At 52.3% G+C, this 71,466-nt stretch overlaps 1 long non-coding RNA gene and 1 gene segment (V, D, J or C); one reads left to right on the top strand and one right to left on the bottom strand.

The window, feature by feature from the left end:
- Positions 1 to 33,073: 33,073 nt before the first annotated feature.
- LOC119964981 lies at positions 33,074 to 56,191 on the bottom strand. Its single transcript, XR_005460408.1, has 2 exons — positions 55,899 to 56,191; positions 33,074 to 34,848 (listed from the first exon to the last, which is right to left on the bottom strand). It is a non-coding gene; the product is annotated as an uncharacterized LOC119964981 (long non-coding RNA).
- On the top strand, positions 54,549 to 60,686 carry LOC119964951. The segment is given in 4 exon segments: positions 54,549 to 54,757; positions 54,944 to 55,239; positions 55,654 to 55,687; positions 59,841 to 60,686. Coding segments are annotated over 4 exon segments (708 nt in total).
- Positions 60,687 to 71,466: the final 10,780 nt, after the last annotated feature.

Below are 71,466 nucleotides of genomic sequence, written 5' to 3'. Positions count from 1 at the left end.
TCTCTAAGTGAGGAATGGAACACAATGACGCTGCTGTCGAGGCACTGGAGAATTGCGATTTTGAAACCGGCGCGCGCCACAATTTCAGAGTCAAAACAGATTCCCCACCAAATTGCATTTTGCGATTTTGGTGTTGGCCGACAGGAAACCCGCCCAACATCTGTCCTTCCTGCAGTAACTGACTCCTTAACTAATAATGCAACGCCTCCTCCTCATTTACCCCCACCCCTGTCTCGCCTGAAGATTTGATATCAGCTGCCAATCCTGCCCCTCCCTCAACCACATCTCCGTGATGGCAACTATATCACAATTCCACGGGCTGGATTCTCCGCCGGCGGATGATTCATTTTGCCGGCAGCCCGGAGGTTTCCCAACGGTGTGGGGCTGCCCACAATGGGAAACTCCATTGTTTAGCTGGCATAACGGAGCATCCCGCCAGTGGGGTGAAACAGAAATGTGGTGTAACGGGGCGGAGAATCCAGCCCCACGTCTTAATCCTCCCCCTTAACTCATCCGCTTCACCTGTAATACTCCTAGCAATAAAGTAGATGCCATCCAGTCTTGCCTTCTCCCTTGAAATTCAATAAAGTTCTATAGCCTCTGACTCGATTGCTTTACTGAATAATGCTGCGTCCCTATTGTGCTAAAATTCTGTCATCCCCTCTCCTTGCCAAATTATTTTAAACTCCTCCCAACAGCACGTGCAAACCCATCCACAAGGATGTTAGTCCCTCTGTGGTTGAGATGTCGACTGTCCCGCTTGCACAGGTCCCACTTTCCCCACAAATGGTCCCAGTGATCTAGGAATTTACACCCCTCCCTCCTGCACCAGCTCTTAAGCCACACGTTAATCTGCATTATTCTCCTATTTCTGTGCTCACTCGCACCTGGCACTGGGAGTAATCCAGAGATTACAATAATAATAATAATAATCTTTATTGTCACAAGTCGGCTTACATTAACACTGCAATGAAGTTACTGTGAAAATCCCCTAGTTGCCACTCTCTGGTGCCTGTTTGGGTCACAGAGGGAGAATTCAGAATGTCCAAATCACCTCACGGTAGCATGGTGGTTAGCATCAATGCTTCACAGCTCCAGGGTCCCAAGTTCGATTCCCGGCTGGGTCACTGTCTGTGTGGAGTCTGCACGTCCTCCCTGTGTGTGCGTGGGTTTCCTCCGGGTGCTCCGGTTTCCTCCCACAGTCCAAAGATGTGCGGGTTAGGTGGATTGGCCATGCTAAATTGCCCGTAGTGTAAGGTTAATGGGGGGATTGTTGGGTTACGGGTATACAGGTTACGTGCGTTTAAGTAGGGTGATCATTGCTCGGCACAACATCGAGGGCCGAAGGGCCTGTTCTGTGCTGTAATGTTCTATCTATCTATCTACCTAACAGCACATCTATTGGGACTTGTGGGAGGAAACCGGAGCATCCGGAGGAAGCTCATTCAGACACAGGGAGAACGTGCAGACTCCACACAAACAGTGACCCAAGCCAGGAATCGAACCTGGGACCCTGGAGCTGTGAAGCACACAGTGCTGCCCACTGTGCTACCACACTGCCCAACCCGAGTGGTCCTGCTTTTTATTCTACTGCCTTGCTTCCTGAATTCTTGATGTAAGACCTCATCGCTCTTTCTACTGATATCATTGGGACCAAGATGGACCATGAACTCTGCCTTATCTCCCCCCCATTCAGGATTCCCTGCAGCCGTGCAGCAACATCCAAGTCCCTGGTACCAGGGAGACAACTCACCATTCAGGAGTCACAGTGGTTGATGGCCACAGTCATGCCTATTTTTCCCCTGATATAGGTTCCCCTATTATTATTGCTCTTCATCTCTTCCTCCCTTCCTGTACATACAGGCTCCTGTGGTGCCATATTTTTGGCTCTGTCTGCACTCACTCACTCACTGGAGGAACCAGTACCTTCATCAGCTTCCAGGGAACTCCTGAACGACCTGCCTGTTTATCATAGACAGCTTGGTGTTACCCTTTCCCTTCCATCTTCAAGTCCCTTCAGCTGCGGTGTGACCATCTCTCTGAGCGTGCTACCCATGATGCTCTCAGCCTCAAGGATGCTCCACACTATCTCCAGTCACCATTCCAGATATGAAATCCGAGCTTCCGGAAGCTATAGCTGGACAGCCTTTCTGCACAAATGCTGGTCCCGGGCACTGGAATGTACCTGGCTTCCCACATAGAACAGGAGGAACATAACACAGCTTTGAGCTTGCCTGTCATGACTAAACTATTTAAATTTAAAATTTTATTAAAAAATTAAATAAATCAAACAGGTCCCTTCCCTTGCTTAAAAAATGACTGACAATTTAATCCAATTTGAAAATACCCTCCAGGACACTCACGCACTTTCTGAAATGTGCCATTACCTCAGACCGCGGCTGTCTATCCCCGTACTATCGGCATTTTACCCTGCCGTTGCTGCCACCACTGAAAAGATAAAGGTGAGGGTGGTTGGAGCTGCACTCATCCAGGCAAGTGGAGAGTATTCCATCACACTCCTGACTTGTGTCTTGTACATGGTGGACAGGGTTTGGGGAGTCAGGAGGTTAGTTACTCGCCGTAGGATTCCCAGCCTTTGATGAGTTTTGTTAAGCACAGTATTGATATGGATGGTCCAGTTCAGTTTCTGCTCAATGATAACCCCCAGGATGTTGAAAATGGGGCATTCAGCAATGGTAATGACATTGAAAGGGGCAGCAGTTAGATTCATTCTTGTTGGTGATGGTCATTGTCTGGCACATGTTTGATGCAAATGTTACTTGCCACTTTTCAGCCCAAGCCTGGATATTGTCTAGGTCTTGCTGCATTTACACAGGGATGGTTTCAGTATCTGAGAAGTCGTGAATGGTGCTGAACATTGTGCAGTCATTCGGGAACACCCCCACCTCTGGCGTTATGATTGAAGGAAAGTAATTGATGAAGCAACAGAAGATGGTTGGGCCTAGGTCACTACTCTGAGGAACTCCTGCAGTGATGTCCTGGAACTGAAATGATTGACCTCCAACAACCACAACCATCCACCTTTGTGCCAGGTATGGCTCCAATCAGGAGAGACTTTTCCCACTGCTTCCCATTGAGTCCAGTTTTGCTTGGGTTCCTTGATGCCAAACTTGGTCAAGGGCAGTCACTCTCACCTCACCTCGAGAGTTTAGCACCTTTGTCTATGTTTGAACCAAGGCTGGAATGAGTTCAGGAGCTGAGTGACCCTCGTGAAACCCAAACTGGGCCTCAGTGAGCAGATTATTGCTAAGAGCCGCTGATAACACTGTTGATGACACCTTCCATCACGATGCTAATGATTGAGAGCAGAATGACTGGGTGATAATTAGCTGGGTTGTATTTGTCCTGTTTCCTGTGTACTGGACACACCTGGGAACTTTCCAAATTGTCGGGTAGATGCCAGTGTTGTAGCTGTACTGGAACAGCTTGGCTAGGCGTGAAGCACGTTCTGGGGCACAAGTCTTCAGTACTATTGCTGGGATGTTGTCAGGACCCATAGGCTTTGCAGTATCCAGTTCCTTCAGCTGTTTCTTCATATCATGTGGAGTGAATCAAACTGGCTGAAGGCTGATATCGGTGATGCTGAAGACCTCCGGAGGAGACCGAGATGGATCATCCACTCAGCGTTTCTGGTTGAAGAGTTTTATGACTGCTTCAGCCTTATTGTTTGCACTTATGTGTTGGGCTCCCCCATCATTGAGGATGGGGATCTTTGTGGAGCCTCCTACCCCAGTGAGTTGTTTAATTGTCCACAACCATTCATGGCTGGATGTGGAAGGACTGCAGAGCTTAGATCTGACCTGTTGGTTATGGATCTATTGCTGAGCTCTGTCTAATACTTGTTGCTTATGCTGTTTGGCAGGCAGGTAATCCTGTGTTGTAGGTTTAGGATGTTGACACCTCATTTTTCGGTGTGCCTGGTGTTGTTCCTGGCATGCACTCCTGCACTCTTCTTTAAATCAGGGTTGATCCCCTGGGTTGGTGGGAATGGTAGAGTGGGGGATATGCAGTCATGAGGTTGCAGTTTGTGGTTGAGTCCAATTCTGCTGCTGATGATGACCCACAGCACCTCATGGATGCCCAGTCTTGAGTTTCTGGATCTGTTCAAAGTCTATCCCATTTAGTACGGTGATAGTGTCACAGAACATGATGGAGGATATTCTCAATGTGAAGATGGGATTTTGTCCCCACAAGGACTGTGCGGTGCTCACTCCTATTGATGCTGCCATGGACAGATGTATCTGTGGCAGGCAGGTTGGTGAGGATGAGGTCAAGTAAGTTTATCCCTCTTGTTGGCTCCCTCACCACCTGCTGCAGTCCCAGTCCAGCAGCTATGTCCTTTATGACCCTGGCCAGCTCGGTCTGTGGTGGTACTACTGAGCCACTCTTGGGGATGGACATAGAACTCTCTCATCCAGAGTATATTCTGTGCCCTTGCCACCCTCAGTGCTTCCTCCAAGTGGTGTTCAACAAGGAGGAGTAATGATTCATCAGTTAAGGGATTGACGGTACGTGGTAATCAACATGAGGTTTCCATGTCTGGGTTTGACCTGATGCCATGGCATTTCATGGTGTCCTGAGTTGATGTTCAGGACTCCCAGGGTAACTCCCTCCCGGCGGTATATCAATGCGCCTCTGCTACTGCTGGGTGCTGCCAGTGGGAACATTAGCCTGAGCTCTCTGGATTACTGGCCCAGTGATAATACCACAGAGCCACCACCTGCCCTTTTTACACCGATAGCTGCCGTAAAGATCACAAAGCTGCTCAATGTTCGAATGTCTGAGACAATGGGTGTGTGAGGGTGTGCAAGTGGGGAGGTGCGTGAGGTAAGTGAGGAGGGTGGGGACATGAGTGAGGTAAGAGAGAAGGGTAGGGAGGTGGGTAAGGTGGCAAGAGAGGAGGGTAATAGCTGAGTACTCTGATAGCTGGGAAGGATGATTGCTAGGTAGGGTGGGTGGATAGGTAGGGTGGTAGCTGTGTCGGGTGATGGCTGGGTAGGGTGGGTAGATCGGTATGGTGAAAGCTGGGTAGGGTGATAGCTGGGTAGGGTGATAGCTGGGTAGGGTGATAGCTGGGTAGGGTGATAGCTGGGTTGGGTGATAGCTGGGTTGGGTGATAGCTGGGTAGGGTGATAGCTGGGTAGGGTGATAGCTGGGTAGGGTGGGTAGCTGGGTAGGGTGATAGCTGGGTAGGGTGATTGCTGAGTAGGGTGATAGCTGGGTAGGATGATAGCTGGGTAGGGTGGGTAGATGGGTAGGGTGACAGCTGGGTATGGTGATAGATGGGTAGGGTGATATCTGGATAGGGTGATAGCTGGGTAGGGTGATAGCCGGGTAGGGTGATAGCTGGGTCGGGTGTGTAGCTGGGTAGGGTGGGTAGGTGTGTAGGGTGATAGTTGGGTAGGGAGGGTAGATGGATAGGGTGATAGCTGGGTAGGGGTATAGCTGTGTAGGGTGATAGCTGGGTAGGGTGATAGCTGGGTAGGGTGAGAGCTGGGGAGGGTGATAGCTGGGTAGGGTGGGTAGCTGGGTAGGGTGCGTAGCTGGGTAGGGTGGGTAGATGGGGAGGGTGATTGCTGGGTAGGGTGGGTAGATGGGTAGGGTGATAGCTGGATAGGGTGATAGCTGGGTAGGGTGGGTAGATGGGTAGGGTGAGTAGCTGGGTAGGGTGGGTAGCTGGGTAGGGTGATAGCTGGGTAGGGTGATAGCTGGGTAGGGTGATAGCTGGTTAGGGTGATAGCTGGGTAGGGTGATAGCTGGGTAGGGTGATAGCTGGGTAGGGTGGGTAGCTGGGTAGGGTGATAGCTGGGTAGTGTGATAGCTGGGTAGGGTGATAGCTGGGTAGGGTGATAGCTGGGTAGGGTGATAGCTGGGTAGGGTGGGTAGCTGGGTAGGGTGGTAGCTGGGTGGGGTGATAGCTGGGTAGGGTGATAGCTGGGTAGGGTGATAGCTGGGTAGGGTGGGTGGATGGGTAGGGTGATAGCTGGGTTGGGTGATGGCTCGGTAGTGTGGCAGGTGGGAGGGTGCCTGGTTGTTCGGGCGGTAGCTGGGTAGAGTGGGTAAATGGGTAGGGTGATAGCTGGGTAGGGTGATAGCTGGGTAGGGTGTGTACCTGGGTAGGGTGTGTAGCTGGGTAGGGAGCGTCGATGGGTAGGGTGAAAGCTGGGTAGGGTGATAGCTGGGTAGGGTGTGTAGCTGGGTAGGGAGGGTAGATGGGTAGGGTGATAGCTGGGTAGGGGTATAGCTGTGTAGGGTGATAGCTGGGTAGGGTGATAGCTGGGTAGGGTGATAGCTGGGTAGGGTGGGTGGATGGGTAGGGTGATAGCTGGGTTGGGTGATGGTTGGGTAGGGTGATAGCTGGGTATGGTGAGAGCTGGGGAGGGTGATAGCTGGGTAGGGTGGGTAGCTGGGTAGGGTGATATCAGGGTAGGGAGATAGCTGGGTAGGGTGATAGCTGGGTAGGGTGGGTAGCTGGGTAGGGTGCGTAGCTGGGTAGGGTGGGTAGATGGGGAGGGTGATTGCTGGGTAGGGTGGGTAGATGGGTAGGGTGATAGCTGGATATGGTGATAGCTGGGTAGGGTGGGTAGATGGGTAGGGTGGGTAGCTGGGTAGGGTGTTAGCTGGGTAGGGTGATAGCTGTGTAGGGTGATAGCTGGGTAGGGTGGGTAGCTGGGTAGGGTGATAGCTGGGTGGGGTGATAACTGGGTAGGGTGATAGCTGGGTAGGGTGATAACTGGGTAGGGTGGGTGGATGGGTAGGGTGATAGCTGGGTTGGGTGATGGCTGGGTAGGGTGATAGCTGGGTAGGGTGGGTAGGTTGGTTGGGTGATAGCTGGGTAAGGTGATAGCTGGGTCGGGTGATAGCTGGGTAGGGTGATAGCTGGGTGGGTTGATAGCTGGGTAGGGTGATAGCTGGGTATGGTGATAGCTGGGTAGTGTGATAGCTGGGTAGGGTGATAGCTGGGTGGGTTCATAGCTGGGTAGGGTGATAGCTGGATAGGGTGATAGCTGGGTAGGGTGGGTGGATGGGTAGGGTGATAGCTGGGTTGGGTGATGGCTGTGTACTGTGGCAGGTGGGAGGGTGCCTGGTGGTTCGGGCGGTAGCTGGGTAGAGTGGGTAAATGGGTAGGGTGATAGCTGGGTAGGGTGATAGCTGGGTTGGGTGATAGCTGGGTAGGGTGATAGCTGGGTAGGGTGATAGCTGGGTAGGGTGATAGCTGGGTAGGGTGATAGCTGGGTAGGGTGATAGTTGGGTAGGGTGATAGCTGGGTAGGGTGGGTAGCTGGGTTGGGTGGGCAGCTGGCTAGGGTTATAGCTGGGTAGGGTGATAGCTGGGTAGGGTGATAGCTGGGTAGGGTGATAGCTGGGTAGGGTGGTAGCTGGGTAGGGTGGGTAGGGTGATAGCTGGGTAGGGTGATAGCAGGGTAGGGTGATAGCTGGGCAGGGTGATAGCTGGGTAGGGTGATTGCTGGGTAGGGTGATAGCTGGGTAGGGTGATAGCTGGGTAGGGTGATAGCTGGGTAAGGTGATAGCTGGGTAGGGTTGGTAGATGGGTAGGGTGCTAGCTGGGTAGGGAGGGTAGATGGGTAGTGTGATAGCTGGGTAGGGTGATAGCTGGGTAGGGTGATTGCTGGGTAGGGTGGGTAGATGGGTAGGGTGATAGCTGGGTAGGGTGGGCCGATGGGTAGGGTGATAGCTGGGTAGGGTGATAGCTGGGTAGGGTGATAGCTGGGTAGGGTGATAGCTGGGTAAGGTGATTGCTGGGTAGGGTGGGTAGCTGGGTAGGGTGATAGCTGGGTAGGGTGATAGCTGGGTAGGGTGATAGCTGGGTATGGTGATAGCTGGGTAGGGGATAGCTGGGTAGGGTGATAGCTGGGCAGGGTGATAGCTGGGCAAGGTTTGTAGCTGGGTAGGGTGATAGATGGGTAGGGTGATAGCTGGGTAGGGTGATAGCTGGGTAGGGTGATAGCTGGGTAGGGTGATAGCTGGGTAGGGTGATAGCTGGGTAGGGTGATATCTGGGTCGGGTGATAGCTGGGTAGGGAGATAGCTGGGTAGGTTGATAGCTGGGTAGGGTGATAGCTGGGTCGGGTGATAGCTGGGTAGTGTGATAGCTGGGGAGGGTGTCAGCTGGGTAGTGTGATAGCTGGGTATGGTGATAGCTGGGTAGGGTGATAGCTGGGTAGGGTGATAGCTGGGTAGGGTGATAGCTGGGTAGGGTGGGTAGCTGGGTAGGGTGATAGCTGGGTAGGGTGATAGCTGGGTAGGGTGGGTAGCTGGGTAGGGTGGGTAGATGGGTAGGGTGATAGCTGGGTAGGGTGATAGCTGGGCAGGGTGATAGCTGGGTAGGGTGTTTGCTGGGTAGAGTGATAGCTGGGTAGGATGGGTAGATGGGTAGGGTGATAGCTGGGTAGGGTGATAGCTGGGTAGGGTGATAGCTGGGTAGGGTGATAGCTGTGTACGGTGGGTAGATGGGTAGGGTGATAGCTGGGTAGGGTGGGTAGATGGGTAGGGTGATTGCTGGGTAGGGTGATAGCTGGGTAGGGTGATAGCTGGGTAGGGTGATAGCTGGGTAGGGTGATAGCTGGGTAGGGTGATAGCTGGGTAGGGTGATAGCTGGGTAGGGTGGGTAGCTGGGTAGGGTGATAGCTGGGTAGGTGATAGCTGGGTAGGGCGATAGCTGGGTAGAGTGATAGCTGGGTAGGGTGATAGCTGGGTAGGGTGATAGCTGGTTAGGGTGATAGCTGGGTAGGGTGGGTAGCTGGGTAGGGTGATAGCTGGGTAGGGTGATAGCTGGGTAGGGTGACAGCTGGGTAGGGTGATAGCTGGATAGGGTGATAGCTGGGTAGGGTGATAGCTGGGTAGGGTGGGTAGCTGGGTAGGGTGATAGCTGGGTAGGGTGATAGCTGGGTAGGGTGGGTAGATGGGTAGGGTGACAGCTGGGTGGGGTGATAGCTGGGTAGGGTGATTGCTGTGTAGGGTGGGTAGCTGGGTAGGGTGATAGCTGGGTAGGTGATAGCTGGGTAGGGTGATAGCTGGGTAGGGTGATAGCTGGGTAGGGTGATAGCTGGGTAGGGTGATAGCTGGGTAGGGTGGGTAGCTGGGTAGGGTGGGTAGATGGGGAGGGTGATTGCTGGGTAGGGTGGGTAGATGGGTAGGGTGATAGCTGGATATGGTGATAGCTGGGTAGGGTGGGTAGATGGGTAGGGTGGGTAGCTGGGTAGGGTGATAGCTGGGTAGGGTGATAGCTGGGTAGGGTGATAGCTGGGTAGGGTTGTAGCTGGGTATGGTGATAGCTGGGTAGTGTGATAGCTGGGTAGGGTGATAGCTGGGAAGGGTGTTAGCTGGGTAGGGTGATAGCTGTGTAGGGTGATAGCTGGGTAGGGTGGGTAGCTGGGTAGGGTGATAGCTGGGTGGGGTAATAGCTGGGTAGGGTGATAGCTGGGTAGGGTGATAACTGGGTAGGGTGGGTGGATGGGTAGGGTGATAGCTGGGTTGGGTGATGGCTGGGTAGGGTGATAGCTGGGTAGGGTGGGTAGGTTGGTTGGGTGATAGCTGGGTAAGGTGATAGCTGGGTCGGGTGATAGCTGGGTAGGGTGATAGCTGGGTGGGTTGATAGCTGGGTAGGGTGATAGCTGGGTATGGTGATAGCTGGGTAGTGTGATAGCTGGGTAGGGTGATAGCTGGGTGGGTTCATAGCTGGGTAGGGTGATAGCTAGATAGGGTGATAGCTGGGTAGGGTGGGTGGATGGGTAGGGTGATAGCTGGGTTGGGTGATGGCTGTGTACTGTGGCAGGTGGGAGGGTGCCTGGTGGTTCGGGCGGTAGCTGGGTAGAGTGGGTAAATGGGTAGGGTGATAGCTGGGTAGGGTGATAGCTGGGTAGGGTGATAGCTGGGTAGGGTGATAGCTGGGTAGGGTGATAGCTGGGTAGGGTGATAGCTGGGTAGGGTGATAGCTGGGTAGGGTGATAGCTGGGTAGGGTGATAGCTGGGTAGGGTGGGTAGCTGGGTTGGGTGGGCAGCTGGCTAGGGTTATAGCTGGGTAGGGTGATAGCTGGGTAGGGTGATAGCTGGGTAGGGTGATAGCTGGGTAGGGTGGTAGCTGGGTAGGGTGGGTAGGGTGATAGCTGGGTAGGGTGATAGCTGGGTAGGGTGATAGCTGGGCAGGGTGATAGCTGGGTAGGGTGATTGCTGGGTAGGGTGATAGCTGGGTAGGGTGATAGCTGGGTAGGGTGATAGCTGGGTAAGGTGATAGCTGGGTAGGGTTGGTAGATGGGTAGGGTGCTAGCTGGGTAGGGAGGGTAGATGGGTAGTGTGATAGCTGGGTAGGGTGATAGCTGGGTAGGGTGATTGCTGGGTAGGGTGGGTAGATGGGTAGGGTGATAGCTGGGTAGGGTGGGCCGATGGGTAGGGTGATAGCTGGGTAGGGTGATAGCTGGGTAGGGTGATAGCTGGGTAGGGTGATAGCTGGGTAAGGTGATTGCTGGGTAGGGTGGGTAGCTGGGTAGGGTGATAGCTGGGTAGGGTGATAGCTGGGTAGGGTGATAGCTGGGTAGGGTGATAGCTGGGTAGGGGATAGCTGGGTAGGGTGATAGCTGGGCAGGGTGATAGCTGGGCAAGGTTTGTAGCTGGGTAGGGTGATAGATGGGTAGGGTGATAGCTGGGTAGGGTGATAGTTGGGTAGGGTGATAGCTGGGTAGGGAGATAGCTGGGTAGGGTGATAGCTGGGTTGGGTGATATCTGGGTCGGGTGATAGCTGGGTAGGGAGATAGCTGGGTAGGTTGATAGCTGGGTAGGGTGATAGCTGGGTCGGGTGATAGCTGGGTAGTGTGATAGCTGGGCAGGGTGATAGCTGGGTAGGGTGTTTGCTGGGTAGAGTGATAGCTGGGTAGGATGGGTAGATGGGTAGGGTGATAGCTGGGTAGGGTGATAGCTGGGTAGGGTGATAGCTGGGTAGGGTGATAGCTGTGTACGGTGGGTAGATGGGTAGGGTGATAGCTGGGTAGGGTGGGTAGATGGGTAGGGTGATTGCTGGGTAGTGTGATAGCTGGGTAGGGTGATAGCTGGGTAGGGTGATAGCTGGGTAGGGTGATAGCTGGGTAGGGTGATAGCTGGTTAGGGTGATAGCTGGGTAGGGTGGGTAGCTGGGTAGGGTGATAGCTGGGTAGGTGATAGCTGGGTAGGGCGATAGCTGGGTAGAGTGATAGCTGGGTAGGGTGATAGCTGGGTAGGGTGATAGCTGGTTAGGGTGATAGCTGGGTAGGGTGGGTAGCTGGGTAGGGTGATAGCTGGGTAGGGTGATAGCTGGGTAGGGTGACAGCTGGGTAGGGTGATAGCTGGATAGGGTGATAGCTGGGTAGGGTGATAGCTGGGTAGGGTGGGTAGCTGGGTAGGGTGATAGCTGGGTAGGGTGATAGCTGGGTATGGTGGGTAGATGGGTAGGGTGACAGCTGGGTGGGGTGATAGCTGGGTAGGGTGATTGCTGTGTAGGGTGGGTAGCTGGGTAGGGTGATAGCTGGGTAGGTGATAGCTGGGTAGAGTGATAGCTGGGTAGGGTGATAGCTGGGTAGGGTGATAGCTGGGTAGGGTGATAGCTGGGTAGGGTGGGTAGCTGGGTAGGGTGGGTAGATGGGGAGGGTGATTGCTGGGTAGGGTGGGTAGATGGGTAGGGTGATAGCTGGATATGGTGATAGCTGGGTAGGGTGGGTAGATGGGTAGGGTGGGTAGCTGGGTAGGGTGATAGCTGGGTAGGGTGATAGCTGGGTAGGGTGATAGCTGGGTAGGGTTGTAGCTGGGTATGGTGATAGCTGGGTAGTGTGATAGCTGGGTAGGGTGATAGCTGGGAAGGGTGTTAGCTGGGTAGGGTGATAGCTGTGTAGGGTGATAGCTGGGTAGGGTGGGTAGCTGGGTAGGGTGATAGCTGGGTGGGGTAATAGCTGGGTAGGGTGATAGCTGGGTAGGGTGATAACTGGGTAGGGTGGGTGGATGGGTAGGGTGATAGCTGGGTTGGGTGATGGCTGGGTAGGGTGATAGCTGGGTAGGGTGGGTAGGTTGGTTGGGTGATAGCTGGGTAAGGTGATAGCTGGGTCGGGTGATAGCTGGGTAGGGTGATAGCTGGGTGGGTTGATAGCTGGGTAGGGTGATAGCTGGGTATGGTGATAGCTGGGTAGTGTGATAGCTGGGTAGGGTGATAGCTGGGTGGGTTCATAGCTGGGTAGGGTGATAGCTAGATAGGGTGATAGCTGGGTAGGGTGGGTGGATGGGTAGGGTGATAGCTGGGTTGGGTGATGGCTGTGTACTGTGGCAGGTGGGAGGGTGCCTGGTGGTTCGGGCGGTAGCTGGGTAGAGTGGGTAAATGGGTAGGGTGATAGCTGGGTAGGGTGATAGCTGGGTTGGGTGATAGCTGGGTAGGGTGATAGCTGGGTAGGGTGATAGCTGGGTAGGGTGATAGCTGGGTAGGGTGATAGCTGGGTAGGGTGATAGCTGGGTAGGGTGATAGCTGGGTAGGGTGGGTAGCTGGGTTGGGTGGGCAGCTGGCTAGGGTTATAGCTGGGTAGGGTGATAGCTGGGTAGGGTGATAGCTGGGTAGGGTGATAGCTGGGTAGGGTGGTAGCTGGGTAGGGTGGGTAGGGTGATAGCTGGGTAGGGTGATAGCTGGGTAGGGTGATAGCTGGGCAGGGTGATAGCTGGGTAGGGTGATTGCTGGGTAGGGTGATAGCTGGGTAGGGTGATAGCTGGGTAGGGTGATAGCTGGGTAAGGTGATAGCTGGGTAGGGTTGGTAGATGGGTAGGGTGCTAGCTGGGTAGGGAGGGTAGATGGGTAGGGTGATAGCTGGGTAGGGTGATAGCTGGGTAGGGTGATTGCTGGGTAGGGTGGGTAGATGGGTAGGGTGATAGCTGGGTAGGGTGGGCCGATGGGTAGGGTGATAGCTGGGTAGGGTGATAGCTGGGTAGGGTGATAGCTGGGTAGGGTGATAGCTGGGTAGGGTGATTGCTGGGTAGGGTGGGTAGCTGGGTAGGGTGATAGCTGGGTAGGGTGATAGCTGGGTAGGGTGATAGCTGGGTAGGGTGATAGCTGGGTAGGGGATAGCTGGGTAGGGTGATAGCTGGGCAGGGTGATAGCTGGGCAAGGTTTGTAGCTGGGTAGGGTGATAGATGGGTAGGGTGATAGCTGGGTAGGGTGATAGTTGGGTAGGGTGATAGCTGGGTAGGGAGATAGCTGGGTAGGGTGATAGCTGGGTTGGGTGATATCTGGGTCGGGTGATAGCTGGGTAGGGAGATAGCTGGGTAGGTTGATAGCTGGGTAGGGTGATAGCTGGGTCGGGTGATAGCTGGGTAGTGTGATAGCTGGGGAGGGTGTCAGCTGGGTAGTGTGATAGCTGGGTAAGGTGATTGCTGGGTAGGGTGGGTAGCTGGGTAGGGTGATAGCTGGGTAGGGTGATAGCTGGGTAGGGTGATAGCTGGGTATGGTGATAGCTGGGTAGGGGATAGCTGGGTAGAGTGATAGCTGGGCAGGGTGATAGCTGGGCAAGGTTTGTAGCTGGGTAGGGTGATAGATGGGTAGGGTGATAGCTGGGTAGGGTGATAGTTGGGTAGGGTGATAGCTGGGTAGGGAGATAGCTGGGTAGGGTGATAGCTGGGTTGGGTGATATCTGGGTCGGGTGATAGCTGGGTAGGGAGATAGCTGGGTAGGTTGATAGCTGGGTAGGGTGATAGCTGGGTCGGGTGATAGCTGGGTAGTGTGATAGCTGGGGAGGGTGTCAGCTGGGTAGTGTGATAGCTGGGTATGGTGATAGCTGGGTAGGGTGATAGCTGGGTAGGGTGATAGCTGGGTAGGGTGATAGCTGGGTAGGGTGGGTAGCTGGGTAGGGTGATAGCTGGGTAGGGTGATAGCTGGGTAGGGTGGGTAGCTGGGTAGGGTGGGTAGATGGGTAGGGTGATAGCTGGGTAGGGTGATAGCTGGGCAGGGTGATAGCTGGGTAGGGTGTTTGCTGGGTAGAGTGATAGCTGGGTAGGATGGGTAGATGGGTAGGGTGATAGCTGGGTAGGGTGATAGCTGGGTAGGGTGATAGCTGGGTAGGGTGATAGCTGTGTACGGTGGGTAGATGGGTAGGGTGATAGCTGGGTAGGGTGGGTAGATGGGTAGGGTGATTGCTGGGTAGTGTGATAGCTGGGTAGGGTGATAGCTGGGTAGGGTGATAGCTGGGTAGGGTGATAGCTGGGTAGGGTGATAGCTGGTTAGGGTGATAGCTGTGTAGGGTGGGTAGCTGGGTAGGGTGATAGCTGGGTAGGTGATAGCTGGGTAGGGCGATAGCTGGGTAGAGTGATAGCTGGGTAGGGTGATAGCTGGGTAGGGTGATAGCTGGTTAGGGTGATAGCTGGGTAGGGTGGGTAGCTGGGTAGGGTGATAGCTGGGTAGGGTGATAGCTGGGTAGGGTGACAGCTGGGTAGGGTGATAGCTGGATAGGGTGATAGCTGGGTAGGGTGATAGCTGGGTAGGGTGGGTAGCTGGGTAGGGTGATAGCTGGGTAGGGTGATAGCTGGGTATGGTGGGTAGATGGGTAGGGTGACAGCTGGGTGGGGTGATAGCTGGGTAGGGTGATTGCTGGGTAGGGTGGGTAGCTGGGTAGGGTGATAGCTGGGTAGGTGATAGCTGGGTAGAGTGATAGCTGGGTAGGGTGATAGCTGGGTAGGGTGATAGCTGGGTAGGGTGATAGCTGGGTAGGGTGGGTAGCTGGGTAGGGTGGGTAGATGGGGAGGGTGATTGCTGGGTAGGGTGGGTAGATGGGTAGGGTGATAGCTGGATATGGTGATAGCTGGGTAGGGTGGGTAGATGGGTAGGGTGGGTAGCTGGGTAGGGTGATAGCTGGGTAGGGTGATAGCTGGGTAGGGTGATAGCTGGGTAGGGTTGTAGCTGGGTATGGTGATAGCTGGGTAGTGTGATAGCTGGGTAGGGTGATAGCTGGGAAGGGTGTTAGCTGGGTAGGGTGATAGCTGTGTAGGGTGATAGCTGGGTAGGGTGGGTAGCTGGGTAGGGTGTTAGCTGGGTGGGGTGATAGCTGGGTAGGGTGATAGCTGGGTAGGGTGATAACTGGGTAGGGTGGGTGGATGGGTAGGGTGATAGCTGGGTTGGGTGATGGCTGGGTAGGGTGATAGCTGGGTAGGGTGGGTAGGTTGGTTGGGTGATAGCTGGGTAAGGTGATAGCTGGGTCGGGTGATAGCTGGGTAGGGTGATAGCTGGGTGGGTTGATAGCTGGGTAGGGTGATAGCTGGGTATGGTGATAGCTGGGTAGTGTGATAGCTGGGTAGGGTGATAGCTGGGTGGGTTCATAGCTGGGTAGGGTGATAGCTGGATAGGGTGATAGCTGGGTAGGGTGGGTGGATGGGTAGGGTGATAGCTGGGTTGGGTGATGGCTGTGTACTGTGGCAGGTGGGAGGGTGCCTGGTGGTTCGGGCGGTAGCTGGGTAGAGTGGGTAAATGGGTAGGGTGATAGCTGGGTAGGGTGATAGCTGGGTAGGGTGATAGCTGGGTAGGGTGATAGCTGGGTAGGGTGATAGCTGGGTAGGGTGATAGCTGGGTAGGGTGATAGCTGGGTAGGGTGATAGCTGGGTAGGGTGATAGCTGGGTAGGGTGGGTAGCTGGGTTGGGTGGGCAGCTGGCTAGGGTTATAGCTGGGTAGGGTGATAGCTGGGTAGGGTGATAGCTGGGTAGGGTGATAGCTGGGTAGGGTGGTAGCTGGGTAGGGTGGGTAGGGTGATAGCTGGGTAGGGTGATAGCTGGGTAGGGTGATAGCTGGGTAGGGTGATAGCTGGGTAGGGTGATAGCTGGGTAGGGTGATAGCTGGGTAGGGTGATAGCTGGGTAGGGTGATAGCTGGGTAAGGTGATAGCTGGGTAGGGTTGGTAGATGGGTAGGGTGCTAGCTGGGTAGGGAGGGTAGATGGGTAGTGTGATAGCTGGGTAGGGTGATAGCTGGGTAGGGTGATAGCTGGGTAGGGTGGGTAGATGGGTAGGGTGATAGCTGGGTAGGGTGGGCCGATGGGTAGGGTGATAGCTGGGTAGGGTGATAGCTGGGTAGGGTGATAGCTGGGTAGGGTGATAGCTGGGTAGGGTGATAGCTGGGTAGGGTGGGTAGCTGGGTAGGGTGATAGCTGGGTAGGGTGATAGCTGGGTAGGGTGATAGCTGGGTAGGGTGATAGCTGGGTAGGGGATAGCTGGGTAGGGTGATAGCTGGGCAGGGTGATAGCTGGGCAAGGTTTGTAGCTGGGTAGGGTGATAGATGGGTAGGGTGATAGCTGGGTAGGGTGATAGCTGGGTAGGGTGATAGCTGGGTAGGGAGATAGCTGGGTAGGGTGATAGCTGGGTTGGGTGATATCTGGGTCGGGTGATAGCTGGGTAGGGAGATAGCTGGGTAGGTTGATAGCTGGGTAGGGTGATAGCTGGGTCAGGTGATAGCTGGGTAGTGTGATAGCTGGGGAGGGTGTCAGCTGGGTAGTGTGATAGCTGGGTATGGTGATAGCTGGGTAGGGTGATAGCTGGGTAGGGTGATAGCTGGGTAGGGTGATAGCTGGGTAGGGTGGGTAGCTGGGTAGGGTGATAGCTGGGTAGGGTGATAGCTGGGTAGGGTGGGTAGCTGGGTAGGGTGGGTAGATGGGTAGGGTGATAGCTGGGTAGGGTGATAGCTGGGCAGGGTGATAGCTGGGTAGGGTGTTTGCTGGGTAGAGTGATAGCTGGGTAGGATGGGTAGATGGGTAGGGTGATAGCTGGGTAGGGTGATAGCTGGGTAGGGTGATAGCTGGGTAGGGTGATAGCTGGGTACGGTGGGTAGATGGGTAGGGTGATAGCTGGGTAGGGTGGGTAGATGGGTAGGGTGATTGCTGGGTAGTGTGATAGCTGGGTAGGGTGATAGCTGGGTAGGGTGATAGCTGGGTAGGGTGATAGCTGGGTAGGGTGATAGCTGGGTAGGGTGATAGCTGGGTAGGGTGGGTAGCTGGGTAGGGTGATAGCTGGGTAGGTGATAGCTGGGTAGGGCGATAGCTGGGTAGAGTGATAGCTGGGTAGGGTGATAGCTGGGTAGGGTGATAGCTGGTTAGGGTGATAGCTGGGTAGGGTGGGTAGCTGGGTAGGGTGATAGCTGGGTAGGGTGATAGCTGGGTAGGGTGACAGCTGGGTAGGGTGATAGCTGGATAGGGTGATAGCTGGGTAGGGTGATAGCTGGGTAGGGTGGGTAGCTGGGTAGGGTGATAGCTGGGTAGGGTGATAGCTGGGTATGGTGGGTAGATGGGTAGGGTGACAGCTGGGTGGGGTGATAGCTGGGTAGGGTGATTGCTGGGTAGGGTGGGTAGCTGGGTAGGGTGATAGCTGGGTAGGTGATAGCTGGGTAGGGTGATAGCTGGGTAGGGTGATAGCTGGGTAGGGTGATAGCTGGGTAGGGTGATAGCTGGGTAGGGTGGGTAGCTGGGTAGGGTGATAGCTGGGTAGGGTGATAGCTGGGTAGGGTGATAGCTGGGTAGGGTGCTAGCTGGGTAGATGATAGCTGGGTAGGGCGATAGCTGGGTAGAGTGATAGCTGGGTAGGGTGATAGCTGGGTAGGGTGATAGCTGGGTAGGGTGATAGCTGGGTAGGGTGGGTAGCTGGGTAGGGTGATAGCTGGGTAGGGTGATAGCTGGGTAGGGTGATAGCTGGGTAGGGTGATAGCTGGGTAGGGTGATAGCTGGGTAGGGTGATAGCTGGGTAGGGTGATAGCTGGGTAGGGTGATAGCTGGTTAGGGTGATAGCTGGGTAGGGTGGGTAGCTGGGTAGGGTGATAGCTGGGTAGGGTGATAGCTGGGTAGGGTGATAGCTGGGTAGGGTGGGTAGCTGGGTAGGGTGATAGCTGGGCAATATGATAGCTGGGTAGGGTGATAGCTGGGTAGGGTGATAGCTGGGTAGCGTGATAGCTGGATAGGGTGATAGCTGGGTAGGGTGATAGCTGGGTAGGGTGATAGCTGGGTAGGGTGATAGTTGGGTAGGGTGATAGCTGGGTAGGATGGTAGCTGGGTAGGGTGATAGCTGGGTAGGGTGATAGCTGGGTAGGGTGATAGCTGGGTAGGGTGATAGCTGGGTCGGGTGATAGCTGGGTATGGTGATAGCTGGGTAGCGTGATAGCTGGATAGGGTGATAGCTGGGTAGGGTGATAGCTGGGTAGGGTGATAGCTGGGTAGGGTGATAGTTGGGTAGGGTGATAGCTGGGTAGGGTGTTAGCTGGGTAGGGTGGGTAGTGTGATAGCTGGGTAGGGTGGGTAGCTGGGTAGGGTGATAGCTGGGTAGGGTGATAGCTGGGTAGGGTGATAGCTGGGTAGGGTGTTAGCTGGGTAGGGTGGGTAGTGTGATAGCTGGGTAGGGTGATAGCTGGGTAGGGTGGGTAGCTGGGTAGGTTGATAGCTGGGTAGGGTGATAGCTGGGTAGGGTGGGTAGCTGGGTAGGGTGATAGCTGGGTAGGGTGATAGCTGGGTAGGGTGATAGCTGGGTAGGGTGATAGCTGGGTAGGGTGATAGCTGGGTAGGGTGATAGCTGGGTAGGGTGATAGCTGGGTAGGGTGGGTAGCTGGGTAGGGTGATAGATGGGTAGGGTGATAGCTGGGTAGGGTGATAGCTGGGTAGGGTGATAGCTGGGTAGGGTGATAGCTGGGTAGGGTGATAGCCGTGTTGGGTGATAGCTGGGTAGGGTGATAGCTGGGTAGGGTGATAGCCGTGTTGGGTGATAGCTGGGTAGGGTGATAGCCGTGTTGGGTGATAGCTGGGTAGGGTGATAGCTGTGTAGGGTGATAGCTGGGTAGGATGGTAGTTGGACACGGTGCCAGATGGGTGGGTTGGTTAGTGAGTCGGGTGGTGGTTATTGAGTCGGGTGGTTCCTCCCGCCGCTCCAGGACGAGCTGTTCCAGTGCAGGTACATCACTGGCATCTACCCAGCAATGTGGAAAATTCCCCAGGAATGTCCTGTACACAAAAAGCAGAACAAATCCAATCCGGCCAATTACCGTCCATAAGCCCACTCTCAATCATCAGCAAAATGATGAAAGGGATCATCAACAACGCTATCAAGTGCCACTTGCTACACAATAACCTGCTCACTGATGCTCAGTTTGGGTTCTGCCAAAGTCACTCAGCTCAACATGGACAAAACAGCTGAACTCCAGAGGTGAGGTCAGAGTGACTGCCCTTTGACATCGAGGCAGCATTTAACCGAGTTTGGCATCAAGGAACCTGAGCTAAACTGGTGTCAATGGGAATCAGGGGGGAAACCCTCCGCTGGTCGGAGTCATACCCAGCACATAGAACATAGAACACACAGTGCAGGCGAAGACCATTCGGCCCATTAATTCTGCACCGACCCACTCAAGCCCTCACTTCCACCCTATCCCCGTAACCCAATAACCCCTCCTGACCGTTTTGGACAATGAGGGTGGTGCAGTATGGCCAATCCACCTAACCTGCATGTCTTTGGACTGTGGGAGGAAACCGGAGCACCCGGAGGAAACCCACGCAGACACGGGGAGAACGTGCAGGCTCCTCACAGACAGTGACCCAGCGGGGAATCGAACCTGGGAACCTGGCGCTGTGAAGCAACAGTGCTAACCACTGTGACCCCATCCAACTAGAGGGAAGTTAAACATTGCTCCATGTCTTTCACTGGCATTGCCATTGCTAAATCCCCATTTTAAACATCCTGGGGTTGCCATTGACCAGAAACTGAACTGGTTGAGCCATCTAAAAACTGTGGCGACAAGAACAGGTCAGAGGTTAGGAAGTCATGTGGTGAGTAACCCACCTCCTGACTCCTTGCCTGCCCACTATCTACAAGGCACAAGTCAGGAGTGTAATGGAATACTCAGACCCAGGCACCCATTCCTGCCGGCAGGGGTACCGGTGGATGGTACAACCCATGTGGGCGTTCTCCTTGGGTGGGCCTCATGTTGCCCCGCCAGCAGGGTGGCGCCCGGCTGTCAGAAGGGAGGGGGAGGTTGGGGATCGGGTGGTGGTGATGGGGGTTGGGGGGGGGGGGGGGTATGCCGGTGACGCTCTGCACAGCCATGGGCCATGGTGGGTGGTCAGTGGGATGCGCAGGCAGATGGCTACAGGCCTTGGCAATGGCAGCTGAAGGCACAGCCACCAATGGGGGAGCGATTCTGATCAGGAATGTACAAGGGGCCAGAATTAGAGGAGCGCAGATGTCTCGGAGGGTTGTGGGGCTGGAGGAGATTCCAGAGATAGGGAGGGGCGAGGACATGGAGGGATTGGAAAACAAGGATGAGAATTTTAAAACCAAGACATTGCTTGGCCAGGAGTCAGTGTGGGTCAGTGAGCACAGGGGGTGATAGGGGAACGGGACTTGGTGGGAGTTCAGGTTGGGACAGCAGAGTTTTGGATGAGCTCATGTTTCCGGAGGGTAGGATGTGGGAGAGCAGCCAGGAGTGTATTGGAATAGTCACGTCCAGAGGTAACGGAGACATGGATGATGGTTTCCGCAGTAGATGAGCTGAGACGGGTGAAGTTGAGCGATGTTACTGAGGTGGAAGAAGGCCATGTTAGTGATGTCACCAATATGAGGTCGGAAGCTCAGCTCGGGGTTAAATGTCAGCCCCAGGTTGTGAAGAGACTAGTTTAATGGCAGACTGTTACCATGGAGAGGGATGGATTAGCTAGTTAGAGAACTGAGTTTGGAGTGGGGGCTGAAAACAATGGATTCAGTATTCCCAATATTTAATTGGAGGACATTTCAGCTGATCCAGTGATGGATGTCGGATAAGGGGTTGGATTTTCCGATTTTCCGGCTGTGTCCTGATGCCGGCTTGGGAACGGTGGTGTTTTACGACCGGATATTCGGTGCAAAACGGCCACGGATCCTCCGTCTGGCTGGGTGCCAGTATGCCGGCAGCGTAGAGCACCCGACTTTAGTTGGTGATACGGCCCGGAGAATTGCCGTCCGTGGCCCCTCATACGCACGGCGGTGGCCTGCAGCGGCTGCTCCGTACAACCAGGCGACGGCCGCGCACAGACCCAACCTGGAAAATAATGCCCCCCCTTTGGCCGACTCGCTACCCCCAGACCAACCCCTAACACTGCCCCCAGCCCCTGCCAAAGTCCCCCCTGCCCGTGGATCGGCTCTCCCCCGACTGTGGCGGTGATGGACTGAGTCCACAGCCGCCACACCGAGTTCCCCACGATTCACAGCACACGCGACCAACGCCATCGGGAACTCGGCCGGTCGAGGGCGATGCATCGGGGGGAGGGAGGGGGAGGGCCTCAGGCAACATCCTGAGGCTTGTCGATGCTGCGTACCCCTCGAGCAGGCCGCATTGCAGGGGGCGGAGCATCGGGGGGGGGGGGAGGGAGGGCCTCAGGCAACATCCTGAGGCTGTCGATGCTGCGTACCCCTCGAGCAGGCCGCGCTGGAGGGGGCGGAGCATCGGGGGGGGGGGAGGGCCTCAGGCAACATCCTGAGGCTGTCGATGCTGCGTACCCCTCGAGCAGGCCGCATTGGAGGGGGCGGAGCATCGGGGGGAGGGCCTCAGGCAACATCCTGAGGCTGTCGATGCTGCGTACCGCTCGAGCAGGCCGCGTTGGAGGGGGTGGAGTATCACGAAAGCGCCGCCGCCCCAATTTCGTCGTAAATGTTGGTTCTCCGGCCGAACGCGATTTCGCCGTCGGCCACCGGAGAAACCCAAGTCAGATAATTTAGCGACAGTGGAGGGGTGGAGAAAGGTGGGAGTGAGGTGGGGTATATTAAAAAATATTTTTATTTGTATTTTCAAGAATTCTAAACAATTATATACATTACTGGTCGTGTTCATTTACTGTACAACACAGAAAGGTTTGTCTTTTCCTTCCCTTGAGTTTTCCTGTGTGCAGTCTGCCGCCATCTGGCTTGGAGTGTAGTCCTCCCCCACCCCCGCCACCAGCCCGCCCCTCCCCTCCCCTCCCCCCTTGTGACCTCCCTGGCTGGTATGGGGGGGGGGGGGTTCCCCCTTCTTCTCCCCTTCTCCCTCCTCTTTCTTTTTTCCCCCTGTCGGCTTCGGCCATGTTTCTCCATTGGCTGGGGTGGGGGGAGGGGGGCGGTGGCTGAGGGGCCTCCCTCCCGCATTGTCTCTTTTGTGTCTCTCCAGCCCTTCCTTCTCTGAGAGTGACTGCCCTTGAAATCGAGGCAGCATTTGACACGGGGAGAACGTGCAGAATCCGCACAGACAGTGACCCAAGCCGGGAATTGAACCTGGGACCTGGAGCTATGAAGCAACTGTGCTAATTACTGTGTTACTGTGCCTCCCTATTGCCTCAGAGAAGGCTGTCCAGAACACAGCAAGTTTGGGGCAAGCCCAGAACATATGGGTGTGGTTGGCCAGGCCCCTCTGGCACCGTTCACATTTATCCCCTACATCCGGGAAGAACCTGCTCATTCGGGTTCTGGTCAGGAGCGCTCTGTGCACCACTTTGAGCTGCATTAGGCTGAGCCTTGCGCAGGAGGAGGTGGAGTTAACCCTACTCAGTGCTTCGCTCCAGAGTCCCCACCCTACATCTGTCCCCAGTTCATCTTCCCATTTCCATCCGGTCTCGTCCAATGGTGTTCGGGCTCTGTCCAGAAGCTGTCTGTATATTTTCCCCCTTCTTTACTGTCTGTATTCATCAGGTTCTTTAGTAGTGTGGTCTCTGGGGCCCTGGGGTACCCGACTGTCTCTTTGCGGAGGAAGTGCTTTATTCGCAGGTGTTTCATTTCCTTTCCTGTTGGCAGTTCCCATTCCTCCGTCAGTTTGTCCAGTGCTGCCACTCTGTGCCCTGTGTAAAAGCCCCTAACTGTCAGCGTGTCCCTGTCCTGTTGGCAGATCCCATTCCTCCGTCAGTTTGTCCAGTGCTGCCACCCTGTGCCCTGTGTAAAAGGCCCCAACTGTCAGCGTGTCCCTGTCCGGTTGGCAGTTCCCATTCCTCCGTCAGTTTGTCCAGTGCTGCCACTCTGTGCCCTGTGTAAAAGCCCCTAACTGTCAGCGTGTCCCTGTCCTGTTGGCAGTTCCCATTCCTCCGTCAGTTTGTCCAGTGCTGCCACTCTGTGCCCTGTGTAAAAGCCCCTAACTGTCAGTGTGTCCCTGTCCTGTTGGCAGTTCCCATTCCTCCGTCAGTTTGTCCAGTGCTGCCACTCTGTGCCCTGTGTAAAAGCCCCTAACTGTCAGCGTGTCCCTGTCCTGTTGGCAGTTCCCAGTCCTCCGTCAGTTTGTCCAGTGCTGCCACTCTGTGCCCTGTGTAAAAGCCCCTAACTGTCAGCGTGACCCTGTCCTGTTGGCAGTTCCCATTCCTCCGTCAGTTTGTCCAGTGCTGCCACTCTGTGCCCTGTGTAAAAGCCCCTAACTGTCAGCGTGTCCCTGTCCTGTCTCCATTTGCTGAAGGTGGTGTCTGGCATGGCTGGGAGGGGGGGGGGGGGAATCTGTGATTGTCACAGATGGGGGCCACGGGGCAGATCCTAGTCAGCCTAAGTGCTGCTGTAATTGGGCCCCACGGTTTCAGTGTGGCCGCTACCCCTGGGCTTGATGTATATTTTGCCGAAGGGGATGGGAGTGCTGCTGGAGCCAATGCCTGGAGGGTCCCCTTGCAGGAGGCCTCCTCCATCCGCACCCATAGAACATAGAACAGTACAGCACAGAACAGACCCTTCGGCCCTCGATGTTGTGCCGAGCAGTGATCACCCTCCTCAAACCCACGCATCTACCCTACACCCGTAACCCAAAACCACCCCCCCCCCTCTTAACCTTACTTTTAAGGACACTACGGGCAAACTATCATGGCCAATCCACCTAACCCGCACATCTTTGGATTGTGGGAGGAAACCGGAGCACCCGGAGGAAACCCACGCACACACGGGGAGGACGTGCAGACTCCACACAGACAGTGACCCAGCCGGGAACCGAACCTGGGACCCTGGAGCTGTGAAGCATTTATGCTAACCACCATGCTACCGTGCTGCCCCGCTCTGAGTTGGATTTGCTTACCCATCCTCTCAGTCTTTCTGCCATTGCTGCCCAGTGGAAGTATTGCCGGTTCGGTAATGCCAGGCCACCTTTGAATTTCCTCTTTTGTAGTGTGTGGTGAATGTATAAGAACTATTAATTCACCAATATACTGTGTTGCATTAGACCATGGTATTAACCCTGTGGGCTCCATCTATGGGCCACTGTGTGGCTTCACCCAATGGGGGAGATGTGGAGCATGTAGGGGCTCCGCCCATGGCACCGCCCCTTTCAGGAAGTATAAGAGCAGCTGACCTGCGGGCCCGCCTTCAGTAATGTACCGGTCGCAGGCAGGCAATGTTGTAAGCTCACTAAAACGAATGTATACTTTGACTCGAGTCTCCGAGTGAATTGATGGTCGCACCAATGCTCACATTTTACAATCCTCTCTGTCTACACAGGTACGTCACACTTCACAATCCAGTCTGTGTACACAGGTACATCTCACTTCACAATCCAGTCTGCGTATACAAGCACATCACAGTGCTGTTGCGCTAACAATTGCACACAGAAACACGAAACGGTACAAAAGAGGTTTTATTACCGTGAGATGTTATTACCTCAAGTGGAGCTGTAAAATGGCAGCTCAGGAGACCTCATGGATATTTATCCTGCTCCTGTGGGCGGAGCTAGCCGGCAGCGGCTTACCGACAAACTATGCAGCGGCTTTCGACAAACCTGTAATAGCCAGTACTATTGTACATCCCCTAATACAGGCACACACATATATATACAGTGGTATTACCACAACTTCACAATCCAGTCTGTACACAGGTACATCACACTTCACAATCCAGTCTGTGTACACAGGTACATCACACTTCACAATCCAGTCTGTGCACACAGGTACATCACACTTCACAATCCAGTCTGTGTACACAGGTACATCACACTTCACAATCCAGTCTGTGCACACAGGTACATCACACTTCACAATCCAGTCTGTGTACACAGGTACATCACACTTCACAATCCAGTCTGTGTACACAGGTACATCACACTTCACAATCCAGTCTGTGTACACAGGTACATCACAGTTCACAATCTAGTCTGTGTGGTGTGTTCCTTTGTTCACTCACAAGTCTGACAGTAATTTGTCCATTTTTCTCGATGGTCCATATACATTTCCACTAAATCACAGTTTATTAAGGAAACATAAATGTGATCTCAATATAACCACGTAGAGGCAGCAAAACCGAGTTTATTCTTCCCAATCCATTCTGATCACCTTGCTACCATGGTTACAGTATCCCATTCATCTCCATGGTAACATTGTCCTCACAATCTCTTTTCACCATTTAGTCAATAATTAGATTATTAAAAGAGCTTCTGGAAGACAGTGGCCGGGATTCTCTAAAAACGCGGCAAAGTGTTTCACGCCGGCTTTAACGGGCCTCTTGGTCCAGCGATTCTGAATCCCACAGGGGGTCCAGCACGGAGAAGGTAGGCCCCGCCTCACCAGTGATCGCCCGCGCACTCCGATTGGTGGGCCTCGATTGCGGGCCTGGCCGTTGTGGAGGTCCCCCGCCTACGGAGACCGATGCCCACTCCCCACACCAGGACGGCCACCGCAGCCGCGATGCCGATCTCCCATTGGAAGGAGCCATACGTGAACCATGCCGGCGGTATCTCGGCTGGTCAACCGTGGGGAATCGCCGCGGGGACCTCCTTTAGCGGTCCCCAACCAGCGCCCGTCAACTGCGCGGGCGCGACTGGAGCAATTCATTAGCCGTTAATGGGGCTAGCACCGGTGCCAAGTGGGAAACAATTGATTCCAACGGGAAACGGTGTTGGATTTGCCGGAGTCGGGATTGACAGTTGAGAGGCTGACAAGCTGCTGCTGCAAAGTCGCACTTCACTCCCCACACACTCATTCCAAACAACAAGATGGCAGCAGTGAGAGCGGCACCCTGGTTCACAGACACTGAGCTGGAGACCTTGCTGGACGCCATGGAGGAAAGGCGGGCTACCCTGTACCCCGGGGTGAGAAGAAGGTTGTCACTGTTGCCGTACACCGGGCCTGGATGGAGGTGTAAGATGCCTTGAGCGTCATGGACCCCTCCACCAGGTCCGGACAGCAGTGCCACAAAAGACTGCACCACCTCCTCAACGAGGCCGAGGTAAGTCGGCAGCGCTGTGCCCCTGGCACTAACCCCCGTAACCCCGCCTCCCCCACCCAGAGGGCGAGCACTCCCCACCCTGCAGCACATGCCAGCACCCATACTGGCTGCCATGGCCGGTGCCCTGGCCACAATGGCCACCATCTGCCCACCTCCTGTGTTGTATGTGTCTGATTGTCTAACACAGTGTGTTTTCTGTCTCCCTCCCCCACCCCAGCAGGATAAAGCTACCCACAGCCGCCGGGAGAGGGAAGAGAGTGGAGGGGGCCTACCGGACCTGCAGCCTCTCACCGTACTGGGGAAGCGGGCACTGGACCTGGTTGGTGGGCCTGGAGAGAGGGCAGTTGCCGAGGCGGTGGTCGGTATCAGGCGAGCAACTGAGACCCCACTGAGTTGTGGTTCCCCATGGCACCCATATGTCACCACCAGCACCTCCACCCCATGCTCCCTCCCCATCCACTCCTCCACTGCCACCACACCCACACCGCCCCACCACCACCCCAACACCACCCCCCTCCTCCACCACCACCCCAACACCACCCCCTCCTCCACCACCACCCACCACCCCAACCCATGGCCCAATAATGCGTCATGTCTGGGTCTTGCAGGATCACATGGCAATGAGGGGACCCTTCTGGTGCCCCCACCCCCACCACAACTCCAGGTGGATAGCAGTGAGGAAGAGGACATGGACAGCAACGGGAGCCCTCGAAACACAGCTCGAGAAACCCGGAGCACCGGTCCCAGGATGACACTGACGTCCCATCACAGCGTCTCCAACACCCTCCACAAGCCCAGAGACACTCACCTCGGTTGGGCACTTTAGTGAAGAGGTTCCTGGGACACTCTCTGGTGTGCCCCACACACGTACTGTGGTACATCAGGAGGAGGTAGGAACTCCCGAGTGGGCAGACGGTTGGAGGGCAGCCTGACAGGGACTAGGTGCTGCAGGATGGGTTGCGGGATTCTGGAAACAACGGTCCCATCAATAATGGAGATACAGTCACAGAGCCGGGGACTACAGGAGGGGCTGTCAGCAATCATCCAGCGCCTGCAGGTGCAGTGCGAGAAGTCCAATGGACTGCAGGGGCAGGGTATGGTGCCGACCATGCGTGCTGCCCAGACCAACACAGCATGGGTGCCACCCGCTGTGAAGGTTTTGTGGGCAAAGGTATTGGCCATGTGTCAGGATGTCCAAGGTCTGGGGCACTCTGTGTGGGTGAGGGCCGAGCCCCAGTACAGGGTTGTGCTGTCACAGACAGCCATGTACCAGAGCCACCTGGACATTGTAATGGCGCTCTAGAGCGTGGCACAGTCACAACAGGTCATGGTTGAGGGCGTCGATGGCATTGCCCGGGCACTGGCTGACTTGGGCCAGTGCCAGAGGGAGGTGGCACAGTCACTGGCTGATGTGGCACAGACCCAGAGGGAGGTGGCACAGTCACTGGCTGATGTGGCACAGACCCAGAGGGAGGTGGCACAGTCACTGGCTGATGTGGCACAGACCCAGAGGGAGGTGGCACAGTCACTGGCTGATGTGGCACAGACCCAGAGGGTGGTGGCACAGCCATTGGGTAATGTGGTATAGACCCAGACAGAGATGGTCCACTCCCTGTTCTCCAAGGCCTCGGGCATCGAGACCCTGGTCGAGACGCAAGTGATCCTCCAGGCAAGCATCCAGCAGAGGGCAGTAGCTCGGAGCCACTGATTGGCTGTTGCAAAAAAAAACACAACCGCTGTAAGGATCCCAGCCGAGTAAAGATCAAGAAGAAGGCTCGAGGGCAGGTAGAAGTAGAAAGAAGTTGAACTTGGACGTCACAGCCTTCAGGAGAAGCAGCCTTCAGATTTCCAGCGGGAACAGTGGCCAGGGGTCGTCTTTAAAAACTTACCTTGAAGAGTGACATCACAGCAAAGCGATAACCTGATTGGTAAGTAGAATCCTTATTCCTTTCACTTATTCATTATTTGATATTATATTTGTAATCAGTTAAGGTAAAGGGTAAAAATGGCAGGAGATCCCAGACCCGTGTTATGCTCCTCGTGCTCAATGTGGGAGTTCAGGGACGCGGCCGATGCTCCTGACTCCTTCATGTGCGGGAAGTGTGTCCAGCTGCAGCTCCTGTTAGACCACATGATGGCTCTGGAGCTGCGGATGGACTCACTTTGGAGCATCCGCGATGCTGAGGAGGTCGTGGATAGCACGTTCAGTGAGTTGGTCACACGCAGATTAGTATTGGTGAAGGAGACAGGGAATGGGTGACCAAAAGGCCGAGAAAGAGCAGGAAGGCAGTGCAGGTGTCCCCTGCGGTCATCTCCCTCCAAAACAGGTATACCGTTTTGGATACTGTTGGGGGATATGACTCACCAGGGGAAGGCAGTAGTAGCCAGGCTCATGGCACCGTGGCTGGCTCTGTTGCACAGAAGTGCGGGAAAAGACTGGCAGGGCTATAGTCATAGGGGATTCAATCGTAAGGGGAGTAGACAGGCATTTCTGTGGTCGAAAATGAGACTCCCAATTGGAATGTTGCTTCCCGAGTGCACGGGTCAGGGACGTCTCAGATCGGCTGCAGGACATACTGAAGGGGGAGGGTGAACACCCAGTTGTCGTGGTGCATAAAGACACCAACGATATAGGTAAAAAACAGGATGAGGTCCTACAATCAGAATTTAGGGAGTTAGGAGATAAGTTAAAAAGTAGGACCTCAAAGGTAGTAACCTCAGGATTGGTACCAGTGCCACGGGACAGTCAGAGTAGAAATTCAAGAATAGTCAGAATGAATATGTGGCTTGAGAGATGGTGCAGGAGGGAGGGGTTCAGATTTTTGGGACATTGGAACCGGTTCTGGGGGCGGTGGGACCATTACAAATCGGATGGTCTACACCTGGGCAGGACTGGAACCAATGTCCTAGGGGGTGCTTTTGCTAACACTGTTGGGGAGGTTTTAAACTAATCTGGCAGGGGAATGGGAACCAGATTAGGGAGTTAGAGGTCAGTAAAGAGGCAGCAACTAAAGCCAGTAAGGTACCAGATAATAAACTCAATGTGACTAAGGGGGAGAGTAGACAGGGAAGAGATGATGAACGCAAAGGGACAGGTGGTCTGTGGTGCATTTGTTTTAATGCGAGAAGTGTCGCAGGTAAGGCAGGTGAATTTAGGGCTTGGATTAATACCTGGGAATATGATGTTATTGGTATTACTGAGACTTGGTTGAGGGAAGGGCAAGACTGGAAACTAAATATCCCAGGGTATAGATGCTTCAGTAGGGATAGAGAGGGAGGTAAAAGGGGTGGATGAGTTGCATTACTAGTCAGAGATGATATCACAGCTGTGATTAAGGAGGGCACGATGGAGGATTCGAGCACTGAGGCAATATCGATAGAGCTAAGAAATAGGAAGGGTGCAGTAACATTGTTGGGACTTTACTACAGGCCTCCCAAAAGCAAGCTTGAAGTAGAGTTACAAATATGTAGACAGATTATAGAACAATAGGGTGGTTGTGATGGGAGATTTTAACTTCCCCAACAGTGACTGGGACTCATGTATTGTTGGAGGTGTAGATGGAGCAGAATTTGTAAGGAGCATCCAGGAGAGTTTTTTAGAGCAGTATGTAAGTAGTCCAACTCGGGAAGGGGCCATACTGGACCTGGTATTGGGAAATGATCCCGGCCAGGTGGTTGAAGTTTCAGTCGGTGGGTACTTTGGGAATAGCGATCACAATTCCGTAAGTTTTAGAATACTCATGGACAAAGACAAGAGTGGTCCTAAAGGAAGAGTGCTAAATTGGGGAAAGGCCAAGTATAACAAAATTCGGCAGGAGCTAGGGAATGTGGATTGGGAGCAGCTGTTTAAGGGTAAATCCACATTTGAACTGTGGGTGTCTTTTAAGGAAAGGTTGATTAGAGTGCAGGACAGACATGTTCCTGTGAAAATGAGAGATAGAAATGGCAAGATTAGGGAACCACGGATGACGGGTGGAATTGTGAGACTAGCTAAGATGAAAAAGGCGACTCAAAACTGATGAAGCTTTGGAGGAATATCAGGAAGGTAGACAAATCTCAAACCCAATAAAGAGAGCTAAAAGGGGTCATGAAATATCTTTGGCTAACAGGGTTAAGGGAAATCCCAAAGCCTTTTATTCATATATAAGGAGCAAGAGGGTAACTAGAGAAAGGATTGGCCCACTCAAAGACAAAAGAGGGAATTTATGCGTGGAGTCAGAGGAAATGAGTGAGATTCTTAATGAGTACTTGGCATCGGTATTCACAAAGGAGAGGGACAAGACGGATGTTGAGGCTAGGGATGGATGTTTAAATACTCTAGGTCACATCGGCATAAGGAAAGGGGAGGTTTTGGGTATTCTAAAAGGCATTAAGGTGGACAAGTCCCCAGGACCGGATGGGATCTATCCCAGGTTACTGAGGGAAGCGAGGGACGAAATAGCTGGGGCCTTAACAGATATCTTTGCAGCCTCCTTGAGCACGGGTGAGGTTCCGGAGGACTGGAGATTGCTAATGTTGTCCCTTTGTTTAAGAAGGGTAGCAGGGATAATCCAGGGAATTATAGACCTGTGAGCTTGACGTCTGTGGCAGGCAAACTATTGGAGAAGATACTGAGGGATAGGATCTATTCACATTTGGAAGAAAATAGACTTCTCAGTGATAGGCAGCATGGTTTTGTGCAGGGAAGGTCATGTCTTACAAACCTAATAGAATTCTTTGAGGAAGTGACAAAGTTGATTGATGAGGGAAGGGCTGTAGATGTCATATACATGGACTTCAGTAAAGCATTTGATAAAGTTTCCCACGGCAGGTTGATGGAAAAAGTGAAGTCGTATGGGGTTCAGGGTGTACTAGCTAGATGGATAAAGAACTGGCTGGGCAACAGGAGACAGAGGCAACAGGTGGAAGGGAGTTTCTCAAAATGGAGAAAGGTGACTAGCGGTTTTCCACAGGGATCCGTGCTCGGACCACTGTTGTTTGTGATATACATAAATGATCTGGACGAAGGTATAGGTGGTATAGGAGGTGGGGGTGGGGGGGAGGGATGGGGGTGGGATGGGGTGGGATTGGGTGGGGGTGGTGAGTGTCCATCACTGCCACAGTCAGGGGGTGGAGCCGTTCCATTGGCCGGGGGGGGGGGTCTTCAGTGGGGGCTGAGGGGACTGGTTGGGGGTTGCCCGGGGATGGCGAGGGGGATTATCTGGCAGACCGGGTGCGCATGCGGCCGCACCATGCTGTGTGGCGCAACCGCTGCAGGATGCCGCCGTGAGCATGCGCAGCCACGGCCCCGGCAATTCCCTGGCCGTTTCTGTCGGGAATGCTGTGGGTTTTATGTGGGGCAACTGCTGGCCCCCCCACCCCGGGCGGAGCATCGGTGCGAGGGCACTGCCAACTGCTAGCCCCCCACCCCGGGCGGAGCATCGGTGCGAGGGCACTGCCAACTGCTAGCCCCCTACCCCGGGCAGAGCATCGGTGCGAGGGCACTGCCAACTGCTAGCCCCCCACCTTACGGGGCATCGGTGCGAGGGCACTGACAACTGCTGGCCCCTCACCTGGCGGGAGCGAGGGCACTGCCAAATGCTAGCCCCCCACCGGGCAGAGCATCGGTGCGAGGGCAATGCCAACTGCTAGCCCCCCACCGGGCAGAGCATCGGTGCGAGGGCAATGCCAACTGTTCCATCCTAAAACTCGACACTTCTTTCGGACATAGCCTCAAAATCGGAGAATCCAGTCCTTAATCTCAGAAAAGGAGAATCCCGTCCTGTGTGTTTTTCCTGAAATCTGGGCTGCTTTCTCCGACTTTGAGGCTATGTCCGGAGCATGTACCTAGTACTACGATGAAAAGGTTGGCGCCGCCCAGTGGGGGGGGGGGGGGGGGGGGGGGGGGGGGCCCAGAAGCATGGCTATGTAAAACCCCCGGCTTTACCTGCAGATACGAATAGAGAATTGGCGAGTCATGGCCACGAATGTGCACGGCAGCAAACTGCTGCGGCCGTACCGTACAATATGGTGCCAGCCATGCGTGGACCCACCCTGCCAGGTAGTACCCCCCCCCCCCGTAACCCCTCTCGCCAACCCCGGACTATCCCCCCACCAGTCCCCCCAGCTCCCGCCGAAGCCCCCCCCACGGCCAATGGAACGGCTCCACCCCCTGACTGTGGGGGTGCTGGACACACTCCGCAGCCACCACACCAGGTTGACAAAATCTCAGACCACAAGTGATCCACATCGTCGGAAAGTGGGTCCATTGGGCATGGAGCATCGGGTGAGGGCCTTCAGGTGACATCCTGAGGCCGTCCCAACAGAGTGCGGCATATACCCCAATGTCGCCATTTTGGAGGGGGCAGAGCCTCTGAAAAATGGCGCCGCCCCCGATTCTGGCCTCAAAATGGATTCTCCGGCCACTCGCTGAATGCAATTTCGCCGTCGGCAATCAGAGAATCCAGCCTTCTATTTCTAACTCTGAATCATTTCCTCAGACCCTTTTACACCTGGAATAGTTCCCAGCTTATCTCATTCAGTTTGTCTGGAGGGACTCACCGGACAATAAAGGGTTTCCCTGTGAGGAGAGGTGAGAATCCCTTTCAGAGTCTCACTGAGGTTCAAAGCCGCACGTTACAGGAATGAGCAACTCTCACAAGTATTGTGTTGGAAATTTTTTGAATAATGATAATAAGATTATAACCATAACCTCTAATTTATATAAAACAAATATATTTTAAAAAAGAGTATATGAAAAGGAAGAAAGATATCTTTATTGAAAGTGTTATGACACCCTGGGCTAGTGCACGGTCAATTCCAGCCCCACAGACTCCTGAGTCCCAACACAAGTGAATTAACCAATAATTTGTATAAAATTCACAGAATCTTTGGCTCTTTGACTGCTCAATAAGTTAATGCCACCTGGTTTGTAAGTTGACAACGATAACTGTTTATTTATAACACAAGCAAATTTGACATGTACAGCAATCACAATGGAATATCTGCTTTCTAATCTGCTATTCCCACCTTTTCCCATTCCACCCTCTACTCAACAGACACAAGACAGAAACACCCAGAGAGGGGGAAAAGGGTGAAAATAATAAGGGGGATTAATTTGAAATGAAAAATGAGTGTCCTTTCTTCGGGTATTGAAGTTATTGCAGCAGGTTGTCCTGCCAGGATGTTTTGGGATCGATCCACCGGTAGCGGTAGAGATGGTCTTCTGGCAGCAGCATTCAGCCAGTACTACCAGCCAATAGGACTCCCTCTGGGAGAGGCACTTCAACTTTTAATAACCTGGGCCTTGAATCAAAGGAACAGCTTCAGATCAGTTTAATTCTTACTTATTTCCAACTCCACCAGAATGACTAACAGTCTTACTGAGATAGGAACAGACTTCCCACACAAGATATTAAAATGGAGTTAAACATCTGAACCCTGTCTGCAGCTGGTGACTTGACTTTGGTTTCCTTGCAGTTCAGTCTGGCTGTGCAGAAAGAGAGGTTTTCACTTCAGATCATCAAAAAGAATCCATTAGATGAGTCATAGAATCCCTACAGTGCAGAAGGAGGCCATTAAGCCCATCGAGTCTGCACCAGCCCTTGGAAAGAGCACCCTACTTTGGCCCACTCCTCCACCCTTTCCCTGTAACCCAGTTATCCTATCTAACCTTTTGGAAACTAAGGGGCAATTTAGCATGGTCAATCCATCTAACCTGCACATCGTTGGACTATGGGAGGAACCGGGAGAACCGGGAGAAAACCCAGGCAGACATGGGGAGAAAGTGCAAACTCCACACAGTCACCTAAGAATGGAATTGAACCCGGGTCCCTGGAGCTGTGAGGCAGCAGTGCTAACCACTGTGCTGCTGTGCTGCTCAGGAGAGAGAAATCAGAGTTCTGACCCTCTAGCTTCTGACCAACACAAAAGTAAAACCGAAAACACAGTCACACGGAGGAAGGAACTTGCAGAGGAAATCTCAACCAATTGGCAGGTGCCATTGAAAAGGCCAGACACTCGAAGTCCACCTTAAAGGCATCGGCACATTAATTGTCCATGTTAAAAAATTGAAATTGCAAAATAAAAGAAAATAAAGAAAAATGATGGCCAAACGGGTTTAGACAGGAGAATCCGGACAAAAGGTGAAGCAGTTTGTACATATCTGAGGAAAAGAAGACAGTCAGATGTTTGTTCAAACACAAACAATAACCACGATTTGGTCTGTTCCACCACGGGTCCCCCACAATTGGTGCCCACCTTACTGTCCCCTCAGTAAACTCATTACCAAGTCACTGAGTAACCCCAGTGGGTGGGCACTATGGTCAGTCAGTCCGTTTCTGACCCTTCCTCCTGACGTCCGTGGATGACTATTCCACCCCAGCACTGAGTCTCTGAAGTAATGTCTCTTTAAACTGGATTTCTGGCTCCATTCCAGTCTCGTGAAGCCTGCCACACAATCTTTCCCCAAACAAATCTCAGCTCTTCTCAGTTCCTCTGACAGGGAGCTCAAGGTGAAGCAGACTTTGTCATATTCAGCTTGTTTACGGAGCTCTTGATGGTGTTTTCCCATCTGTCATCAATCAGGTGTTATGCCCATCAATGAAACTTCATCTTCTGATGCTTCAGGTGACCACAGCAGATAAGATTACTCAGCGACTTGCTCTGTAATCCAAGGTCACAGAATGCCGGAGAACAGCAACTCTAATCGACAAAAAACAACTTATTTTAATATTCTAGTTTGAGAAAGTGGAAAAACAAAAGTTTTAGTCTAAACAAAGCTGTGTGGCCAGTATAGAGAGAAAACAAGATTGAGAAAAACAGGGCACTGCTGATTATTATTGATTAATTAATCAAAGGACAATCATAGCTGGGTTAAGATCAGTGTTTATCAAGTGAGAAAATACAAAATCACTTCAAATATTAAAATCAAAGCAGAGCTGAAATAAAATGTAAAACACAAAATTGCAAATATTAGTGGCAGCAGCAGGCCTCAGGCCTACACTCAGAATATGTTTCTATTTGGTTCCAGACATTGACATGGTTTTGCTTCTTTGGCCATGATCTTCCGGCCATGCAGCGCCGGAAAGCAGCTCACCGCGGTGCAGCGGTGCTGGGGAAAGCCAGGAGACCCCGCTCCCGGGATCTACCCGGCTCACAACACAAATCACACAAGGTGCTGCAAGGTGAATCCCGACCATGGGCGGCATCACCTTTTAGCAAATCTGCATATCCGGGTGAGGCAGTAAGCCTAACTATAATGTGCAGATTCGTGAGGTACCTGAGGCTTTGGGTTTCAATCCCTTTGCCTCGGTGACCTCGGGTTAGCGCCGCTTGGTCCTGGTCCCTATAACCGGGGATTCCAGAAGGAACGGCATCATGGAGGTCTCCAAGGTGGTCAGCTGCATTCCCTTTGGACAAGGTGGTGCCTTGCCACTGCTGGTGCCACCTGAGTACCCTGGCAGTGCCACCTGGGTGCCAGCCTGGCACTGTCAAGGTTCCCATGTGGCACTACCAGCTGTCATTTTCTGCACATGCTTGATTGGGCTGGGGTTGCCCAGTGTGGGTTGGGAGGGGACCCTCTTGCATTCGGGCTGGGCGGGGAGCTCGGGGATTCTTTTCGTGGCCTCTGAGATCGGTACACCTTTTACAAATAGTTTCCCGATTTCTCGCTACAACGTGAAGGTCCGGCGGGCGGAGATTCCCAGTGTACCAAACGGGACTATGTGTGGCCTCGGCCTCGACATTCCCGTTCAAAGCCAATCGTGTTGAAAATCCTTGTGTTTCTCAGCACGGCGAGTGCCAGGAATCATGTAGCTAAACGCACTCGCTCGGGAACTTTGTTCACTTTTGGAAAGATCAGGCCTTACTTATCTCTCTCGTTTGTAGCTGGAGCATTTTCATTTTAAACTGATCCCAGATTCTAATAGTTTTGTTGTTGAGCTGCTTTCTTTAACTCTGCTTAAAATTGGATTTCTACCAAACTTCAAGCTTCAGGTTTATGTTTACATTTTGGGAACAAACATATTTTAAATTCTTCTTTCAGCCCAGCAGCTGGCAGCATTTGAATTAATGTCAATTGTTGTCAAACCTTTTCAAATTAAAATTTCCTGTTGAGAACTTTATCAGGAACCAAACCTCAAATCATTATACTTTGTAAACTGTAATTTACACTATCAAAATTCAAATGACTTCTTCCTCATGTGTGTGAATTTGGATTCAGATTTAAAGGGACAGATTTTCTTTCTCTTCAATAACATCATCGTTTTCAAAGGTCTTGTGCGGGATTCTCCGTCCCACCACCAGGGGGCGGTGTGAATCCCGATCCGCTGCCCCGATTCCGGCTGCCGGATTCTCCGTGTTGGTGGCAATTGGCAGCAGCTCCCCCAGCGATTCTCTGGCCCTCGATGATGCCAGCACACGCTGGCGCTCCCGCGCATGCGGCAACTCAGGCTGGCGGAGGCGCTTCGGCTCCATTTGGCTTGGCGCCAAACACTCCGGCACCGGCCTAGCCCCTGAAAGTGCGGAGGATTCCGCAACTTCCAGGCAGCCCAATGCCGGAGTGGTTCCGCCGCCCCTCGCCGCCGGTACGGCCCATCCTGCCGGATAGCGGAGAATCCCGCCCCTCGTGTTAAACAGTCTGATTCTCATTGGTCAGTGTGTTTATATCAGATCTCCTGTTCCCAAGCAGAAGATAACAATGGTCCTGAATGGGTTCAACCATTTTCTTTCTAGATAAAGTAAAGACTCAAAACCATGACGATACTGTGGCAATAAAAATCTTTAGATAAATTCTCCGATTATTAACGCTGCTGGAAATCTTGTTACATATAATAATAATAATCGTTATTGTCACAAGTAGGCTTACATTAACACTGTGATGAAGTTACTGTGAAAATCCCCTAGTCGCCACATTCCGGTGTCTATTCAGGTACACAGAGGCATTGGAGGTTACCTCGAAATAAAAACACGAGGGTCCATTCTGCTCGAGGGGGAATGGATCCATTCAGCAATCAGAAAGCTCAAGCTGTGATTGGAAAGAGTGAAGTTCCTGTTAGTCTGTGAGAGGTTGCTGCAGAGTCTGGTTCATTTTAGGGTGGCACGGTGGCACAAGGGCGGCACAGTGGCACAGTGGTTGGCACGGTTGCTTCACAGCTCCAGGGTCCTAGGTTCGATTCCCCTCTGGGTCACTGCCTGTGTGGAGTCTGCACGTTCTCCCCGTGTCTGCGTGGGTTTCCTCCGGATGCTCCGGTTTCCTCCCACAATCCAAAGACGTGTAGGTTAGGTGGATTGGCCATGCTAAATTGCCCTCAGTGTCCAAAAACGTACAGATGGGTTGCTGGGTTACGGGGATGGGGTGGAGGTGTGGGTTTGGATAGGGTGCTTTCCAAGGGCTGGTGGGGACTCGATGGGCTGAATGGCCTCTTTCTGCACTGCAGATTCTATGAACACAGGGAAAAGCTGTTGTATCTTTAGAGTCCATTCAAACTGTGCTCTCTGGACAGAAATCTCAACTCGAACTTTATAGCTTCAAACTTTGGTTTGTTTCATTTTATTGTACTTAAATCCAACTCAGAATCCACATTGTAAGGCTTTGAACTCAGATTGCTGGAACAACACAAACAAATGACAATTTGGAGAAGGAAACACATGAGGTGGGATTGTCCGACCCCCCGCTGGAGGATTCCCCAACTTCCGGGCGGCCCGACGCCGGAGTGGGTCATGGTGCTCTTGGCACTGGGACGGGCCGCCCCGCAATTCCGGGAGAATCCCGGCCATGAGATCTCACACACAAATTCTTCATTACACACAGACACACAAATATAACAGGGCGGCACGGTGGCACAGTGGTTAGCACTGTTGCTTCACAGCTCCAAGGTCCCAGGTTCGATTCCCAGCTTGGGTCACTGTGCGGAGTCTGCACGTTCTCCCTGTGTCTGTGGGCGTTTCCTCCGGGTGCCCACATTTCCCGAAAGATGTGCCATGAGGTAATTTGGACATTCTGAATTCTCCCTCTGTGTACCTGAACAGGAGCCAGAATGTGGTGACTAGGGGCTTTTCACAGCAACTTCATTGCAGTGTTAATGTAAGCCGACTTGTGACAATAAAAGTTATTATGTAAATATTTGTTTATTTCCATTCTTACAACATTTATCTGAACAGATTAAAACTTTCAGACTCTAAACAAAACTTCAAGTAGCAGTGGGGGTGGGGGTGGTGGGCGGGGGGGGGGGGGGAAGGAATCTTCGAGATTTTCACCAACAGGAACAATATAAACGACCAAAACTCCCATTTCCTCAGCCCCTGTCTGTCACTGGTCATAAACCCCCCGAGGGGTAACCCTCTCTCGCTCTCTCTCTCTTCCCCCACAACAAAAGCTTCAGTGACTTTACTTCAATGATTTTTTTCAGTATTTAATTATTTACCAAACATTCAGCAAGCGACTCGGCAACTCCCCAATCTAAATTTTTATCTGACGTTGCTGATGTTATGTTTATAGTCCGACCTCTCTCATTGCTTTATTACCAGGAGATGGATCCCTCACTGTTTTCACACGTTTCTCACTACACCTGACACTAGGAAACGGTCAATACCATTTTACTGCACCGGGTCAGTCACTACACCTGACGCTAGGAAACGGTCAATACCGTTTTACTGCACCATGTCTCTCACGATACCTGACACTAGGAAATGGTCAATACCATTTTACTGCACCGTGTCTCTCACTACACCTGACACTAGGAAACGGTCAATACCGTTTTACTGCACCATGTCTCTCACTATACCTGACACTAGGAAATGGTCAATACCGTTTTACTGCACCGTGTCTCTCACTACACCTGACACTAGGAAACGGTCAATACCGTTTTACTGCACCGTGTCTCTCACTACACCTGACACTAGGAAACGGTCAATACCGTTTTACTGCACTGTGTGTCTCACTGCACCTGACACTAGGAAACGGTCAATACCGTTTTACTGCACCGTGTCTCTCACTACACCTGACACGAGGAAACGGTCAATACCATTTTACTGCACCGTGTCTCTCACTACACCTGACACTAGAAAACGGTCAATACTGTTTTACTGCACCGGGTCAGTCACTACACCTGACACTAGGAAACGGTCAATACCGTTTTACTGCATCGGGTCTCTCACTATACCTGACAATAGGAAGTGGTCAATACCGTTTTACTGCACCGTGTCTCTCACTACACCTGACACTAGGAAACGGTCAATGCCGTTTTGCTGCACCATGTCTCTCACTACACCTGACACTAGGAAACGGTCAATACCGTTTTACTGCACCATGTCTCACACTACACCTGACACGAGGAAACGGTCAATACCGTTTTACTGCACCGTGTCTCTCACTATACCTGACACGAGGAAACGGTCAATACCGTTTTTCTGCACCAGGTCTCTCACTACACCTGACACTAGGAAACGGTCAATACCGTTTTACTGCACCGTGTCTCTCACTACACCTGACACGAGGAAACGGTCAATATCGTTTTACTGCACCGTGTCTCTCACTATACCTGACACTAGGAAACGGTCAATACCGTTTTGCTGCACCGGGTCAGTCACTATACCTGACACTAGGAAACGGTCAATGCCGTTTTACTGCACCGGGTCAGTCACTATACCTGACACTAGGAAACGGTCAATACCATTTTACTGCACCATGTCTCTCACTACACCTGACACTAGGAAACGGTCAATACTGTTTTACTGCACCAGGTCTCTCACTATACCTGACACTAGGAAACGGTCAATACCGTTTTACTGCACCGGGTCTCTCACTATACCTGACACGAGGAAACGGTCAATACCGTTTTACTGCACTGGGTCTCTCACTATACCAGACACGAGGAAACGGTCAATACCGTTTTACTGCACCATGTCTCACACTACACCTGACACTAGGAAACGGTCAATACCGTTTTACTGCACCGTGTCTCTCACTGCACCTGACACTAGGAAACGGTCAATACCATTTTACTGCACCGGGTCAGTCACTATACCTGACACTAGGAAACGGTCAATACCGTTTTACTGCACCGCGTCTCTCACTACACCTGACACTAGGAAACGGTCAATACCGTTTTACTGCACCGAATCTCTCACTACACCTGACACTAGGAAACGGTCAATACCGTTTTACTGCACTGGGTCTCTCACAGACTAGATTGTGTACACAAACTGGATTATGAAGTGTGATGTACCTGTGTACACAGACTGGATTGTGAAGTGTGATGTACCTGTGTACACAGACTGGATTATGAAGTGTGATGTATCTGTGTACACAGACTGGATTGTGAAGTGTGATGTATCTGTGTACACAGACTGGATTGTGAAGTGTGATGTACCTGTGCACACAGACTGGATTGTGAAGTGTGATGTACCTGTGCACACAGACTGGATTGTGAAGTGTGATGTACCTGTGTACACAGACTGGATTGTGAAGTGTGATGTACCTGTGCACACAGACTGGATTGTGAAGTTTGATGTACCTGTGTACACAGACTGGATTGTGAAGTGTGATGTACCTGTGTACACAGACTGGATTGTAAAGTGTGATGTCCCTGTGTACACAAACTGGATTGTGAAGTGTGATGTCCCTGTGTACACAGACTGGATTGTGAAATGTGATGTACCTGTGTACAAAGACTGGAGAGTGAAGTGTTATGTACCTGTGTACACAGACTGGATTGTGTAGTCTGATGTACCTGATGAGCTAGATATATCTCCAGTACAGGAGGAATCTACTCAGCCCCTCATGACTGTGCTAGCTGTATACTAGCGTTATTCACAACTAACATCTCAGTTTAATGTCTGTTATGGGGAATTGACTGGAATCTGTGATTGGACACAAAATCAGTCAGAAATATGAACTGATCCGAGAGAGTCAGCATGGGTTTAAATGAAAAATGAAATGAAATGAAAATCGCTTATTGTCACGAGTAGGCTTCAATTAAGTTACTGTGAAAAGCCCCTAGTCGCCACATTCCGGCGCCTGTCCGGTGAGGCGGGTCAGACATGTTTAACTAACCTGGTTAGATTTGTTAATGAGGTCCCCAATGTGGTAGATAAGGGAATGTCTGTGGATGTTATATTGATGGATTTCCAGGTGCCAAACAAGAGACTGAATCATATGGAATTTGAGGAAATCAATTTCCATGGATAAGGAATTAGTTCGGAGGGAGGAGACAGGGAGCAGGGATAATGGGCGGGATTCTCTCAGCCCGGAGCCGTGCCGGAGAATCCCCGCGACCGGGCCACGCCACCCCGACACCGGCATGTGATCGTCGCCACTGGCGCCCGCGTGTTTGGTGTGGCGCTGGTTGGGGGCCGCTCTCCGCGGGATGGGCCAAGCGGCCGCTGTTAAAATGCTGAGTCCCGCTGGCAGCGAGCAGGCGTGGATGGCACCGGCTGGACTCAGCATTTTAACTGTGTGCAAGGGTCGGGTGGCGGCCTGTGTGTGGGGGGGGGCCTACGACACCGGCGGGGGGCTCCGACACCGGGGGGGCCTTCAATGCAGCCTGGCCCGCGATTGGGACCCACCGATCGGCAGGCCGGCCTTTCTGTCCCCCGACTTCTATTCCTACGTGCCGGCCCCCTGTACTACTGCGCCATGTTGCGTCGGGGCCGGCACATTGAAGGAGGAAGCCGTGCATGAGTGCGTCGGCATCGGCACCACAGCGCATGCACGGATCCCGAGGCGTACAGTTAGCGCCGGGATTGGCAGCTGGAGTGGCGTGAACTGCTCCATTGCCGTTCTGGCCCTCTGTAGGGGCCAGAATTACTCTTGGCAGCAGCCTGTTCACACTGTCGTAAAACGCAACAGCGTTTACAATGGCGTGGACACTCTGCCACGGGATGGGAGAATCCCACCCCAAGTGTGTGTACTCCAATCAGCAAGATGTGAATAGTGATGTCCCCAGGGATCTGAGCTGGAGCCTCAGCTTTTCACTGTATTTCTCAATGACTTGGATGAAGGAATAGAGAGACATATATCCAAGTTACTGACCACACTAAGTTAGGCAGCTTGGAGGAGGTTACAGAGATAGGGAGGGTGGAGGACAGGGTGAGGTTTGAGAACAAGGATGAGAATTTAAAATCGAGGCATTGCTGGACCGGGAGTCAGTGTAGGTCAGTGAGCAGAGGGGGTGATGGGTGAACGGGATTTGGTGTGAGTTCAGATTCAGGCAGCAGAGTTTTGGATCAGCTGATGTTTACGGAGGGTGGTAGGTGTGAGGCCGGCCAGGACAGCATTGGAATAGTCACGTTTAGAGGGAACAAAGACATGGAGGAGATTCTCAGCAGCAGATGATGTGAGGCAGGACAGACTCGGTCGATGTTACCGAGGGAGAAATAGGCCGTCTTAGTGATGGAGCGGATGATGTGGTGGGAAGGTCATCTCAGGGTCAAATAGGACACCATGGCTGTGAACTGTGTGGTTCAGAGTCAGACAGGCCCAGGGAGAGGGATGGAATCAGTGTCTGGGGAACAGAGATTGTGATGGGGACTGAAGACAATGGCAGATGGAGATCAATCTGGGGATATGAAATCATCCACTTTGGACCAAAGAAAGAGAAATCAGAGTCATTTCTAAATGGTGGGAAGCTGGGAATTGTGGAGGAACAGAGAGATGACGCCAATGTTGTAAAGAGTCTGGTTGAGCAGCAGACAGTGCTCAGGGTGAGGGATGGAGTTTGTATCGGGAGCTGAAGACGATGGCTTTGATCTTCCCAATGTGTTTCCCAGTGAGCCTGGCTCCTCAGTCCTGACTGCTCTTAGCTGCTGTTCTTGTCACTGATTGGACAGTTATTGTTAGAGATTCAGACCACAGCAGAAACCCCCAGTGTAAAAAATAACAGCAATGACTGTCAGATCGGAAGATTGAAACGTAACCAACAGAGGAAGTGAAAGAAGGGGCTCAGAGCAGCTGGATGTTTGTTACTGACACGGGAGAAAACTGTGAACTGTGTCCACTGCCTCGAATCTTCCAGCACAGAAGGAGGCCATTCTGCCCATCGTGCTGTGACTTACCCAATTAGTCCCACTCCCCCTCTCTATCCCCATAACCCAGCCAATCGTTCCCTTTCAGGGATATCTCCAATTGCCTCTTGTAGGCCTGGGTCCACAGCACGAGACTGTCCCTAACCTGGCTCCAAATTGCCATCTCATTCATTCATTGGAAGACAAAATGTCTGGGCTGGGAAATGGAGCTCTGGGCTCCGAACATTCCCTCTCCCCTCCTGAGGGACACTTCATGCTGGGATACAGTTCCATGGAGCCTCACAGCACAATGTGGGGGAGGCCGTGGTGTAGTGGTAATGTCACTGGACTAGTAATCCAGAGGCCCAGGCTAATGCTCTGGTCACAGGTTCAAATCCCACCATGGCAGCTGGTGGAATTTAAATTCAATGAATAAACCTGGAATTAAAAGCTCGTCTCAGTAATGGTGACCATGGAACTGTCATAATATACATCCATGTATATAATGGTGTGCAGACAGGCAGTGATTGACACACAGGATGACCAGTAAGCACGCAGAACACAGCAGCCAATCACCAGACGGGACATGACCACTATAAAGCCAGAGGGCACCAGTTTTCCCGCTCTCTCGGGATCCAGCCTCTGAGACAGTCAGAGCTCGTGAGCAGCAGCCAGTGCAAACACCATGTGGTAGTCAGTTAGTCTGGTCAGGCTAGCATCAGGTCTGCAGTCAAGTCAGCATAGTGTCAACCCACAGTTGAACATGTATAATAGTTTAGATGTTAAATAAAATTGTGTTGCATCTCATCAAGTGTTGGAAGTCTGTCTCTCGCTACACTGCATCAAACGCAGTCCACATCGACCCAGCCAGCCCAACACATCAGAAACCATTGTCGATTGTCGTAAAAATTCGTCTGGTTCGCTAATGTCCATTAGGGAAGGGAATCTGCTGCCCTTTCCTGGTCTGGCCGACATGTGACTCCAGACCCACAGCAATGTGGTTGACTCTGAAATAGCCACTCAGTTGTATCAAATCGCTGAAAATTCTAAAAGGAATGAAACCGAACAGACCTCCCGGCATCGACATAGACCCCGGAAACAACAACGGCAAACCCAGCCCTGTCGACGCAATAAAGTCCCTCCTTCCTGATATCTGGGAACATGTGTCAGAATTGGGGGAGCTGTCCCACTGGCTGGTCAGACACAGGCATACTTTCAGAATTATGCTTCACAGATAATGCGCGCAATTCTCCGGAAACATTTCAAAGTGTTAGCGAGCGGGAATTGCTGCAAAGTTCCCGGCTCTCAGCCCAGCGAGCCGGCAACTCTATTCCACGTTAATTGGTCCATTGACGAGGCCTCACGGATTTCTTGTCTCAAATAAAGGCTCACCAGCTGATTCAACGATACCACGTTCGCTAACCCCCCACTAACAAAGTCGAACAGCACTTCACCCCTCCATCACACCCCCCTCTCCCACCACTGTGAACCACGCTTGTAGCTAACGATGCCCTCTCTGTGTCTCCTCAGGAAAAGCTCTCCCATAACCATCGGGAGAGGGCTCAGACTGGCGGACATAAGAATCCTCACCTCTTTGAGGAACAGGCGCTGGATGTGACGGTGTAGCCGAGGACAGAATAGTCACCCACACGGAGGCTGGCGGATGCTGCTGATGTGAGGAACCACCAGAATCCACCCAGGGACCTGTCATACGTGAGTTATTATTGCCTTACTGACTGGCCCATCCCTCCCACTGACCACATGTCCATTCTCCTGCACGTCCTCCAGCCGATGGCGCCAGCCCTTCCCGTGAGGCCCCCTCTCCTGACTCCGAGCAGAACACCTCAGAGGAGATCTCCAAGGATACAACCTTTATAATCGTGTCACAGCTGTCATCTTCCCCTCCACCAGTGCAGATACACACACCTCGGTGGAAAACCCATCCCCAGCCGAGGGTCCCTCATCCCCCATCCAGCACTGGGTTGGCAAGCCCAGTGCCCCCGGGCTCTTTGCCTGTGAGTAAAGATGGCTACTCACCTCCTCAGCTCCCCACAGCCTTCTGCCAGGTTCACCTTTTTTTTAATAAACAATTTTATTGAGGTAGTTTTTGGCTTTATAAACAGTTACAGACATCATCAGAAAGAAAGCAAAAGAGGCAAAAATGTGCAAACATCCACGTACTTTCAATACTTCCTTCGTAACATATTGCACAAGCCCGCTCCTCTCCCACCGGTACTACCCGCCATATTTTCCCACCTACTCTACTCTATCCCCTCCCCCCCACCCCCTGCTGATGCTCACTCTCCCGCAAAGAATTCAATAAATGGTTGCCACCTTCGGGTGAACCCCTGCACAGATCCCCTCAAGGTGAACTTAATTTTTTCCATCCCCAGGAAACTCGACATGTCCGCAAGCCACCACTCAGTCTTCGGGGGCTTTGAGTCCCTCCACGCCAATAATATTCGTCGCCGGGCTATCAGGGAAGTAAAGGCCAAAACATCGGCCTCTTTCTCCCCCTGGACCCCCGGGTCTTCCGAAACCCCAAAAATTGCCACCCCTGGACTCATCACCACCCTTGTTTTTAGCACCCGGGACATTTGTTCCACCACCCTGGCCAAATTTAACTTTGCAGCCTGCCCCAGTCTCGTGCCACCTGGATTCCCAAATACCAGAAATTTTCCTCAACCAGCCTAAACGGTAGCCCTCTCAATCTGTTCTCCAGGCCCCTTGCCTGGACCACAAACTTTTCACTCTTGACCGTATTTAATTTGTATCCTGAGAACTGGCCGAACTTCCTCAGCATTCCCAGTATAGTTCCCATCCCGGCCACTGGGTCCGACACGTACAGGAGCAGGTCGTCTGCATAAAGAGAAACCCTATGTTCAACCCCGCCCCTCACCATCCCCTTCCAACCCTCTGCGGCTCTCAGCGCAATCGCCAGCGGCTCTATGGCCAGCGCAAACAGCAGCGGGGAGAGCGGGCAGCCCTGTCTGGTCCCTCGGTACAGCCTAAAGTACTCCGACACCTCTCTGTTGGTCCTGACGCTGGCCCTCGGGGCCTGATATAATAATTTGATCCAATCCACCAATCCCTCCCCGAACCCAAACCGTTCGAGCACCTCCCATAGATAGCCCCACTCCACCCGGTCAAAGGCCTTCTCGGCGTCCATTGCCACCACTGCCTCCACCTCCCTACCCACTGGGGGCATCATTATCACATTAAGTAATCTTCTCAGGTTGGCGGCCAGCTGCCTACCTTTCACGAACCCCGTTTGATCCTCCCCAATCACCTCCGGTACACAGTCCTCCATTCTACCTGCCAGTACCTTTGCCAGGACCTTGGCGTCTACATTAATCAGGGAGATTGGCCTGGAGGACCCGAACGCCTCCGGGTCTTTACCTCGCTTCAATATCAGTGATATGGTGGCATGTGACATGGTCGGCGGCAGGGTCCCTCTGTCCCTTGCCTCATTGAAAACCCTCGCCAAGACCTGGCCCACCAGCTCAGAGAACTTCCTATAAAACTCTACTGGGTATCCATCCGGCCCCGGGGACTTCCCCGACTGCATGGCCTTAAGGCCCCCCGATACCTCCTCTACTCTAATCGGGGCCCCCAGCTCTTCCACTCGCCCCCAACTGTTGGAAATGTTAACCCGTCCAGACACCTTTTCATCCTCTCCGGTTCTTCCGGCGGCTCCGAAGTATACAGCTTAAGATAGAACTCCCGGAATACCTTATTCAATCCTGCCGGGTCCTCCACTTTGCGCCCCCCCCCCTCGTCCCTCACTGTACCTATTTCCCTGGCCGCCTCCCTCCTCCTGACTTGCTGCGCTAACAGTCTGCTAGCCTTTTCCCCATGCTCGTACACCACTCCCCTCGCCTTCCTAAGCTGTTCCACGGCCCTACTCGTGGATAGTGCCCCCAGTTCCGCCTGTAGTCTCTGCCTCTCCCTGAGTAAAACCTCCCCCGGGGACTCCGCGTGCTCTTCATCTATCCGACCCATTTCCCTGACCAATCTATCCATCTCTGCCCGGTCTGCCTTGGCTCTGTGGGCCCCAATTGAAATCAGCTCCCCCCGCACTACTGCCTTTAGCGCCTCCCACAGGGTCGCCGCCGAGACCTCCCCCGTGTCATTCACCTGCAGGTAATTTTGCATACACCTCCGAAGCCTCTCGCAGATCCCCTCCTCCGACAGCAGTCCCACATTTAGCCTCCATTGCGGGCGTTGGTAGCTCGCTCCCCCGATCTGCAGGTCTACCCAGTGCGGGGCATGGTCTGAGATAGTAATTGCCGAATATCCCGTGTTCTTTACCTCCCCTATACAATCCCTGCTTAGTACGAAGAAATCTACCCTAGAATATACTTTATGGACGTGCGAGTAAAATGAGTAGCCCCTTCCTGTCGGCTGTCTGGCTCTTCAGGGGTCCACTGCCCCCATTTGCTCCATAAACCCTTTCAGCTCCCTTGCCATTGCTGGGAGTCTACCCGTTCTGGGACACGACCGATCCAAAGCCGGGTCAAGGACCATGTTAAAGTCCCCCCCCTCCCATTATTAGCCTGCGAGAGTCCAGGTCCAGATCTTCCCCAGCACTCTTTTAATGAAGTCCACGTCATCCTAGTTCGGGGCATATATATTCACCAGCACCACTCTTCTCCCCTCCAGTCTGCCCTGTACCATCAGGTATCTGGCACCCCTGTCTGAGGATATGCCCTCTGCCTCAAATTGCACCCGCTTGTTGATCATGATTGCCACCCCTCTGGACTTCGAGTCCAAGTCCGAGTGGAAGACCTGGCTAATCCAGCCCTTCCTTAGCCTGGTCTGGTCAGACACTTTCAGATGTGACTCCTGCAACATAATTACGTCCGCCCTCAGGGCCCGCAAGTGCGCGAACACCCGCGCCCTCTTAACCGGCCTATTCAGTCCCTTGACGTTCCAGGTGATCAGCCTGGTCGGGGGGTACATCCCACACCCCCCCCCCCCCCCCCCCCCCCCCCACCCCGCCGGTCAGCCATAGCCTTTCTCGGGCCGGCCCCTGGCCCGTGCGTCGCGCCATTCCTGGCCCGCCCTTTGGCTGCCTCCACCCTCGACCTCCTTTCCAGTGCCTATTTCAAGTCCCTCCCCCGTCAGCAGAACAACCCCCCCCCCCCACCCCATCCCCCGATACCCCCACCCCTGCCATCTACTGGCTGTGACTTCCCTCCCCACCTGACTCCCTTGACTAGCCAATCTGCTAGCCCGGTGACTCAACACTCCGGCGCCTTCCTGTCTCATTCCCATTGTTTCCCCGTCCTCCTCCCCACTCCCCGGCACCCCAACCCTCTCTCCCACCCACTAGGGCAAGCCGGCTCCAGTGTCCTCCGCGAGCTGCACAAAAAGTACAAATCAGCCCAAACAGAAAAAAAAACAGAAAAAAGAGGAAAAAGCACAAAAATAAACCCAAAAAAAAAAACCCCATAAGAAACACGAGAGACCACAAAAAAAACCCCAAAAAAAGGAAAGGAGGGGTTAACCCCCCAAACCAATGTCCATGAACAAAGGAAAAAGAGTCCCAAATGTTCCGCTTGGCCCCTTTGGCCCAGCAAACCGTTGAGCAGCAGTTCAGGCACATTCGGCGTTCCTTCCCACAGTAATCCTCGGGCCCTAACTCGCGTCCTTGGGGCCTCCTTTCGGGACCAGCCCCAGGTCCCTCACAAAATCCATCGCTTCTTCGGGCTCGGAGAAGTAGTGGTGTTGACCCTGGTGCGTGACCCATAGCCGAGCTGGGAACAGCAGACCAAACTTCACGTGCTTCTTGAACAGCACCTCCTTAACATTCTTAAAGGCTGCACGCCACCGAGCCACCTCCTGGCTTAGGTCCTGATAAATGCGGAGAACACTGTTGTTCCACGTGCTGCTCCTGGCGTTCTTTGCCCACTGCAGCACCCGCTCCTTGTCCACGAACCTGTGGAACCTAATCAGCATCGGGCGGGGGGGTCCACCCGGCCGCCCCAGCCTTGCCTGCACTGTGTGCCCCCTCCAGCTCCGGCGGTCACGGAAAGGCTTCGGCCCCCATCAGCTGCTTCAGCAGGTCTGCTACAAACGCTGCAGCATCAGCTCCATCAGCCCCCTCCGGGAGGCCGACCATCCTCAGATTGTTCCTGCGGACTCTATTCTCCAGCTCCTCCACTCTGTCCAGCAGTCTTCTCTGCCGCTCTTGCAGGCCGTCAACTTCTAGGGCTGCAACCGTTTGCGCATCCGCCTGCTCCTCCACCGCCTCTCCCAGCTCCTTAACTTTAACATCCTGGGCGTCCAGCCTCTGGTTCAGCTGATCCACCGCTTTCTGGATTGGGTCGAAGCTGTCCCGCTTCAGCGCTTCAAAACTGGACTTCATTACCTGGAGCATGTTATCCAGCGCCAGCTGGATTGCTAAGTCCGGGGTCCGTGTGTCCGCCATCTTAGGTCCCAGGTAAGTTTCTTCAGGTCCTTGTCTCTGTCCCTTTTTCTCCTTCTTCTTCTGCCTTCTGGACTCTCGCTGTTCCATGTGCCGCAGCCCGCTCCTCAGCACTTTCGCTGCCGCCTTCCTTCTCCCAGCTCCTTAAATTTCACATTCTGGGCCTCTGAAGTGGGTCCAAGCGACTCAAAAACTTATTTTCTTCTCCTGGAGGAAGGAAGGTCCGTGGGTCCGCTATCTTACGTTGCAGGTCAGTTTCCTCTGCTCCTTGCCTCCGTGTCTCTCTCTCTCTCTCTTCCCCTACCTGCTGGCCTCCCACGGTTCCATCGATGTCAGCCCGCTCTCCTGCTCTTTCGTGGCAGCCATTTTTCCCCCCGTGGTCCGCTATCGCGGGGAATCAGCTCCAAAGCCCCGCCGGAGTGAGAGCCCGCCGAATGTGCGGCTCATTCAGGTATCGCCGCCACCGGAAGTCCAGGTTTACCTTTTTAAATGGAGTACTAATCGGCGTCAGCATAACCACTTACTGGGGAGGCGGCTGAATGATGGGAGGCCGTTGGATATGGGGTCGCTCTCGGCTCTGGGTCACTGTCCATGTGGAGTTTGCACATTCTCCCCGTGTGTGCGTGGGTTTCACCCCCACAACCCAAAGATGTGCAGGCTAAATTGCCCCTTCATTGGAAAAAATGAATTGGGTACACTAAATTAAAAAAAAAAAATTGTATGGAAATGGGGCTTACGTGGTGATAATTGGTTTCTTGCCGTGCTCCGGCGAGATCCTGATTTGGCCAATGGGAGCGGCCGGTTACATCGCAAGCTGTTTGGCACCTGGCACGGATCTCATTTTTGTCCTCTCCCGCCTTGTTTGAACGAGAGCGCAAAGAGGCTGGAGAATTGTGCCCAATGTCCCAGACAATATCACCATTCCCTGGGTATATCCTGTCTCACCAGCAGGACAGACCCAGCAGAGGTGGGGGCAAAGTGGTATACTGTCGGGAGGAGGTGCCCTGGGAATCCTCAACATCGAATCTGGACCCCATGTAGTCTCATGGTGTCAGGTTAAACATGTGTTAAATATGATTACCATACCCCACATCTCCCTCAGTTTATGAGACAGCACCACAATGTTGAACACCACTTGGAGGAAGCACTGAGGGTGGCATGGGTGCAGATTATACTCTGAGTGGGGACCTTCAATGTCCATCACCAAGAGTGGCTCAGTAGTACCACCACAGACCGAGCTGGCCAGAGTCATAAAGGACATAGCTGCTGGACCTGGGACTGCAGCAGGTGGTGAGGGAACCAACAAGAGGGAAAATTATACTTGACCTCATCCTCACCAACCTGCCTGCCACAGATACATCTGTCCATGACAGTATCGGTAGGAGTGACCACCACACAGTCCTTGTGGAGACAAAGATCCATCTTCATATTGAGGACACACTCTATTCTGTTGTGTGGCACTACCACAGTGCTGAATGGGATAGATTCAGAACAGATCTAGTAACTCAATACTGGGCATCCATGAGGTGGTGTGGGTCATCAGCAGCAGCAGAATTGGACTGAACCACCATCTGCAACCTCATGACTCTGCATATCTCCCACTCTACCATTATCACTGAGCCAGGGGTGCAACCCTGGTTTAATGAAGAGTGCAGGAGAGCACGCCAGGAACAACACCAGGCAATCTGGTGCATTACAACACAGGACTACTTGTGTATCAAACAGCGCTTTCAGCTAGTGACAGACAGAGCTAAACGATCCCACAACCAATGGATAAGATCTAAGCTCTGCAGTCCTGCCACATCCAGCTGTGAATGTTGGTGGACAATTAAACAACTCACTGGAGGAGGAGGCTCCACAAATATCCTCATCCTCAATGATGGAAGAACCCAGTGCATTCGTACTAAAGACAAGGCGGAAGCATTCACAACAATCTACAGCCAGAAGGGCCGAGTGGATGATCCATCTCGGTCTCCTCCTGAGGTCTCCATATCACAGATGTCAGTCTTCAGCCAATACGATTCACTCCACGTGATATTAATAAATGGCTGAAGGCACTGGATACTCAAAGCCTATGGGCCCTGACAATATTCCAGCAATAGTATTGAAGACTTGTGCTCCAGAACTTGCTGCCCCCCTAACAAGGCAGCATTTGACCGAGTGTGGCATCAAGGAGCCCAAGCTAAACTGGAGTCAATGAGAATTGGGGGCAAAACCATCCGCTGGTTGGAGTCATACACGGCACAAAGGAAGATGGTTGCTGTAGTTGGAGGTCAATCATCTCAGCTTCAGGACATAACTGCAGGAGTTGCTCAGGGTAGTGTCCAAGGCCCAACCATCTTCAGCTGCTTCATCAATGACCTCCCTTCCATCATAAGGTCAGAAGTGGGGATGTTTGCGGATGACTGCACAATGTTCAGCACCATTCACGACTCCTCAGATAATGAAGCAGTCCTTGTCGAAGTGCAGCAAGACTGGACAGTATCCAGAGTTGATTTGACAAGTAACATTAACACCACAGAAATGCCAGGCAATGTCCATCTCCAACAAGAGAGAATCCAACCATTGCCTCTTGACATTCAATGAATGGTGTCCCATCATTGAATCCCCCATTATTAACATCCTGGGAGTTTACCATGAACCAGATACTGAACTGGACTAGCCATATAAATAGCAAAGTCATCATAGTCCCAGATGACCATAGGCTGCTTTCCCCTTAGACAGGGAGATCTGGCTGGTGGTGATTTAACCTGAGGGACACCACACCTCAGGCGAGCGACAAGGTTCAGAATTCAGGATCAAAATCCAGGAATGCCCTCCCTAACAGCACTGTGGGTGTACCTACACCTCAGGGTCTGTACCCGTTCAAGAAGGCAGCTGATCACCACATCCGCTGGGGCAATTAGGGATGGGCAATAAATGCTGATCCAGCCAGTGACACCCTCATCACATGAATGCATACATTAAAAAAAAATCTAACATCAGCCTCTTCCCCATTCTGTTTGGGGAAGTTGGACCCTTTCATCAGGATATTTGACTGAAGGAGCCATCACTACTTTGTCTAATTCTGTCCCCAAACAAAATCCCCACACAAAATGAATTTACTTAGTGCCTTAATGTACAAAACATCCCAGGATGTTACGCAGAGCGGCAATAAGAGGAGCGAGGGAGTTGGGGGTATTTAAGGAAGATAAATCGAAGGCTTGGATTGAAGGATGGAGTTTGATGGAGTGGAGTGACCTAGAGAGGGGGAGGGTTTAAGGGTGAGAGTTCAGAGATCAGGCCCTAGGCATCTGAAGGCTCTGCTGTCAATGGTGGGATGAAGGAAGTAGCGATGGGCAGGAGACCAGAGTCAGAGGATGGAAGGGTGAGGGAGGGAATGTGAGTCTGCAGCAGGATGCAGAGGTAGGGAGGAGTGACGCCATGGAGGGAATTGGGGGTCAGTGAGGTCAGGGGTAAGAGGTCAGTGAGGTTAGCGGCAATAGGTCAGTGAGTTCAAAGGTAACAGGTCAGTGAGATCAGGGCTAACAGATTAGTGATGTAGGGGATAACAGGTCAGTGAGGTCAGAATTAACAGGTTAGTGAGGTCAGAATAAACAGGTCAGTGAGGTCAGGGGTAACAGGTCAGTGAGGTCAGGGGTAACAGGTCAGTGAGGTCAGGGGTAACAGGTCAGTGAGGTCAGAATTAACAGGTCAGTGAGGTCAGAATTAACAGGTCAGTGAGATCAGAATTAACAGGTCAGTGAGGTCAGGGGTAACAGGTCAGTGAGGTCAGAATTAACAGGTGAGTGAGGTCAGAATTAACAGGTCAGTGAGGTCATAATTAACAGGTCAGTGAGGTCAGAATTAACAGGTCAGTGAGGTCAGAATTAACAGGTCAGTGAGGTCAGGGGTAACAGGTCAGTGAGGTCAGAATTAACAGGTCAGTGAGGTCAGAATTAACAGGTCAGTGAGGTCAGGGGTAACAGGTCAGTGAGGTCAGAATTAACAGGTCAGTGAGGTCAGAATTGACAGGTCAGTGAGGTCAGGGATAACAGGTCAGTGAGGTCAGAATTAACAGGTCAGTGAGGTCAGAATTACCAGGTCAGTGAGGTCAGGGGTAACAGGTCAGTGAGGTCAGGGGAGTTCTGGAATGCCACTTGGGGTGCGAATCTTCAGCTTGTTGTGCTCTCGCTTGAGCTCATCCATCTTTGAGGAAGTCAAAAGGTGGAAAAAGGGGAAGCTGTAGATGTGATGTACACGGAATTCCAAAAGGTATTTGGTCAGGTGCCACACAAAATCTTACTGCACAAGATATGGGGCTGGATTCTTCGCCGCAAGGTCGTCATGGGTGGGACGCAGACCCTGTAAAGGTCCTTTGACCTCGGGCGGAATGTCCGGTCACCGGGTGGATGTGGCTCGAGAATCCCGCCCTGATCTCATGGTATACAGTGTAATATCTGAATATGGATGTAGGATTTTTTGGTGAACAGAAATCAGGGAGTGGGGTAAATGCTTTGTTATGCGTTGGCAAGCTGTAACTACAGATCACGTTAGTCTGCAGGTCCAGCAAGTGATCAGGAAGGGAAATGGAATGTTGGTGTTTATTATAAGAGGAACAGAAAAAAATCAAAGGGACATTTTACTGCAGCTGTACAGGGATAAAGTTCAGAAGAACGAGACATGAACTTCAATAAAGATATCCTGAGGGGACTAATAGAGTGAATGAGATTGTTCCCTCCTCTCAGGTAGAGGGAGATGAAAACACAGAGGAACAAATAGAGAAATAAAGTGAGGGAGAAAGAGAGATAAAATCAGGGTGAAAGAGAGAGAGACAGAGAGAGAGTCTGAGGGACAGGTATCAACGGAGAGAGAGAGAGCGGGAGATCAAGCAGATACAGTGAGACAGGAAGAACAAGACAGAGAGAGACAGAGAGAGAGGGGGAGCGACAGAAACTGAGGGACTGACACTGAGGGAGTGAATGAGAGAGAGAAGAGGAAGTGAAGGTGCTGACGTGGTGTCTCTGCCTCATACCATTTACATACTGAGGAACGGGCAGTCAGACTCTCACAGGCTGCAGCTTTATAAAGCAGAGCCCAGTGAAGGGAGAGTTTATCAGTAACCAGGCACAGGGACAGGAGCAGACACCATGATTTCAGCCATCCAGCTGATCTGGCCTCTGGCATTCTGCATCGCAGGTACAAATCTCTCTCCTTCCACCTTGAATATTTTCCTGCTCTCCATTTCAATCCAATTCTACTGACTTGTGATTGAAGGGAAAATGTTGAAAGCAGAGGAATAGTCAGTGTCTCCAACAATATCTCATTGTACAGGCTCTTTCTGTGACAGTTCTTACTTCACTCTGTTTCTCTATTACCCCTCAGGTATCAGTGGAGACATCATCATGACCCAGTCTCCCCCGGTGCTGTCATTGAGCCTGGGCCAGACCGCAACCATCACCTGTACGGCCAGTCAATCTGTCAGCAATTATGTTGCTTGGTATCAACAGCGAGAAGGTCAGAAACCGGCTCTGCTGATCTATGATGCAACAACCCGGTTCACAGGAATATCCGACCGATTCACCGGCAGTCAATCTGGAACACGATTCACCCTGACAATCAGCAATGTGCAGAATGAGGATGTCGCTGATTATTACTGTCAGGCGTATAGCAGCTCCACCGGCAGGTCTACACAGTGATACAGAGCCTTACAAAAACCTCAGTATTCACAGCACCACCTCCTCTCCTGACACGAAGCACAGTTTTATATAATATATGAACAGTTTTATATAAACACAAGAAAGGAACCTGAACACATTATTATCACTGTCCACTACACACTCCAGTCACTGAAGGCCTCAGGTTTTTTATTCTCCATGTCCACATTGTGAAGAGCAGCTGAAAGATTTATCATTCAAAATTAGACTTTTCAAATCTCCCAACAAACCACAGAGATATTGAGAGAAACAGAGAGTGAGAAAGAGTGAGAGAGAAAGACATGAGTGAGTGAGAGACAGAGAGAGGGTGAGAGTGAGTGAGTGAAGCAGAGAGCAGAGGTTTTTGTACAGCCCCTGCACTGGAAGCTGTCAGTGTGGCATACGTTCGGTAAAGGAACCAAGCTCAGACTGAGTAAGTAAACCCCAATCCTCCGTTATTAACCCTTTCAATACTGAAACTTTCTCAAACACAAATGCTGAATAGCTGAAGGTGTTAGTGAGGAGCTGCAGTGAATGAAATGGTTCATTGAAGAACACTGTGTAGAACAGGGTGCCCAGCTGTATTTCTTTAGTTCCATTCCCCCCTTTAAGCAGCAAGATATAAGTAAGCAGCTTTTACCCACCGTGTGGAGGAGATCTGGACGTTTGCAGACTGTGTTCACATTCCTGGACCATGGAGTGAAATCACTCACTAGACTCCTGTCAGTCTGTGTGTGACAGACACGGGCAGAGTTTGATGTGAGCTCTGGCTCCCTGTCACACTCTCTGATATAACTGATCACAGCAGCAGCAGCAGCACAGTTAGACACCGAGGTCCCACTTCCCCCAGCTTTAACTCTGCTCTCTCCACTCCCTGCTTATCTCTTAGCAAAGTTCTGATGACAAACAGGTCCAGCAGGGCTCACAATCCAGTGGCTTCAGTGTTCCAGGCTTTTGAGGAGACTCTCAGTTACTTTCTCTTTGGGTCGAGTTCAGTCTGATATTTATTCCTGATCCAATATTCCTGAAAATCCCTGGAGATATTTTTATTGTTTGATGTGATGTGTGATCTCTGGCTGGGCCAGCATTTATTGCCCATCCCTAATTGCCCTTGAACTGAGTGTCTTGCTCGGCCATTCCAGAGGACATTTCAGAATCAACACATTACTGCGGATCTGGAGTCACTTGTAGGCCGGACAAGGTCAGGCTGGCAGGTTCCCACTTCAGACCCACACATCCCATAAATGAATTTTTAAAAATGGCCCAAACTCCACTTTCCTGTCGGTCCCCATAACCTTTGACCCTCGTCAATCAGATATCTGTCGAACTCAGCCTGGAATATATATAATGTCCCAGCATGCACTGCTCTCTGGGAAAGAGAATTCCAAAAACTAATGACCCTCTGAGAGAAGAAATTCCTCCTCATCTCCACCTTATTTTGAAACTGTGTCCACTAATTCTAGATTCCCCACGAGGGCAAACATTCTCTCAGCATCCACCCTGTCAAGCTCCCTCGGAATCTTATATGTTTCAATAAGATCACCTCTCATTCTGCAATGAGTACAGACCCAACCAGCTCAACCTTTCCTCATCAGACATTCCATTCCTCAGTGGAATCAGTGGTTACGGGGATAGGGTGCAGGAGTGGTCCTAAGTAGGGTGCTCTTTCGAGGACTGCATGGTGGCACAGTGGTTAGCACTGCTGCCTCACGGCGCCAAGGTCCCAGGTATGATCCCGGCTCTGGGTCACTGTCCGTGTGGAGGTTGCACATTCTCCCTTTGTTTGCGTGTGTTCCGCCCCCACAACCCAAAAATGTGCAGGGTAGGTGGATTGGCCAAACCAAATTTCCTCTTAATTGGAAAAAATGAATTGGGTATTTTAAATTTATTTAATAAAAAAAGAAAATGTAGGGTGCTCTTTCTACTCGATGGGCCAAATGGCCTCCTTCTGCACTGTAAATTCTATGATTCTATGAGACCAAACCTTTCCCCAGTACTCACGGTGTAATCTCCCCAATGTGCTGTATAGATGGAGCAAGACTTCCCTACTTTTATACTCCATCCCCCGTGTAATAAAGGACAACATTCCATTGACCTTCCTCATCACTTGCTGTACCTGCAGGTTAACGTTCTGTGATTCATACACAAGGACACCCAGATCCCTCTGTACCACAGCTTTCTGCAGTCTCTCTCCATGTCAATAATATTCTGCTTTTCTATTCTCCCTAACAAAGTGGACAAGCTCACATTTCCCCACATTATACTCAATCTGTCAAATGTTCTCCCCACTCACTGAACCTATCAATATCCCTTTTCAGACTCTGTATCCTCCTCACAACTTGCTTTCCTACCAATCATTTTATCATCAGCAAATTTAGCTACAATACTCTCATTGCCTTCATCCAGCTCATTAATATAGATTGGAGAGTTAAACCCCAAACAACAGCCATCTTCCTTTGTGCTGGGTATGACTCCAACCAGCGGAGAGTTTTCCCCCTGATTCCCATTGACTGCAGTTTTGCTCGGGCTCCTTGATGCCAAACTTGGTCAAATGCTGCCTCGATGTCAAAGGGCAGTTACTCTGGCCTCACCTCTGGAGTTCAGCTCTTTTGTCCATGTTTGAACCAAGGCTGTAATGAGGTCAGGAGCTGAGAGACCCTGGCAGATCCTTAACTGAGCGTCAGTGAGCAGGTTATTGCTGAGTAAGTGCTACTTGATAACACCGTCGTTAACAACATCAATCATTTTGCTGATGATCGCGAGATGACTGATGGACAGTAATTGTCCGGATTGGGTTTGTCCAGCTTTTTGTGGACAGGTCACACCTGGGTAACTGGTCGATGCCAGTTATGTATCTAAACTGGGGCAGCTTGGCTGGGGGGTGTGACCTGGACACAAGACCACCAGAAATAGGGGCAGGATTTCTCCAGTGTTGCTATTCAATTCTCCCACCAGCAGCACATCACCGCCAGCGGGTTTCACAGTGGCATCGGGTGGTTGCTGTGGCAAATCCCATTGACAATCGACGGACAGATATAATCCTGCCACCAGTGAATGGCACGCAGTCAAGAATCACGCGGCTGGTGACCGGACGTTCCCGCACAGGAGCAAGGATAGATTATTCTGACCCCTGGACACAGAGGCTAATCGGAATCTCAGTCTTGACCTGAGCCCAGGGCTGGGCAGCAAGGTTTGAAGTGAAATCTAGAACCTTCTACACTGGCAGCCAATCAGTATCCTTTGTGAAGTATGTCGATCCACATCTGCTCCAAATTTCTGGGATAGATTTCTCCGGTTCTGTGTGTGATTTGAGGTTTGTTAATGTTCAACCTGTTCCCCCAGAAATAATGATCAATAGTTCGAGCATCCTGATAGGTTAATAGTCTCTTAAATGGGACACTGCATCTTTAAATGTTCTCATTATTAACTATTTCAGTGCTGAATTTGTAGTGAACTTCTTTACAAATGTCTAAGTATCATTCTAAAATGATTTAATCAGCTTAACATCAAACCTTTACCCTCCTGACTCTGAACCAATTTGAAATCCAATTTGTCACTTTCCCTTGGATTCCATCAGCTTTTAATTTCCAAACCCGTCTGTCATTGGAAACTTGGCAAAATCCTTGGAAAACCCATGTTGTCAACATCAAACTCACTCCCGTCATCAACCCTCCTCGTTCCCTCCTCATCAAATTCAAAATTGCTCCCTCGGCCTATCCCTTCCTCCCTTTTTAAACAACGGTACAACATTATCATCCACCAGTCCTCTGACACCAAGCCTGTAGTCAGAGAGGATTGGAAAATAATGGTCAGAGCCTCCGCTATTTCTTCCCTTCCTTCCCTTAGCAGCCTGGGATACATTTCACCCGGGCCTGGGTGTATCACCCCTTTCAAAGCTAATAAACACATTAATATCTCCTCTCTCACTATCTTTATCACATCCAATATTTCACAATTCTCCTCCTGAACTCCAATGTCTGCTTTGTCCCTCGCATTAGTGAAAACTGATGTAAATTATTCATTAAGAACCATCTCCATGTCTTCCACCTCCACACACAAGTTACATTTTGCTCTCTAATTGATCCCACTCATTCATTAGTTATCCTCTCACAATGTCCCTCACTCTTGCTTTGTGTGAACATATTTGTTCTGAAATCTCTCTATCTCCAGCTTGAATATCCTCCCCCTGCTCTGTCACTGTTTTACCATCAAGTCGCTGTTTACTGTCCATTTTGGCAAATCCCAGTTTCAGAAAATTGGCCTTTCCCCAATTTAAAACTTTTCCTCTTGGTCTGCCTTTACCCTTTTCCATTACTGCTCTAAATCTAACTGAATTATGATCACTATTACCCAAATACTCTCCCACTGATACCCCTTCACCTGCCCAGATTCAATCCACAAAACTGTCCAAAACTGCTCCTTCTCTTGTTGGGATTGTTTTGTGCTAGTTAGAAAGGTTGCTCAGAATGGATTGTCAGAATTCCGGATCATCTATACATTGACACATGTCTTGATTCCAGTTAATATTTGGGAAGTTGAAATCCTTTATTAAGGCAGCAATTAAAATTCCTTCCTTTCTCTTTCAGGCCGTGAGAATTCACAACCCACACTGACCCTGCTGCCCCCCTCCCTGGAGGAGGTCAAGACCAAGGGCACTGCCACCCTGGTGTGCCTTGCCAATCACTTCTATCCCGATGAGCTGGTGGTGGAGTGGAAGAAGGATGGTGCAGCCATTTCGGACGGGGTTCAGACCAGCAACTACCTGCGAGCTTCGGACAACACCTACAGCGTCAGCAGCCTGCTGACCCTCTCTGGCTCTGCCTGGGAGTCCAACGCCCGCTTCTCCTGTGCCCTCACCCACATGAGCCTCTCCTCTGCCCTCAGCAAGAGCATCAGGAGATCAGAATGTGCGTAGGGTGTTAGAGACAGTCCACAGAGGAGACACAACTTTAAATAGAACAGGGGTGAGCTGGGAGGGCAAAGGGCATTGTCAGCACTGAATTACAACCTTCTCGGGACTGGGTCTGAGACACTTCTGAGGGTCAGGGGTTAAGCCATGTTTTTGGGACATTGTAGAGGGATATTTACTCTGTATATAATCCCATGCAGCATTTGTCCTGGGAATGTTTGATGGGACAGTGCAGACTCGTGATGCCAAGTAAAACCTCTCAGATGCTGAAGACTGTCAGCTGTACCAAAATAACGTGACCCCTGAAATCTCTGCTTCAGGAAACCAGACCTCCTTCCTGCTCACCCTGCAGTTACAATTTAAGGTTTAGTCACCGTTTAAAGGGACAGGATTCTCATGTCATTGAGAAAATCTCCATATTTTCCCTGAGAATTTCTCCAGCTTTCTCTGGCTGGGCTGTTTATTCAAGTCTTTTTTCTGACAATGTAAATCTGTAAAAGGTAATAAACATTAAGAATATTCAGTATGTGTCTCGTGTGTGGTTTGGAATGTCCCTCCTCCCCATCAGCTGATTGGCTGCATTTCAGCAAATGATTATCATGATTGGCTGGTTGGACTGTCAATCAATGACACATTCGAAGAAGATTGGATTCAAAGACAATTATCAATCATTTTTAAATGATCAGTTTTATTTGTTTTGTGAGGTCACGAGAAATCCAGCACGAGTTGAAGGATAGAAAGAAATAACATTTATTTACAATAACATATTTAGACAACAGCAGCAGCAACTCCCTTGCTGCTCACTCCTCTCTAGCTGGTTCCAAACTGGCCAGCTTTATTTATGCAGCGAATCTGCTTATGATTTCTGCCCCAACCCCCTCATTGGGGAATCTCATACTCCCAAAGGATTGTGGGATTGCCATTAGTCCCCAGCCAGTGGGAAGCAGGCAGGTTATAACAATCTGGAATCTCTGAGTTTACAAGATTCAAATCAGAAAAGAGACTGAAAGTTGCTGGGATTAAATCATCACAATCACAATTCTCCAACCCATATTCCCCACCTCCCCCTTCTCCCATATTCTCCCTGTGTCTGTGTGGCTTTTCTTTGGGTGCTCCAGTTCCCCCACAGTCCAAAGTTGTGCAGGTTAGGTAGATTGGTCATGCTAAATTGCCCTCAGTGTCCAAAATGTTTAGGTGGGGTTACTGGGTTACAAGGATAGGGTAGAGGCATGGGCTTGGGTGGGGTGCTCTTTCCAAGGGCCGGTGCGGACTCGATGGGCTGAATGGCCTCCTTCTGCACTGTAAATTCTATGAATTCTATGAAGTTTATGAATTGTATATGACCTTACCTCCTCACGTGGTATCACTACTCCCAGTGTTTCAATCACAGATAAGACCATCTCTGATCACTTCCTTATATCACTCCCCACCCACATCCCCCTTCCACACCCCAACCCTACCCCCTTTTGTATCCATCCCTGGAAAAACCTATTCCCCAATTCACTTCCAACGGCACTTTCAAAATCCCAACTATCTGTCTCTGGCCCTCCGATCACCACAACATTTCTGCAGCGACTGATTTACTCAGGGAGCAATGTAACTGGGAATGAACAGGCTCCTGTTTTGGGTGTGTTTAGTGGGGTGTTTCCCAGAGATTGCAGTGCTGAAAATGATCCCGTTATTAACCGGGACTCTGGGATATTTGGGCCTTGGTGAGGAAGGAGACTCCGAGGCCGCACTGACATCCACTTCCTGCGAGCTGAACCCGTCAGTGCAGGGAGAGATCAGGGGGTGATCTTTAAATGCTGCCCCCATCCCTCAACTCCCACCGTGGCCTCCGGATTCCCCAAATTACCGATTAGGGGGTTCTCGACCCACCCCTCATCCACCCGGTCAAGGCAGGGACGCTCGGGGCCTGATCCCAGGCTCGGACAGCCTGCTGCCCGGGCAGCATGGAAGTGCCAGCCTGACACCCTGGCAGTGCTCATGCCATTCTGGTCGTGCCCCATGGACATCTTAGCAGGTCCAGTGTGGCATTGCCAGGGTGACCAGATGGTATTCCCAGAGTCACCAGGTGGCACTGCCAGCATGCCAGGCTAGCACTGCTAAGCTGTCTTCAACACCCTCCACCATCCCAGAGATACTCACCTTGGCGGGGCACCTTAGTGAAGAAGCCCCTGGGACACTATCTGGTGCCACGACACACATGCCCCAGTACAGCAGGTGGAGGTAGGAACTCCCGAGGGCGCGGAGGGTCGGAGGGTGGGCCGGCCCCAGGAACTAGCTGCCATCCAGAAGGGTGTTGGGGTTCTGGAACGGACAGTCCCATCGATTGTGGTGATGCAGTCGCAGATTCAGCGACTACATGAAGGGTTGTTGGTGAGTATCCAGCACCTGCAGGAGAAGGTGGAGGAATCCAACCGTGTGCAGGAGGAGGAGGTGGTGCTGCCATGGTGACACCCAGGTCCGCAGTGGAGGCCTTGGGGCGAGGGTTTCAGCCCTGGGTCAGCATGTCCAAGGCTTGGGGCACACTCTGCGGCCGCTGGCCTAGGCCCAGTACAAGGCTGCCCCCTCACAGGCAGCAATGTGCCAGACACTGCTGGACAGTGCAGTCACAGCGGGCAGAACAGGGCGGCACCACACTACCTGGGACAGTCGAACAGCAGCCGGGTCCATCCAGGCCCATTTGCCCCAGAAGATGGCCAGCAAAGGGGACCCAGGTCACAGAGTAGGAATTACAGCAGGCAGCCTCCACTCCTGATCCACCTAGATGTAGCATTAGGACCTGTAAGGACAGAAAATTAGAAAGCAGTTTTCACAGAATCACAGTATTTACAGTGCGGAAGGAGGCCATTCAGCCCATCGAGTCTGCACCAACCTATGGAAAGATCACCCTATCTAAGCCCACACTTCTACCCCATCCCCGTAACCCCACCTAACCTTAGGGCAATTTAGTATAGCCAATTCACCTACCCGTGCACATCTTTGGCCTGTGGGAGGAAACCGGAGCACCCAGAGGAAACCCACGCAGACAAGGGGAGAATGTGCAGACTCCGCACAGACAAGTCGGGAATCAAACCGGGACCCTGGCACTATGAAGCCATTGTGCTAACCACTATGCTACCGTGCCCCCTTATGAAAAATGAAAATCACTTATTGTCACGAGTAGACTTCATTGAAGTTACTGTGAAAAGCCCCTAGTCGCCACATTCCGGCGCCTGTTCGGGGAGGCTGTTACGGGAATCGAACCGTGCTGCTTGCTTGCTTGGTCTGCTTTCAAAGTCAGCGGTTTAGCCCAGTGTGCTAAACATTGCCCTATGCTGGCACGGGTGCAGGGCACAGTTTAGTGACGGGGGCTAGGGCCCAATCTGTATATTTGTTGTCACATTAAACACCTGTTCACAACCTGCCTTGGTGCTCTGTCGGATGGGTGTGAGGGGTGGGCTGGTTAGGGTCTGGGCTGGTCAGATAGGGTGCGTGGGGCAGGGGAAATGGACGGTTGTTGGGGGTTGGCTTGGCTCAAAGGCCACAGTTCAGCCAGCGCTCACCGCTCCGGTGTCCCATTCCCCCGCCACCCACAACTACCACCGTCCCAACCTCCGCCACATCAATGATTTTTTTTAACAGACAATTTTATTCAGGTATTTTTGGCATTGTAAACAATAACAATATACATTAGTGTGCAAATACCAATTACAAAAAACACAGTAAAATAACAGTACCACTCTCTCAGATTGACCCGCCTATTCTCCCCCCCCCTACTCTACACTATTCTACCCCACCCTCCGCTGATGATTAGTTCCCCGCGAAGAAGTTGATGAATGGTTGCCACCTTCGAGCGAACCCCGATAGTGATCCGCGTAAGGCGAACTTGATTTTTTCCAAGCCGAGAAAGCTTGCCATGTCCGACAGCCATACTTCGGTATTTGGGGGCTATGAGTCCCTCCAGGCCAACAGTATTCGTCACCGGGCCATCAGGGAAGCAAAGGCCACAACGTCGGCCTCTATCCCCTCCTGGACTCCCGGGTCTTCCGACACCCCAAAAATCGCCACCTCTGGACTCATCGCCACCCTTGTTTTCAGTCCCCGGGACATGACGTCTGCAAATCCCTGCCAGTATCCCCTGTGTTTTGGACACGCCCAGAACATGTGGGCATGGTTCACTGGTCCTCCCCCACATCAGGCGCAGCATGGTAGCCTTGTGGATAGCACAATTGCTTCACAGCTCCAGGGTCCCAGGTTCGATTGCAGCTTGGGTCACTGACTGTGTCGAGTCTGCACATCCTCCCCGTGTGTGCGTGGGTTTCCTCCGGGTGCTCCGGTTTCCTCCCACAGTCCAAAGATGTGCAGGTTAGATGGAGTGGCCATGATAAATTGCCCATTGTGTCCAAAATTGCCCTTATTGTTGGGTGGGGTTACTGGGTTATGGGGATAAATTGGAGGTGTTGACCTTGGGTAGGGTGCTCTTTCCAAGAGCCGGTGCAGACTCGTTGGGCCGAGTGGCCTCCTTCTGCACTGTAAAATCTATGATATCTAGCACACTTGTCCTCCAGCCCAAAGAATTTGCTCATCCGGGCCACCGTCGTGTGGGCCCGGTGAACTACCTTGAACTGTTACAGTTGCATTTACCCTCCTCAGAGCGTCTGCCCATACGCCTCCCTCCAACTCCCCACCAAGCTCCTCCTCCCACTTAAGTTTCAGTTCCTCAGTCCCTGTGTCCTCCTAATAAGTTCCTTATAAATATCTGAGACTCTCCCCTCTCCTACCTCACCCCTGGAAACTACCCTGTCCTGGATCCCCCTTGGTGGAAGGCGTGGAAAGGACGGGACCTGTCTACGTACGAAATCTCGCACCTGCAAGTACCGAAAGTCATTCCCCCGCGCCAGCCCGAACTTCTCCTCCAGCGCCCTCATGTTTGCGAAGCTCCCTTCCAGGAACACGTCGCCCATCCTTCCCACCCCTGCCCTCTGCCACGCTCGAAACCCGCCATCCATCTTCCCCGGGACAAATCGATGGTTGTCACATATTGGGGACCAGACCGACGCTCCCACTTCCCCCGCACACTTCCTCCATTGGCCCCAAATCCACAGAGCCGCCACCACTACAGGGCTGGTGGAGTACCTGGCGGCGGGAACAGTAGGGGAGCCGTGACCAGGGCTGCCAAGCTGGTGCCCCTGCATGAAGCAGCCTCCACCCGCTCCCAAACAGACCCCATACCCACCATCCATTTCCTTATCATGGCTATGTTAGCCGCCCAGTAGTAGTTGCTGAGGTTCGGCAGCGCCAGCCCCCCCTCGCTACGGTTCCGTTCCAGCATTCCCCTCTTTACCCGCGGGGACTTCCCCGCCCAAATAAATCCCAGGATGATTTTATTGATTCTTTTAAAGAATGAAAATAGGGAGACACTGAAAAATAAACAGGAATCTCGGGAGGATCGTCATCTTCACCGTCTGTACTCTCCCCGATAGTGACAGCGCATCCCACCTCCGGAACTCGCTCCTCATTTGCTCCACCAGCCTGGACAAGTTCATCCTATGCATCTTACCCCAGTCGCGCGCCACTTGTATCCCTAGATACCTAAAACTTTCCCCAACCAGCCTAAACGGTAGCTCACTCAGCCTATTCTCCTGACCCCTCGCCTGCACCACAAACATCTCGCTTTTTGCCATGTTCAACTTGTAGCCCGAAAACCAGCCAAACTCCCCGAGGATTTCCATAATCCCGTCCATCCCTGCCGCTGGGTCTGACACATACAAAAGCAGGTCATCCGCGCAGAGCGAGACCTTGTGTTCTATCCCCCCCCCTGACCATTCCCTTCCATCCCCTTGCCGCTCTCAGAGCAATTGCCAGCGGTTCTATGGCCAACGCAAACAGCAGTGGAGAGAGGGGGCATCCCTGTCTTGTCCCGCGGTGTAGCCTAAAATACTCAGATGTCGTCCTGTTCGTCCTTACACTAGCCTCCGGGGCCTGATATAGCAGTTTAACCCAGTCCACAAAGCCTTCTCCAAACCCAAACCGTCCCAACACCTCCCATAAATAGTCCCATTCCACCCAGTCAAAAGCCTTTTTGGCATCCATTGCCACCACTACCTCCACCTCTCTGCCCTCCGGGGGCATCATAATCACATTGAGTAGCCTTCTTAGATTGGCTACTAGCTGCCTGCCCTTAACAAACCCCGTTTGGTCCTCCACAATCACGTCCGGTACGCAGTCCTCAATTCTGGATGCCAGGATCTTGGCCAGCAGTTTAGCGTCTACATTAATCAGGGAGATTGGCCTATGGGACCCACAAACCTCCGGATCCTTATCCCGTTTTAATATCAGCGAGATGGTGGTTTGCGACATCGTCGGGGGCAATATCCCATTGTCCCTCGCCTCGTTAAACACCCTAACCAGCACTGGCCCCAGTATACCCGAGAACGTTTTGTAGAACTCCACTGGATACCCATCCGGCCCCGGGGTTTTACCTGACTGCATGGCCTTCAGGCTCCCCATTACTTCTTCAGCTATAATCGAGGCCCCCAGCCCCTCTACCATCCCCCTGCCCACCTTTGGGAAGGTCAGCCCATCTAAGAAGCACCTCATCCCCTCTGGCCCCGTGGGGGGGGTTCCGAGGTATACAGCTTACTGTAAAAGTCCCTGGATACCCTGTTCAGTCCTGCCGGGTCTCCCACCCGGTTCCCTGCCCTGTCCACTACCGTCCCTATCTGCCTGGCCGCCTCCCTCTTCCTAAGTTGCGGTGCAAGCATTCTGCTGGCTTTCTCCCCGTACTCATACACCGCGCCCCTGGCCTTTCTGAGTTGCTCTACGGCCTTCCCAGTGGATAGCGCTCCCAGCTCCGCCTGCAGTCTCCGTCGTTCCCTAAGTAGCTCTGCCCTCGGGGATTCCGCATATTCCCTATCCGTCCGTGTCATCTCCTGCACCAGTCTGTCCATCTCTGCCCTATCCGTTCTGTCCCTATGGGCTCGGATTGAGATCAGTTCCCCTCTCACCACCGCCTTCAGTGCCTCTCAGAGCACCGCTGCTGAGACTTCCCCTGTATCGTTGACCTGCAGGTAGTCCTGCATGCATTTCCCCACTCGCTCACACACCCTCTCTGCCAACAATCCCACCTCTAACATCCATTGTGGGCGCTGGTAACTTTCTTTGCAGACCTGCAGGTCGACCCAATGTGGAGCATGGCCTGAAATAGTGATCGCCGAATATTCAGTATCCCTCACCCCCTCCAAAAAGTCCCTACTCATAATAAAGAAGTCAATACGAGAATAAACCTTGTGAACATGTGAATAGAACGAGAACTCCTTCCCCGTCGACCGGCTGATTTTCCAGGGGTCCACCCCCCCACCCCCCCCCCCCCATTTGTTCCATGAACCCTGTAAGTTCTCTTGCCATTGCCGGGACCCTGCCCGTTCTGGAGTATGACCGGTTGTGGTTGTATGAGTGGGAGCACTGCCATTGGTGCAGAGCACTGGTTTCCCATTGGCTCTGGCTGGTCATGTGCCTCTCGGCTGATTGGCTGAGACTAGTCATGTGACTGCTCACCAATTGGTCGAGAGGCAAGTAGACCCCGCCTCCGAGGCCTTTCTCTGTAGATGGCCACCGGGCTAACATCTAGCTGATTAAAGCCTAAGTTTTGACATTCATCGTGTCTCGTGTCCAATTGATGGTACATCACCGGTCCAGGTCGGGGTCGAGGACTGTATTAAAGTCCCCACCCATAATCAACTTGTGCAAATCCAAGTCGGGGATTTTCCCCAGCAGCCTTTTGATGAAATCTACATCATCCCAGTTTGGAGCGTAAATATTCACTAGGACCACCTTCACCCCCTCAAGCTTGCCCCGGACCATGGGAAATCTACCCCTCCCCCCCATCCGCAACTGTGCTGTTCGCCTCAAGCTTAACCCGTTTCTTAATCATGATCGCGACCCCTCTGGTCTTTGCGTCAAGGCCCGAATGGAAGACCTGGCTAACCCAGCCCTTCCGTAATCTAATCTGGTCCGCCACTTTCAAATGTGTCCCCTGCAGTAACATTACATCCGCCTTCAGAGCCCGTAAGTGCGCGAACACACATGTCCTCTTGACCGGCCCGTTTAATCCTCTAGCATTCCAGGTGATCAGCCTGGTTGGAGGGCACCCTGCCCCCCCCCCCCCCCCCCCCCCCAACGCCGATAGCCATCCCCCTTTCTTGGGCCCACCCCCTGCCCATGTGCCGCGTCTCCCCTGGTCCGCCTCTTGGCAGCTTCCACACCCGACCCCTTCCCTGTTACCTGGTTCAGTTGCCTCCCTCATCAGCAGATCATCTTCCCCCCCCCCCCCCCCCCCCCCTCCCCCCCAGCAACAACCCCTTGTCACCTAACCCCTGTCCTATACTGGCTGTATACACCCCCCCCCCCACCTCGCTCCCGTTGACTAGCTCAAAGCAGCTAGCCTGGTGGCTCTCAACTCCGGCGCCACCATGTCCCCCACCTATTGTCCCCCCGCTCCCCTCCCCCCCACCCATCAACACCACCTCCCCAGAACAGCCCTGTTCGAGCAATCGCTCTGGGACCAAAACAGAGAGAAAACAAACAAAGAACAAAGCTCGTTCCCACAATAGTGCAATTCAAACTGTGTAATGAGGTGGGTGCTGCCACCTACCCCCCTCCCAACATTCCCAGAAAAAAAGCAAAAAGAACCCGAACAGCCCCCCAGCTACCAATAACTTAAACTTTAACTGTAACTTTGGCTTTAACTTTAAAACTTTCAAACAGGCAAACACAAACAGAAGAACACGACATCGCTAATACAAAGGGCTGTGAACAACTGCAGACATCCCTCAGTACACCCTAACCTGAGTCCATGGGTCCTCAGTTCGGCATCAGTCCATGCCCCTTAGCAAAGTCCATCACTTCCTCCGGGTTGTCAAAATAATGTTGCTGTTCGGCTTGTATGTGACCCAAAGCTGCGTCGGGAAAAGTAGCCCAAACTTGACCTTCTTTTTAAATAGAATCCCTTTAATTTGTCTGTAGGCTGCCCTCCTTCTGGCCACCTCCTGGCTCAGATCCTGGTAGATGCGCAGGACACTGTTGTTCCATGAGCAGCTCCTCGTGCTCTTGGCCCACTGTAGAACCCGCTCCTTGTCCACGAACCTATGGAACCTGACCACCATCGCCCGGCCCCCCCCACCGCCCGTGGATGCCTCACCTGCACTCTGTGTGCCCTGCCCAGCTCCAACAGACGCGGGAAGAAATCATCCCCCACCAGCTTCTGCAGCATGTCTGCCACATATACCGTGGCATCCACTCCCTCGGCCCCCTCCGGGAGCCCAATGATTCTCAGATTCTGCCGGCGAGACCTGTTTTTCAGGTCCTCCAGCTTGTCCATCAGCCTTGCTTGCTGCTCCTTCAACTTTCTAATTTCCACGTCCGCTACCGTTTGGAAATCCGCCTGCCCTTCCACTTTCTTCTCCAGTGCCCGGACCTCCTTATCCTGAGCATCCAGCATCTGGTCAAGTCGCTCCACCGCTTGCTGGAGCGGTTCCAAATTATCCCGCTTCAGTGCTGCGAAGCTCTCTTTCATGACCTTCAGCATGTTGTCCGGTGCTGCATGGACCGTCCGTTCCGTGGTCCGTTCACCGGCCATCTTTCCTCCCACTAGAGCTTCCACACCACCTTTGTTCAGCCCCTTCTTCGCCTGTTTTCGCTCCCTTCTGCTCCTTAAGTCCAGACAACTCTGTATGGATTCAGATCTGGAGTGCTATTGTTTTTCACTCCAGCGCTCAAAAGTTCAAAAAAATCGGGGGGAAAGGTCTTAAAGTCAGACCGGAGCGCGAGCTACCAAATGTGCGACTTACTCCCTCATAGCCACCACCGGAAGTCCGGCACATCAATGATTCAATAGACTGGTCAGCTCGCAGGCAGGGATCACCCAGGTGGAAAGTGCTACTGTGGCAGGAGTCAGACATTGTCAAACGATGCGGAGCACCAGAGCTCATTGCTGAGCGGGCTGTCATCATCCTCCGTCCCATAGACCAGACCCGCTGTTACTGCCAACCAGGGTCTGCATCCCGTAGTGCGGCAGGAATGTATCATAGAGGATGTTTTGGGCGGGCGAGTGGCCAGGAGGCGGGGCGGGGTGTGTGGGGGGCATTGTGGTGTCTGTGCCCTTGGTCAGACACCATCAGTCGGTGAATCTGGAGGTGATCAGAGCGTCCCGTGTACATTGGCCCTTGTGCACACATTGTAGGGCCTCCTGTGCCTGCCCGGGCCCTATGCCCTGCCTGTCTCGCCCTCCCCTACATCCTCCTCATCAGAGAAGGCCGGATGTTCATCCTCTTCTGCCAGCACATTGCCCCTCTGCTGCGTGATGTTGTGGAGGGTACAGCCGGCCACCATAATGCGGGCGACCCTCTCGGGACCAAACTGAAGGGCCCCTCCAGAGTGGTCCAGGCACCTGAACCACATCTTCAGGAGGCCGAAGCACCGCTCGGTCACACCCCTGGTCGCTACATGGGCGTTGTTGTAGAGGGTCTCCACGTCATCAGACACAGCCGCAGTGGATAACCCCTATCACCCAGGAGCAAACCCTGTCATAATATGCACCCATGCACATCATGATGCAAAAGCAGACAGTGACAGACACCAAGGTGAGCCAATCAACATACAGAACAGAACACAACCAATCACCAGACAGAACACCAGAGGGTGGCTTCCAACTATAAAACACACGAGGCATCAGCACTCTGCCTCTTTCCACTGGGGACAACTGTAGTGACATTCAGGGTTGTCATGTGAGAGTACCTTTAAGAAATGGATGTCTAAGTAATGTAACTTTAAGAAATGAAGCAGCTCATATTACTGAAGTGATGTCAGAGTGTGGGTGGAGCTGGGTTTTTAGCTCAGCCATTTTGCAGTGTTTTGGTTTCCGTTTTGAGGAAAAGAGCTTGGGTGTGTCTGTGTTTGCAGTGAGCTGGATCTGCTGTGATCGCTGCCATGAAAGACTATCTCTGAATCATTTGGGTGATTTAAACTCATAATAGTAATGTCTTTAACCTGATGTGTTTCTGTTGTTAAAGGTGTTCAGTCTTTTGGAGGTTGGATGTTTGAAGGACCATTTTGAGGGATTATTTAGTGTAGTATTATTTTCGGGGTTATCTTTGGAGTAAGGGGTGGTAAATGAGCCAATGTTTATTTAAAAAGGTTAAGTTGAATTCATGGAATAAACATTGTTTTGTGTTTAAAAACCCACGTGTCCATAATTGTAATCCCACAACTGGAGACCAAGCCGTGTGCTTCAAAAGCAACAATACATTAAAGGGAGAGGT

This window comes from Scyliorhinus canicula, chromosome 4 (genome assembly GCF_902713615.1).
Source record: "Scyliorhinus canicula chromosome 4, sScyCan1.1, whole genome shotgun sequence".
NCBI lineage: Eukaryota > Metazoa > Chordata > Chondrichthyes > Carcharhiniformes > Scyliorhinidae > Scyliorhinus > Scyliorhinus canicula.
The sequence above is the reverse complement of the archived record's forward strand: the minus strand, read 5'-3'. Positions and strand labels throughout refer to the sequence as shown.